Below are 72,089 nucleotides of genomic sequence, written 5' to 3' on the forward strand. Positions count from 1 at the left end.
TGCACAACATCTCAGAGAGAGAGCATGGGATAGTGACTAAAAGTGTGGACTCTAGAGCGATGACACCTGGGTTTGAATACTAGCACTGCCACATGTTAACTGCAGGGTTGTGTGTAAGTTACTTAACCTGTCTATGCCTCAGTTTTCTTGACTGTAAAATGAGCACAATCTACTTGTGGCAAACATTACTTTAAGCAAGATTTCTAGTTCTCTATTTCCAAGTACATGGGTACAAAGGGTTGAAGTGAGGTACATTGGCCAATGAAATATCGGTGGAAGCGAAGTGAGTGACAGAGGGAGAAATATTCAAGAGTTGGTGCATAGTTCTCCAACTTTTCTTCCCCTAGAGAGACAATCATAAAAACTCAAGTTGATTTGGAGGTGTCATAAGATGGAAACTGAGCCTCCATAAATGACTTGACGTGTAAAGGAAATAGATACTTGCTGAGTTAAAGACACTGAGGTTTGGGTGTTGCTTGATATCACAGCCATAAGCTAAGCTGCTCTGACTGTACATTTCCCCACAGTCTGTTGTGAGATGAATGAGTTAGTGTGCATAAACATTTAAAACATACCTAGCACATAAAAGCTAAATAAACATTTGTTAAAATTACTCTATTGCAGTTATTCTAACATGAATATTTTTCACATTTTCATATCTCATAAACGATGGCACTTCATATCTTAATAGGCAGCATTGTTTCTTTCTTAATGGTCCACAAAATAATGGTGCATCTTAGATCCTTTGATAGAAAATGTTATTATGATGATGACATTAGGGGCTAGTTAATAAAGAACAGAGGCCACAGCCTTAATATGTAAGCATTGCATTCCCACATCATGCTGCAAAGGTTCTGCACTAGTTTGAGCAGAGGACAGTGAGGGAGAATGGAATCATCATATGGAACACAGCAGTGGCACATGCTTGTTAGAGCAGAGTAACCATCTTCATATCTGCAGCAGATGTATTATTTGGACTCAATCTTCATACATCTGCCAACAATTCATCAGTACTGAGTATAACAGTAAATACACAAGAAAGAACTTTTGGTCAGGGCTTTTTAAAAATTGTTTGGTACTATATTTGGGGTGCACTAATAAATTAATTCACTTCTCAGAATAATGGATTGACACTTAAATTAAATTCATTGGGGGTTTTTCCCAGCAAAACATCAGTCATCACAATAAATTAACACTAATCTGAATTTTGTTTTTATAATTTTGTGTATTGAACATATAAACTTGTCTTAGTTGCATAGTTGTGTAAGAACTAGAAGTGTAAGATTTTCTTTAATTTTATATTTGTACATATTAATGTAATGAAATAAAAAACATAATCAAATCAAAAAAGGTTTATATAATATTTAATTTTGGGAAACACTGGTTCAAGCTATGCCTTTGAAACTATGTACAGTAAGCTTAGTTTTTGTGAAAACACTCCTAAAACATTCTCTGTGAAAGAAGTCCTCACAGACATGCAAAGCAGAAGAAACCCCAATCTGACAGCCAGCCTGCGAGTTGAACAATGTCTACATCCTCACGCTCCGTCTGCAGCCTCATGGGAGATGCCCGGGGTTTTCATGTCTTCTCAGTCTCAGCAGGCAATGTTAGCAGCCAGTTGGGTCAGGTGGGAATCAGGAGACGCTAGAGCACATGCCTGGCAGTGGGTTCTGGTAATGCAGGCCTTGCTTCAAGGAAAAGAGAGATGGTGCGACATTAGCAATTCTCCTGCCCAGGGTGCCACTGGCATGGGCACAGCCCCCACCCATCACACTACCTAGGCAGGCAGGCATGACTGGTCTGCACACTCGCTGAGGCCCCCCTGTCAGGGCTCCTGCAGGGGCTGCCAGCAGCCGCCACCACTATTGTCACCACGTGGAGCCCCACCCACAGCATCCATGGGGCTATCTGGTCACTGACACCTGCCCCCCCCTCCACCAAGCCCCACCATAGACTTCACTCAGCTGGTTTTATAATGAATAGCAAGGAAACCGATATTCTTTTGGCATCTTGATGGACATCTAGACCTCAACCAAGTTCCTTAATGAGTAATTTATGACTTGGAAACCCTGATCAGAAATCGAATCATGTTGACTTCTTGGGAAGATATACTGTGCAAAGTGGAAAATCATTCCAATTTGATTATCTGACTCTGTTCCTACATATAGGTTAAAAAAAAGACTCTTGAACAAAAAACCTTAGACACAAAAATCTCTTTGTTTGAGAATTTGACTTGTTTTCTCCCAAATGTACAGCTTTGTCGATAATGGAGCTGTAACTGGCTGGAGCATTCCAGTGCTATCATCCCACAGAAGACACAACAGAACTCAGAGTGAGGCAGTCACTTTTCCGAGGCTGCACATCTAATAAGCAGCCAGCTAGGCAGAAACAGAGCTCCTACCCAGTGCAGGGCTCTTTCCTGACCTGCAGAAAATATGATATACCATTTCATTTCACTTCCCCCTCACCAGCCCTGGTTCCCAACCATGGCACCCATCCATAATGAAGAGGCCATCATGTGTGGCCCGGCTTTTGGTCACTTGATGCACCCAAGCAAACCCACGATCTGGCAGAGTCATTCTGATGTGCACCAAGCTGAACAGTGGTGGGGCCACGGAGAACAAGGGCACATATGACTTGGGGCATGCAGTCAAGCCCAAACTAAGAAAAGTAGTGGGTTCATTGAAACACTCCCTGGGACATGTAAGAACAGGGTTAGGTCTGTTGTGGGTTTTATTGTGTCTCCAAAAGATATGGTGAAGCCCTAACCCCCAGCACCTGTAAATGTGACCTTATTTAGTAATGGGGCCTTTGCAGATTTGATCAAGTGATGGAGGTTTATGGGTCCTGATCCTGTAAGACTGGGGTCCACAAACAGAGAGGAAGAGACACAGAGACATGTGATATGAAAACCCCAGGAGAAGGCATGTGAGGACAGAGATGGAGACCGGGGTCTGTGTCTGCCAGCCAGGGGTCACCAAGGACTGCTGGCAACCACCAGAAGAAGGGCTACCAAATGTCTCCCAAGTAAATACCATAGCATCAGTTCTTTTGCTGTAAATCACAAGTCCTCTTAGTATGTAAACATATTTGAAATTAATGACTGTTGTGCACTGGCTTTTAAGCTCTGTTTTCATTTTGCAGCATCATTAGAAATCACCTTTCCTCAGTCCAGGATACCCAGGAGCTCACAGGCATCCTGGGCTTATCCAAACAGTAAGCTCACTAACCAGGGAAGGATGCACCCAGCAGTTTGCAAGCCAAAACCTGTAAGTGGCAGCAATGCCATGCTGACCTTGAGCAAACGCTGACGCCACTGGCTTCAGGGAGTCCTCCTGGAGATACTCAGATGCTGAAGACTTTGACAGACACTAAACGCAAGTAGGTCTGTAAGCAAGTGATGGGATGGGTGATGAGGGCGCTGGCTCCACTGGGTGCCACCCCCACAGTTGGGTGCCCGCTCCTGAGTCTTCTGGGTCCCCATAATCCCTGGGGCCCTGTGCATGCTCACCCTCCCTCAGCCCAGGCATGAGAGGCCCTGACCTGCTCCCCACACTCGGGATGTTGACTCCACCCCGTCTCCACCCTGGGGCACCTGCTTCTCCCTCCAGCTCTGTGCTTATTCCCAAGAACCAGAGCCTTCTGGTCCCTAGATCCACCTCAGCTCAGGCAGCTATGCAGCCTGCAAGGAAGAGGATGAGGAGAAAGGGGGGCATGGGGGACAGGCACAGAGGGGCAGTGAGTGGGGGAGGAGGAGGGGAATCTCACCGAATAGATGGGAAGGGGAGAGGGGGGAGGGGAGGGCAAGAGGGGCTATGGGGTTGGGGAGTTGTGGGGCTACTGAAAATGGGTCTGCCCACATCAGTGCCACCCCTCATGGCTCGGAGGAGGCCACAGGGACCCAGGGATGGGGCTCCCGTTCTCTCCCGACTTAGGTATAAAACAAGGTGACGAAGGGCACTTGGGCCAAGAGTCGTGTGGGTCGCCCGGGAGGGATGTTCTCAGAGAATCACCTGGGGAGGTTGAAGAAGGGCTGTGGACCTTGGAGGACCCGGCGAGGTGGGCGCTCCACCCTGAGCAGACCTGGGGAACGGCCTACACCCCAGCGCTGCCGCCTGAGGCCAGCCCAGGGCTTGGGGCTCTGCATCTCTCATGCCCACAGCCCCCCATGTGACAGCTCCCTGAAGCAGCCACATGGGGGAACATGGAAGTAAGGTCTCCTTCCTCATAGGCTTCCGCTGCTCAAGTTCTCCTGAACCAGACAGGCCTCCTGCACCCGCAAAGAGCACCATGGCCGGGAGGCTCAGAGAATGCTAGCATGTTCCCCAAAATCCGACGTCTGAGACCAAAGAGCAACAGGCCCTGAAAGAAAGAGGTCGTGGGAAGCTCAGGAGGCTGAGAATACCCACCAAAGCCCGCATGCCTTCTATTCCCCCGGAAGAAAGTCAGGAAGCAGCTTTGTCTCCTACATGCCCCCAGGTGGCCCCCCGGTGGGACCCTCTCCCCACCATCCCTTCAGGTCACCGCGGTGTCGGCAGGTTCCCTGTACCCGCGAGGAGGTCCCTGTACATGGAGCCTGGGTCTTCTCTGCTTTCTCCACAACATTTGGGTTTCTGCACATAGGAGGTGCTCAAAGACCTGCCAAACTGAACCCGAGCACCCTGAACAGAGCCGGCTGGAACCCTGGTCCTGACCCTGTAGGGGCGGCTGAAGAACTGGCTGCTGGCCCCCTGCCAGCCTCATTTTTCCCTCGGCCCAGGCCTCGCGTTCCCCAGGGAGGTCTTAGCACGGGAAGTGCTTTCCCTTCTCTGTTGCCAGGCACACAGGGCGGGGTGGGCACGGGGGCAGGGGCTCCGGCGTGAAACACTTGCCCGGGTCTGTGTTTGTGTGCAGCTGGGGGAGGAAATGCAACCCCAGCGTCGGCCTCAGCTGCAGGTGGGCCAGAGCGCCTAGGAGGGGGCCGCCCGCGGTTGTGCTTCCGGGGTGCTCCCGGCACCCCCACCGCGGCCCCTCCAACTCCAGACTCACGCGGGGCCTTAGAGGGCGGCAAGCGACACCTTTGCCATTCACCCTCATCAACTGCGTCTCAGGCCAGTTCTGACCTATCTTTTTTTTTTTTTTTTACTTCTAAGCTTCACTTTCCTGCCAAGAAAATGAGTTGTGTTTGCTCCACAGATACTACAAAACTCAGAACTGGCAAGTGTAAATGGCTCTAAATTTAGCAAATGTCGTTCGCCCGGCCAAGGCGCGCTGCGTCTGGTCCCCGCCCTGCCCTGGCCCCCATGACAGCCCCCAGCTGGACACCCAGCCTCCCCCGCGGGTCCTTGTTGCCCTTCATGCTCCCCTTGGGCCTAGCAGGGGGGCTGATAAGAGGGGAGCCCGCCGCACATGTGGGCTGTATCCCCATCCCACTCTCTTGGCAAACTGCAGCCGTGCAGTGGGTGGAGATGAGAAAACATCTGCCTTCCTGAGCTGGCTTCAAACTGCGGTGTCCCTGCGAGACTGGAGACGAGGACAGAGCGTTCTAGCGCGGGTGGAGACTCCTGCTCAGAGGGGCGGTTCTGGGAGATGGGGGCAGAGGCTCTGACAATGGGTCAGCAGGCCCAGGACCTTTTCCTGGCCAGATTGTTATTACCATTGTTTTTACCCTCAGCATCAGCACCGTATGGAATGCCACCCAAGTGCACGTTTTGTGCATAGCAGGTTGGTAGTTTTTAAAAACACAAGAGGCATTTGAGCCAAGACTCACATAACGCCAAGGAGAGAGGGTCAGACGCAGCTTAGTCCTTATACACCCAGTCGATTAAGACTTGAGCGAGACTGGAAAGGGCTGCTGTTTCCACCACGTGCTGCCCTTTCAGGTAACAACTAGTTCTGTCTCATTTCTTGCCCATCGGGCTTTTTCCTGCTTCGGACCTCCTCCCAGATCCCCCGACAGCACCCTCCTGTATCACACAGCACAGGGACACGGGGGCTGGGTGTCAGAAGGGCCTCTAAACTCTAGGATGCTTTCTGAGACACAGGCATGCACATGCCTCGTGAAGTTAGTAAGCATTGGCAGGTAGCAAGGAGCAGCATACATGGTCCCCCAGCTTGCTGCTGGGATTGGTTAGAGACACTTGGGGCATTTCTCCTCCAGGGAGTAAACTGTGCAGAGGAGAAAAAAGTATTGTTTTTCTGAGCTGACTGAAGTTTTAATTTAAAAAAAGCTGAATGCTAGGTTTTTCTGGAAGCAGGAAACAGAACAGGAAGTCCAAGAATATCAGACCGGGGAATGTGGAAGTAAGTAAAACATGGAAGCACCTATGGCTCCCGCCAGGACCGGACTTCTCTGGCGGTGCTTATGATTCCAGGTGCTTCCACCTCCAGTCATCCCTCCCATGGGCAGCTGCACATTCCTTGAGGTACTTGTCAGTCATGCAGATTCTGGGGCTGAGAATCCGATGCTATGGGTCTGAGTGCAGGCCAGGACTCTGTGTGTGTGTGTGTGCGTGTGCGTGTGTTGCTTTCCAGGTGGTCCAGATGCACACCAGGCTTAGTCCCTTCTCCAAACTCAGACTTGCTGATTTTCTTCCCATACATATGAAATGCAAATGTTGGACTTTTGTTACAAAAATGGTTGGAAAATGATTTAAATTCCATGGGGGAAAAGTAGCTGGGTAATTTAAATACCAGGTTTACTATGAGCACTATTTTGACACTCACGTTATTTGCCCTATCAGTTTAGAAACATTCAGTAAGGCTTTCTATAAGACATCATCTATTCATAATCAAATCTTGAAAGGAGAGGGCCCCCATAGCTAATTTGTCTCAGAGTCATCTTTATTTATTTGTAGAAAATGATGCCTAAGAGCCAGTGGTTTAGACCAGCCTCCAAAATGCTGCTAAATGTCAACAACCTGTTGCAAGTGTCAGATTTCCCCAACCTCCAGGATGTGTTTGTGCCGTGTGTTGAAGAATTATAAACACCTGGAGTCCAGAAGGGAGATTCAGGATGAGAGATCACAGGCAGCCCTTGACATTCCACACACAGTGGAGAGAATTCCCACTCAGCTCTGCTAGTGCCGCAGGACTGGGTGACCCTGGACTCCGAGGTCTGCTGAGGAAGAGCCCATGGTTGGTGGGGGATGGAGATTTGGGGGATCATTTTGCCAAGCCGATTCTGTATTCCTTATGCCTTTCATCCTGCCTGGCTGCAGTCAGAGCCAAAATGGAATCAATCTTCCTGAAGAGAGAGAAAATGCACGTCTCCCATCTGCTGCTGGGGGCTACACCCTGGTCTCCTCTCCTACAGAAAGAGGGTGAGTAAGCTCGTCATGAAGGGAGTTTGCAATGCCAGGCACAGCAAACTGGGGTGTTATTAACAACCAAACAGTTCCTTTGAAAGTTCATGATCAGTTAAAAATGCCAAAGGAGAGGACTTCCATACCTGCTGGCTTCCAGGGGGCCCCAAGTCCTGGGGTGATCCCCTTTCATCAGCCGGCCTCTCTCCTGGTGTCTCCAGCATGGGGTCCCTCATTGGGTGGAGTCATGTCCTCCCCGCGGGTGCCCCTCACCTGCCCACCTACTGAAGGACAGGTGGGCCCTGGAGACATTGCACAGGAACAGCTCACAGGACTGCACACCTGTGCTCCTGGGCCGATGGACATTTATCACTGAGCTGAAGGGAAGTCACACGCACACGGCCGGCTTGAGTGCCCCTCTGCCCAGTGTCAGTGAGATGGTGGGGCGGCAACAGCAGGTCACACACCCAGGGGCTCTGGTGCCGGGGCTCCGGGTACTTCCACACACGCCTTCCTGTGCTACTCCCAGGACGAGAGCCCATCATGCCTAAAAATGATACATGTCAAGTATTGGGAAAGTGCGAAAAAGAGAGTTGAGTTTAGTTATCCATCAATAAGTAAGCTGATTTTGAGACAAATTAGCTATAGAAGGCTCTTTCCTCTCACAATGTGATTATGGATATAAAATGTCATATTACAATCATATAGAATATTTCTAAATTGGCATGGCATATAAGATGAATCTCAATAGTCAGAAAACATTGTATTTAAATAGTGTGGCTTCTTTTATGATTACTTGTCTATCCTTATACTGAAAGGCCAATGTTTCCATTTTATGTATATGGGGGGAGGGTGGAATCCAGCAAGTTCTAATGAACGAGAATGAGAAATCTGGTTTCATAACTCCCAGTCTCAGTAGAGAATGAGGCCCGACTTGCTCGCCAGCATGCCAACACGCCATCTAAGACCTAGGACGCAGGACCCACAACCCCACGAGGTGTGTTGGACAGCAAGAAAGTACACAGTAAAAAGACCCTGGAGGATCCTTCCAGCCCTGCAAGTTCTCCATCCCTCATTGCATGAAGAAAGGGAAGTTCAGCTTTCGGAAGAGCCTTCAAACCACAGAGAGTAAGGCCCCAGTAAAAATAAAACAGATGTCAGCTCTGGAAAACTAAAGGGATTCATCACCTTGTCCCCCTGTCCTGCCTCCTCCCCTTTCTTCCTGCTTTCTCAGCCTCTTGCCAGCATTCTGGGGTAAAGGAAAACCTGCTGTAGCCAATGACACAACCTGTCCCCAGTCTCAGTCACCTCAGCGTAAGGATCTGTTTTGGGTACTGGACATTCTACCGTGGAAAGAGATCAGACCCTTTCCGTTTCTACAATAATGTGCCCTGTGGTGGGTTTTCTATCTCATGAGTAGAGGACAGATTTCCATGATTTCAGCACCGATCTGAACTCGCTCATGTGGGTGTTGAGAAAGCATAGCTCTGTGTACAAGAGGGTCCCTTCCTGACCCTGGAACATCTCCATCCCTTAGAAGGCTGTCGGCAGTGATATACTTAGAGAAAGTATTTTAGAACATATTTCAATACGTTGTTAACATACACGCCCAAAGTCTCTGACTGAACGCTTTCATTTTCTGTCCAAGACCCTCTTGTCTCGAAAAGTGATAACCTCGTAGAAATGAAAGAGAAAAATCTAAGGGGAAGCTCTGAGTCAGGGACATTCTTACAAACAAAAATCTCAGAGCAGAAGAGTTTTACTTCTTTTTGAAATGGAATCACTTCATCACTAGTCAACACTATACCAGTGGTTCCAAATCCCATGTGTTTGACAAATAGTGCGGGTTATTTACACGTCTAGCCTAACCAGGTTTACCTAAGAAAGACTTGAAGTGAGATCCAGTTTGTCCTTCTGCCTTTCCTGTCCTATTTTCCAGAGAAAACATTCTGTATCCCTCCCAGCACCCCTGCCCCCCGGGGATGAGCCTCTGCCCAGGAGTCTGTATCTTGTCCTGTGCTGAGATGTTCCTCACACCTTCCAGCAGCAGGTGTGCTGGCCTAAGCTCACATGTGAGAATCTGGTTTGCTTGGAGGTCACACTTGTCACAGGCAGGGCCTGCTCTGTGGACACCCCTGAGAAATGCCTTCTCCTCCCTCACGCCTTAGTTCTAGCCCTCTGCGAACACTTTCGAAAAATTGCCACCCACCTCACAAAAGGCAGCTTTTACTTCTCTCTCTACCAGTTCACAGTGCCTCTTAAGTGCTCCAGCTTAAATTTATCTCTGGCCTCACTGGGGACTGAGATATATAACTCCCGCTCTCTGGCGGTAGGGTTTACAGATGGCTCTTGATGCACCTGAATCCTAGAGTTATGGGAGACAGGAGCAAGTAACATAAAGGATATGGTTAATCCAATTTATGGAAAGAGGAGAGGATGCAGCCCAGGCAAAAGAAAACAGTATTCTTTCCCCATTAAATGTCAAGTAAATACGAAACTCCTGCAAGCATTTCAGAATTTATAGCCATATGCATGCATGTACATCCCACTTACTCATCACCATGGAACCAGGTACTTTTGACTGACACATTAAATATAATAAAGACACAAAAGAAAGAGAAAATTGCTGAGATACAGCTCTCCTCTGGGTATAGGTGTTTTTCTAGGTGGTGATTTAATGAGTTTAAACTTTAGAGGGATGGTATCTATTCATTGTATCTCCTATCGTGCTACAGGCAGACCTTAGCTTAGTGGCTCTTATATGGATGGGGCGTCAGAATCTCCTGGAGGCCCGTGAGAACCTGGAAATGTTTTCCTAGGGTGTCTGATTCAGTGGGGCTGTGGTGGGGCCCAGAGCCTGCGCCTCTGATGGGTGTGTGCGTGCTGCTGGCCTGGGGACCGTGTCTGGGGACCACACTTGGAGACCTGCTGCTTCACTCAAGCTTTACAACCACAGAGACTTTCATCTGGAAGGTGAGGCTCCACTAATAACCATCACATGAAGGCACTTACACAGGCTCTGCTCTTCCTCTTCATGTCGGTGCACAAAACTCCAGAATTCACGTTAACAATACAGCGTTTCAGCTGAGGAAAATGTTATCCTGACAACATTCTAGATGATCTCAAATAGACTGCTAGAAATGTAATGTAGGATTAACAGGAGATTTTCACATGTTAATTAAACACCAACTGATTACTAAAGGCGTGCCCACTGAGGATTAACTATGTACTAGACGCGGACTCATGACAAAACTGCTAAGTCTAGTACCTAACAAGTAACAACAAGCTACCTCATTAGAGGAAGATCAAATGACTATGGAAGAAGCAATTTTTATGTGTGAGTATATTTCATTGTTAGATTCGCTGATGCATGGCAGCAAATAGACTTAGCTTGGGATAAAATTTTCAAACTCTTGTCCTGTTCCTGCCCCGTTTATTAAGTTCCTTAAGCCCCAGTTGCTTGGAATGACTTGTGCAATGAAATCCTAACACAAGGTGCACACAAACCTAACCTTGATTTCTTGCCTCAGAGCACAAAGGCGTAACAACAACAAAATACTAGAACCATCTACTGGGTCTACTCTGCTTCATGTGCCACTAGAAATAGGGATTGTACCAGCCATTTTACAATAAGTGGAATCAGGGCTCAGACTGGGGGCTTAACCAAGACCACACACAGTGGCAGAGTTAAGGTGAAGCCCGGTTGTCCGACCACAAAGCTCTATGCTTGGTCACTAAAGCTATGTTGAACATTGGACAATTTGTAGAGTCTATAAAATCTTGAAGATTTGTATGTGGTACACAAAAGAACAATTTCATCTGACACATTAAGAGAATATTATTTAAATGTTGACAAAAAGACCAAACCTGAGTTGCAGTGAAGTAGAGGGATTTGCACCCAGTCACCGAGCCAGTCCATAGAGACCCAGCCTCTACCTCTCCTGCAAAGGCCCCTCGAAACTATGATTTCCTTGGGGTGATTTATTAGTATTCTTCATTCAGTAAGTTGAGAGGTATTTACTAAATGTCTGCTATGTACTGATACAACATTTGCTGATAATTTCTACGATTGGTCAACATGAATGACGAGGTAGCATGGAAGATTGAAGAGGCCGTTATTCTTCGACATGCCTCCCGTGGGCAGAGGGCACAGTTTCCCCTCCCCTAGGCTCTAGCTAGTCTGTGACTGCTTCACCTGATAAGGTAAGGAGTAAAGGACACTGGGCCAGTTCTGGGCATGGCCTTCAAAAGGACTGTTGCCTCCCACCATGGTCTTCTGGAGTCCTGGGCTGCCATGTAAAAGTCAACACCCTTAGAGGACTTATGAGAGGACTCTGAGATGACATAATCCCTGCAAGGGCATCAGGCTTATGAAGGAACCCTTTGTGAACCCCCCAGGCCAGCCTCACTACTCGCTGAGTAACGCCAGGAAACACCAGTCAGTGCGATGTGGAACGGAAGACCATCCAGCTGAATCCTGCTCAGATTCCTCAATTCCAAATTATGAAAAGTAATACAATTGTTCTTGTTGGAAGTCACTAAGTTTTTGGTTAGCTTCTTACACAGCAAGAGGCTACCAGAAAAGAAAAATCTTATTACCATAACAAAAATTACAACATGCAGATTTGGGTTTGGGACCTGGTAGTGGACAGAGGTCTGAAAGGCTTCAAAGCTATTTTCAGTCAAAGTTTAGAAGGGCAGTGAGGAATTGTTGGTGGAGGCTGGGGAAAAGATGACCTGTGTCATATGGGGCAGGCTTAATGAAACCAGCCCTCACAGTAGCATGGCTGAGGAGCTCTCCACGTAGCCTACAGATCTCTTCTTCTGACTGCAAACAATAAAAGTCAAGAAGATAAAGATGAACCAAAGAAGGAACTGTTCATTTCTTTTAGCAGAAATAGAGGAACCGTGGAGGAGCCAGGGCTTACTGGATTTGAAAATAAAACTTTTTCTTTTCCTTAATCTCTCCCAGAGAAAGAGTCTCACAGGAAAAAAAAAGGCTTCAGGACAGAGATCAAATCCAGGGAGTTAGTGCAAGAGTCTTTGTTAGACCTCAGCAGACCTAAGGCCGTGTCTCATAGGGCATTTCAGATAGACATGCGTCCAACTAAGGATGTCCAAGGGGGGTCTTACAGACCTCCTCTATTTGAAAAGGTGACTTGTAAGAATCTCAAGGATGTGGCTCCAGAGCAGCCTCCAACAGGATCACAGATGAAAAAGGCCCTTCCTGACTCAAGGACAGCTGTGAATGCGGAAAAGGAATGGGGCTCAGGAGAGCCCAGCCTTCCTACTGACCCTTCCAGGCCTCTTACACATGAGTAAAGCCATTTTACACCCTCCAGACCAGGCCACTTGCCCTTTATGGCCACCAAGTGACTCTAGTCAACTCTACATGAAGCAAAGGAATCAGTGAGCCAAGGCCTGCCCAAATTCTTGTTCCACAAAACCATTAGATAAAATAAAATGATTGATATTTTAACCCACTAATGTTGGAGGTGACCGGTTATGCATCAAATGATAGCCATTATTATGACATGAACTTTCATAGTAAATGAAATAAGCACTCCAAAACCAAACAGTAATTTTTACCACCTTCTACATGGTCTTCGCTGCAACAGGCTCCATGAGGCATGAACTGCTGCTAACCACCTGAGAACCAGACCCAAGGCATGACCTGCTACTAACCAAACACCTGAGAACCAGACCCGAGGCATGACCTGCTGCTAACCAACCACCTGATACCCAGACCCGAGGCATGACCTGCTGCTAACCAACCACCTGATACCCAGACCCGAGGCATGACCTGCTGCTAACCAAACACCTGATACCCAGACCCGAGGCATGACCTGCTGCTAACCAACCACCTGATACCCAGACCCGAGGCATGACCTGCTACTAACCAACCACCTGATACCCAGACCCGAGGCATGACCTGCTGCTAACCAAACACCTGAGAACCAGACCCAAGGCATGACCTGCTGCTAACCAACCACCTGAGAACCAGACCCGAGGCATGATCTGCTGCTAACCAACCACCTGATACCCAGACCTGAGGCATGACCTGCTGCTAACCAACCACCTGATACCCAGACCCGAGGCATGACCTGCTGCTAACCACCTGATAACAAATCTAAGAGGGTCTGGTACTTCCTGCAGCAAAGACTCTGTTGACTCCATCCTCCTTCATGAAACTCCTCTTGACTTGAATGGTACACTGGACATAAAATTCTCTTAGCTCTACTTGTAAATAACTATCGCGTGCTTTTTCTATTTTCACTTTGACCACCCTGGTTTGAGCCATTTCATCTCTTGCCTGGGCAGCTGTAATTGCCTTCTAATTAGCATCTCTGTCTCCAGGATATTCTCAACCTCGTGCCAGATTATCTTCCCAAAGTGGAACTCTGATCGTATCCAGCCTCCCTCTAAATGTAAACTATTCACAAGTCAAATACATTGTTTACCATTCCCCAGTTATACGCCCCTAGATATTTACACACACCATTCCTTTTTCACAGAATAACATCTTGTCCTTATACGACATCCATCCTGGCCTTTGAAAATCAGCACCATTCTGACCTAATCTTTAAACCACCACTATACTGCTCTATTCCTCTCTGAGGAGGAATGGACTCAACCCCTTGGCCAAAGCCAGTCTCCCAAATTCCCATGGTTTGGGGAGACTAGGTTTGGGGCACACCTGCCCAGTAACTGAGTGATTAATTCATAGATGTGTCCTTTACCAGATTACGTGTGTCTCAAAGTTGGGGATGATACCCCACCTATCGAATACACAGAAATGTTAGCCAAATACATTAGTAAAGATGGACCTTGTCCTCTTTAAGGATATAATTAACTTCCGAATTACACTGTACAGATTCTAAGTGCATTAGGAGTTTGGAGAAGTGGGAGAGCTATTGCCGAGTGTTGGAATCATCAAGCAAAACTTGAGGGATGAGACAGAATGTGCACTTGTGACTTACGTGTGGGGAGGAGAGAGGTGGAGAGGAACTGAGCCATTGTGGCCAAAGAAATCAGCATGAGAGGAGACAGGATGAGCATAAACAGAACATATCCACAGAAGAGGGAGAGACGGGCTTTAGGCAGTTCCCCAGGAAATGTAATTAATGCAGTTAATTCTCCATGGCCAGGCTCTTCTCCAATATAAACCTTTATTCTCATCCTAACCATAATCTTTAGATCTTTGGCTATAAAATTATACAAATATTTCTCAGACCAAAAAAACAAAAACCTGAGATATGTAAGAGTAAAATGTTTGAATCTAGCAGTGTTTAAGAAAATCAAGGAAAAACTATTACCCTGCACACTGAAATTTGAGGCAAGTATTTCCCCAACTTGTAAGACTCACATACAGGAGACATGATACTTCCACAGGCAACTGTGGAACTGAGAACACTGAGTCAGAGGCCCTCAGCTCCCCAACCTCTTCTGGGTTTGAACAACCACCATCATTTGTTAAATGAACAAGGAGGGTGTCTGGAAGAAGAGGGTAAGTGCTTGGGATGGAGACCTCCATGCCCACCCAAACCAAACTACCAAACTCTGCTTTCCCATGCACACAGGAGGTTATGCTCTCTACCTCTCCTGTAAGGGCAGCTCTGCTATGTACTGCTAGTGAACATCATCTGTGATCTCTGCCACACTGGGCATAGAAGCAGGTGGCACCATGGAAATGCCACACGACAGAAGGAGCTCATATATCTGAGCCACCGCAGGGAGGACCGCTGTCCTGAGCTCCCTGCACCTGCACTGCCTGCACGTATGAGAGAAATCAACATGCCTTCTATGCCATGAGATGGGGTGCTTGTCACTGCAGCATGACTTAGCCTATCCTGACTAATTCAGTAAGTACTTAGCTACATATGTTTTCTAAACAGAGTGGTTTTATCCTGAGACAGTGGAACTGTGACTCAGAGAGCTTGGAGCAAATTGTCCAAGATCCCGTTCCCTAGAATAAAGCAAATCCAAGATATGAAACCAGCTGTCTGAGTCAACCCCAGGTGTTTTTCACATGTGGCATGCTTTCTCCCATGAAAATTAATCTCCCACAGGTCATGGATATTAATAAGAAAGATAGGACACCCAATGGAAATACAGGGTATTCAATAAGAGGGTGTCTGTAGGGAAATATCCCTCTGCCTACCTCCCTGCACCCATGAAATAAGAACTGCTCACCAGCACTTCCTCCCTCTCGGGAATGTGGGGGGAGAGGCAGCTGCTTTCTCTCCAGCCCTGCCAGCTCTCGCACGACAAGGGTAAAGAAGACTCTGCAACAAGCTGGGCAGTCTGACAACTGCTGGCCCTCTTTTCTTGAGAGCTGGGCTTTGGAGGTAAAGGCAGCTGCTCCTCACAGACCCTCTTCTGCTCTCCTCAGCTTCCATCCAGACGCGGGGCCCCTGCAGACCGTAAGGTGGCGTCGCAGGCCATACCCATCCTCCAGGCCCGCAAACTAGCTTGAAGGTTCAGTTCAGGGAGGCAGGAGCAGAAAGCTCCTTGTAGCCTCATGCCAAATCCCATTTTATCCAGTTTTTCCAGTAGAGAGCAAATATCACCCCTGCTGAATTCCATGTATCTTTCTCCATTCATTTGGCATTCAAGGGGGTAAGAAAATCGACTCCCTCAAAACCCTCCAACACCATTTTCCTGAAAGATCAACAAAAACAGTGCTTCATGTGAAGCATCAGCCCATTTCACCAAGAACACAGAAATGCAAGATGTGCCAACAGTTACTCATGTGAAATTCCTTCACTTCCTCTGAACAGGACTCCGAATCTACAGCCCCACCCCGGAATAAATAAAGCTCTGGGCTTAACATTAGTCAACTTGTGTCAGCATTCTGGGCCTCATATTTGTCCTCCCCCTTCTTCTCCAATTCTTCTCAGTGCCAGCAGGGGAAGTGGCTCCCCACAGGGGCCCCAGGGCTGCACCCATTGTTACCAAGGCGGACACCAGCCCAGGAAATGGCTCTGACAGCTTAATCACAGCTTCAGAAACAAGCCACAGAGCTGCAGCAGCCTGAAGGGCCAGATGGCAGTGATATGTTTTCACAGTTACCTTTAAAAATAACAGAATGAAAAAACAGACCCTGGCCCACGGAGAAGGAGAAAGCAGCCTCTCAGCGCCTGCAGCCTGCCTGATCCCTGGCCAGCCAGGGGGCCAACATCTCTGTCCGGGGCTGCTGATCCTCCTCTTTCCTGGTTCGTTCTCCCACCTGGAGGAAGGCTCCATGGCTGCCTCTGCCCCAGGCCTGGCCACGTCCATTGTCCTTCCCCACTCTCAGCCCGTTGACTGGCTCCTTTCTCCAGCTTACATACTTGCCCCAGTCACTCCCACCCAGGGACAGGACAAGGGAGCGCCTCTTCCTGCCTCACCTTCCAGGGGCCACTGCTTCACTCTCTCTGGCCAGCTGCTTTGGAGAGCTACCCACACGCCCGATTCCTACTCCCCTGCCATGCATGCCACACAACCTGCAGGCACCCGCAGCCCTCACTGAACTGTTCTTTCTCCAACTGTCTCTGCAGGTGACCTTTACTGGGTTGCATGGTGTCCCCTGAAAATCCACATCCACACAGAACCTGTGCACGTGACCTAATTTGGAAGTAGGGTCTTGGTAGATGTCATCAAGTTAGGATGAGGACATCAGGTTGAGCCCTAATCCCATATGATGAGTGTCCTTATAAGTGGAGACACAGGGAGACAGGGAGAAAGCCTGTGGCAGTGGAGGCAGAGACTGGAGTGATGTGACCACAAGTCACAGGAATGCCAAAGACTGATGGCCACCAACAGAAGCCAGAAGAGGTAAGAAAATGTTCTTCCCTAGAGCCATTGGAAGGAGCACGGGCCTGCTGAGGCTCTGGCTTTGGACTTTTGGCCTCCATAACTGGGAGAGAAGACATATCTCTTGTTTTAAGCCCCCCAGTTTATGGCCCTTTGTTACAGCAAAGGAATCTTTTACATAATATCTTTCCAGTCCTCACCTGGGCCACCCCTTAGTAGACTCTGGCATTTTTTGCAGCTCCACCCTTCCTGAGAGTCTCCTTACAAGTGGTTTCTGCAGGGGAATTCTCTCACTCTCCTAACTCTCTGGCCATCCCCTGCCTTTTCCAATGCCAGCTTTCCTTGGGGTTCTATCCTTGCTCCTCCTTCCTTCTCATTCTGCCCTCTTTTCCAGTGTGTCTGGCTCCTTTCCCTACCATACACAGGGACCCCCACCACCACACCTCACCTCCCTCCTGAGCTCCAGACCCATGTTTCCAAACTCTTCCCTGCCATTTCCACCATATACAACTCATGTGCTACTCATTCAGAATTAAACTCATTATTTGCTGTCTTAAATATTTTCTGAAACAAAATATGACATTGTCCCATACACACAATACAGATAAATGTATCTCATTGCCCTGCCACCACCCTGCCCAAATTTATCCCTTTTTTGATACTCCCTGTCAGCTAAAGTCATCAATGGCCATCACATTTTGCCTGTTCTATGTTCAAAATCTTGTCTCATTCTCTTCTTCTTTCTATCCCCTGGGTCATTGCCTGGTAGCATATCTTTATCCTCTCTTGAAAACACTGCAGTCATAACTCCTGTTCCATTTACCATTGCTCCTTAACAAACCACCCCAAACGGCATTTTACCACAATCACAGGTTCTGTGGAGCGTCAGGTAGGAAGACTCAAAGGCTGGAGAAACTGGACGGCCGGGGACTGCAATCAGCTGGGGGCTCGCTGACTCTGATGCCTGAGGTTGATCCTGGCTGTCAGCAGGACATGGACACCTGGTCTTTCCTATGGCTACTTGGGCTTCCTCACAGCATGCTGGCTTGATGCCAAACATCAGCATCTTAAGGAACACTGGAAAAAAACTGTAGAACCTTCCATTGACTAATCTCATAGTTCATGTGGCGTCACTTCCTCTATAGCCACAAGTCCATCTGATTCAAGGGGAGGGAGCATAGATGTCACCTTTCAATTGCAGAAGTGGCAAAGTAACTTCAAATAAGAGTTTGTGGGCTGGGAGATACAGCGTGTGTTGGAAAGTGCAATCGGCCACAGCTTCCCTACTTAGGGCCTCAGCTCTCAAGCAAATTAACCTCTGATGTGTGGCAAAAGTGTATCTCACCTTTGCTTAAAAACTTTTGATGAATCCCATTTCCTACAAAGAGACTCTAAAGCTTTCCTGTCACCTGGGTTGGGTACTTTGCTATTGGTCTCAACCCTAAATCCACCCTTGTAAACTCTTCTCTGGTGCTTGGTTGTGACTCTGTATCCCATATGCCTCAGCCTCCCTTGCCAGCAGCCTCCTATTAGGTTCCTCCAAGTCCCTAGAAGACACTAGGAAGAAACTATGTGATAAGCAGTTCAGAGGAGGAGGAATTTGCTCTTTCCTGTCTGCTTCCTGCAGCATCAGTCCAGCAGAAGCACTGTGGCCCTGTGGTCACAGCAGGCTCCAGCTTTCAACTCCTATCTTCTCAGAAACCGTCCAGTGGGGTTTCTGGAGCCCTTTCTCCAACCTCACCTTTCTGGAGCCCTTTCTCTAACCTTCTAGGCTCTGAAACCACCCCCCACTCTCCCTGCGCTCCCAGGCCATAGGGCTGTACATTAGAGAGTCTTTCAGGCTCCCTTCTGGCCCTTTCACACCCATTCCTAAGAGACCAATCCCCTGTATTAAACTCCCTCTTTTGAAACACCTCATGTGCTTCCTCGTTTCCTGACCACACCTTGACAGATGGAACACATGATCTTTCATTAATGGTACGATCTGCCCTTCACCACCCACATGCCAAGATCCTCCCCAACAAAGCCTTCTACATGCTACAACTACTGTTTCTGGTCTTTCCTTAAACCCTAGGTGTTTTTTATGCTTCATGACTATGCACATGGTAACTTGTAAACTTCATGAAGGAAAGAACTGTGTCTTCACTTTATCTCTCTTCATAGACATACCCCCATTTCTATACCAGTGCCTTGTACAGGGTCTGAACATTAACAAATGTTGGTTGAACGAACACATAAAGGCATTCATTCATTCATTATATTCTGGAGAGGTGATGTGTTGAGTGGATTGCTGCCACTGGACACAGACATGTAAGAGACATTGAGAGGCGGGTCTCCCCTAAGCCTCACACATCATCAGGCTGCCTCCCATCTGTCTTACAGATTAAGGGAGGTGCAAATACAACCTTAAGGTGTTTTGTATATTAACTAGGGAAGCCCAAGAGGTCAAGGCATAAATCTGAGCCACAAGGATTTTAAAATGCTAATCATAGTTATGACATCTGATTATGTATGACACATACCCAACAGCAGCTCTACAAGGACAGCAGGGGAAATTACTATGTAATGGCTGGTGTAAGTCACAGCATTATGATAGCACTGAGAATTCATCTTGGCCCTTTGGCTGAGGAATCCAGATGCCCCACTACATTTAACATCCGAACTCTGTAAGAATCCCTGCTCAACTGTTCTCAGACATAATATCTAGGACACAAACTTGAGCAGGTTCTTGGCCCCAATGGAAGCCTAAAAGAGGCACCCAGCAGGAATGTCTTAGCCTTGGGGAGCGATGAAGAATTGAAGAAGGTTTCCAAATACTTTGAATTGAGTCATCTTACAAATGAGTCATCTTACAAAATCAACATTGCCTTTCATTTAGGTCTCTAGCAAAAACAAACAAGCAAACAAAACCATACATAGTTCACAAAATCTTGAAGTTAATTTGCTTTCTGTTTCTTCTCCAAATAGGTGGAGAGGTTCCTTCCCTTAACATGTCCCAGTTTAGGCTTCTTTGGTTACAAACGACAAAAATTCCTCTTGGTGGAGCAAATAAGGAGGTGTTTGTGTGAGGAGTGAGGAAGGACCACACATGGAGCCCTGGGTTCAACACCATAATTGGGCAGCTGGACTTGGCTGGAGAAGAAGGGAGACAGGATGCCAAGCAAACCTGGGTCGTCCTGACAGGACTATGAGAGTCTTCACTCTAGCACTACACCAATGATATTTTGGACATATTTATTTTATTTTTTAATATATTATCCAGTTAACTCTTGATAGGCAATATATGTACTTGCCATGATTAAGTCAGGAAATTAATCTACCTTAGCAGAAACTGATTGGTCAACATGCATTGAATGACTCTTATATGTCATTTTTGGCCATGACCTTACAAATGCTAAAAAGGACCCATAACTTAAAAAACATAAGTGCATTTAAAAACCAGGGGGACCAAATATTTGACCACAGCACCATCCCTTGACACTCCAATATGTATGACTCTAGCAAATATCAAAACCTGGTCAACTTATTAGGGGTTGTCAACTAAATGGGGATTTGTGGTTTAGGTTTTTTCATTAAGAAATATGCATTACAGTTCGTTGTTTCAAGAATATATTTATTAAGAAGTGATTATTTACATGAATGTTTTACAATGATATAAAATGTTATTTGAAAGCACATGGATAAAATATGGATATGAATACCAAATATCAATACTTGAGCTGTTCACTGAAAGCATAAAGAAAAAATTGTCCTGAATTGACCATATTCTATTCTAGTCAAATCTAGGTAATCATACAACAGTGGAACCTATTTTTATAATTCCAAGTAAACATACATAGATGCAGATTTCCATGACAATTTTAGTGTGTCTGGTGACTCTATAGGCAGGCAACTAGTTTATCCAGTTGGCCCATGTTTATAAATGTTATTCAGGAGGCAGACATGCTAGAAGTATACTTGTATACTTTTTTTAAAAGTTTTTTTAGCTACACAGAGAAAATTTTAGACCAAGTTCCCAATATGTAAGCCTTAAACAAAACCACACGTCTCTGGCTGGCATAGTATTTCCATAACACAGGCTCCCACCCACATGTTGCTAGCGTTCTCCCTTGGCAGAATGACAAGATGATTCATGACTTTTAAGAACACCCGGCAACAGCTCGTAAAAAGGATTCAGCAATGAAAATGCTCACAACCTGCTTAGGAAACATGATAAGAATGAGTCTTTTGAGGTTGTGCTTATCAGAGATAATCTTGCCTCTATATTTCATAGATGTTTTATTAAGTCACCATAATGGTGTGCACCAGGATTTCTCAACCACGGCACTATGGACATTTGGACCAGAGAGTTTTTTACTCTGAGAGGCCACCCTGTGCCTCACAGGCTGTTCAGCAGCATTCCAGGCCCGCATCTGAGGTGCCAGGGGACACTCTCCCACTTGTCAAGGTCAAAAACGTTTCCAGACATCGCCGCCTGTCCCAAGGGAGAAAGTGGCCCTGGCTGAAAACCACTGGTGCACACTTATCTGGGGCACAGAAGTACAACCCTTTGGACTTAACTTCAAACAGTATTTCCTGTGCCTGCATATACTGTGGTGGGCATGGGGTTTCGGTCCATCAGGAGAGCTCGCTCAGTAAACCGGGGTTGAGACCATGAGCTCTGGGATCTGACTGCCTGCGCTGGAATTCAGATGCCCCGTTTCCTACCTGCCTGTCACCTGGAGCAGCTCACTTCATCTCTTTAAACCTTGGTTAATTCATCATGGAAATAGGAGTGACTATAGTGCCTGCCTTGTGCAGTGATTGTGAGGATTAGAGAGAATTAGAATAAATGCAGTAAATACAAGTCCTGGCTATATCATCTTTCTCCAGTGTCACCTAGAAACCATGAGAAGGTGGTCACTTGCTACCCGAGCCCCAGTTCCTGAAGGAAGGGATCCATGTGAGATACACGTGCGTTCACGTGTATGAGGACACTCATGCGTATGGTTGTGTGGCTTTTCAAAGATCCACTCCCTAACATCTACGTTTTATTAAGGTGTCACAAACATTTGGGGGGTTTTATCTTTAATAACCAAGCAAGTTAAATTTGTCTTCATTCTGCTTAAGAATAACATCACTACTTGCTGAACATTGAAGCTGAGGTTATACCAATGTTGCCTTTAGAGCCCATGTTAATCTTATATGTCTCATTTTTTTCGTAGATTTTATTTTCTAAAGATTGTTCAATAAAGATAGGAGGGGAAAAAAAAGAAAATGTCATCTGTGATTTGAAAAACAATGTTGGTCCAGAAAAGGAAAACTTGATACTTGCCTCCCTTTTAGTAGTAGGATATGAAATGGTCTTTCAAATTTCCGTTTGGCCTAAGTCATCCTGCAAACTCCTGAACCCAGCCCCGGATGTGAACTGCTTTGCTGCCTACATGTGGGGCGAGGGCTCTGACTCCAAGCCGACCTGGAGCTCAGTGTCACCACCGAGAGACGCGCTCCTTGGAGATCACAGAGAGGACCCGCCCACGGTCAGCCCTAGGGAGGCCCTTCTCACCGGGACCTGCCGCCCTGGGCACGCCCGCTGCATGCTGCTCTGCTGAGAAGAGCGTGCCGTGCACTCCCTGAGCGCCTACTGCTGGCCCTCTGAGCGCCTTTGTGAAAATTCGGCAAAGACGTCCCGCCCTCCAGGGACACAGTCCTGAGCCAGCAGAGGGGTCAGCTGGTGGAACTGGCCGACACGGCACAGCCATGATCCCACTACATGCTTGCTCTTCTAGGGCCTCTCAGACCATGCTCTTACCTGGAGGTGCCGCTGTGGCCAGAAGCAAAGAGCTCTGCCCGGTCCTGGCCCTACAGAACACAGCAGAGACAGCTGGGCCTCCGGGCACATCGCCAGCAAGGAGACCCAGGGGGTAAGGCTGGCCTGGGCCAGCGCAGCCACCTCTTGAGCATGAGAAGGGGATCCATCCTCCCGGCACCCCGCCTTCTCAGCCTCTCCTGGGCAAATCCCAAGTCTCTTTCAAACCTCAGCTCAGAAGTGCTCTGATCACTGAAGCCTCTCCCAGCCCCGCCTCCGCCCCCCGGTTCTGGGGTCACTGGCTCTGTCCGAGCACGCAGCCTTCTAATTATCGTTGGTGAATCCGTTTCCCCCACTAAACTCTGAGCCCTTCCAAGTAGACTGAATAAATGACCTGACCTTGGCATTTTATGGAATTGGATATAGCTTTTCATTTTAAAGGACAGATTAACACCACACTAGGTTCAACTATTATTTTACTTGTAGTGAAATCCTTTAAGCCTTCTGAATAATTTAATGTTTCCCCAGCAGAATCAACTAAATATGAAAATAGCCACTGTCCGTCAGAACAGAGCAGTTCCCCTCGTGGTCAGGTGCCAGATCTTCATATAGAGGGGCTTCGGCTCTGTGCAGATAATTTATTTGTTAAAAGCCTGCTACATGTCAGATTATGGGGGACAATGAAGCAGGAGGTGTGGGGAGGGCACCACCCAGAAGCAAACAGATGGGCTTCCACTTCAGGTCCAACCAGTCCTGTCCTCACTGAGGAGACACTGCTTTCTCGCATTCCCCTTTGGGTGAGACTGTAAAATTCCCCTGAGAAGCCCCCTCTGGTTAGATCTTAAGTCTTCCTGTTTGAAACTCAGTTGTCGGTACTGTCCCAGATCAGCTTATGAATTTAAAACAGCTCAGCTGTTTCACCTTACTCCATTCTGAGCTTCAACCTTGCACTCCCAAAGCAGCAGTCATCCAGGACTTCTTTGGAGCTTCATGAATTACTGTGGACATTCTTTCATACCAGCCCTGTCTGGGGCGATCACGTCCCACCCTCAAACAATGGTGTGAAAAAAGGTGTGTGACCTGCTTGCTCCCCACTCCCACCACCAAGAAGGTACCTCCTAGGTCCTGCGCCTCCTTCCCATCCAGAAGCCAACAACAGATTGCTCTGCGGTGGGGCTGCATGGAGAACTAAAGAGAACCTGTCGCAGCAGGAATTCAACAGGCCTTCAATTCATTCCCGGGGCTGCTCCGCCTCTCCTGGAGGGCAGGCGCTTCTTAGGAGTCCTGGAAGCTCCCGGGGACTCCTTTCCCCTCCTATAACCCAGGGAAATGCTCTAATGCAAAGACAGAAGCACGTGGGGCTTCCCTCCAGCATCTTCAGGCTGCCCGCACTGTACCACCAATTTCAAACATAGAAGCAAGTGACTCTCCGAGTTTCCATGACCTTGGAGAGCTCAGTTTGATCAACCTGTAAAATACCAGTGGCCCTCAAGACAGACAGGGGCATTTTGAATAAAAGAGAGCAGAATATTTTGAAGTGAGCACAGAGGAGCCGAGAGAGTGTATTTATAATTTCCTTTCTTTGATACCTCCTCTGCTTTTAGCATATAATTAAGGAAGATCATTTCTTTCTCCAGTGACTAAAAAAGTCACAGGTTATCCTTAGGAAAGATGAAAATGAATTAGGCCTTAGACATAACAAGACTTGGGCCCCAAGCCCTAAACCTACATGAACTTATGCAGAGTAAACAAAATGAAAGTATTTGCCTTCCTCTTCTTAAAATAAAACAACTGAACTTAAAATTGAATTTCACCAACACCTCATTCTGCCAAACTCCAGAGCAGTTTGTGTTCAAGCCCACAGGAGCCCTTCCAGCAGCGACCGTTGCTTCCAGAAGGACCCCAAGAGCTGCCCACATGTTGAATGCCCATGTCATGGTAACTGGCAGGCACTGCCTGGAGCTGCAGCCTGGAGTCGCCTTCTCTTCAGTCACAGCTGACATGGGCATTTGCAGGAAAATCATGCAATGTCCAGATTTGTCTTCCTCTGTGGCAGAGACCTAATTTGCTCGCATTTATTGCAAAGTTCCTGACAAAGTAGCCACATGTACAGACACAAGGGGCAACGTGGTCCGACCCTGGGCACATGGTTCTGTACAAGCAGGCAGCCCTGTCCTGGCATAAAGCCCAAGCCAACCATTGTCCACATTGGACCTCTGCTTTTTGGACACCTCATGCTACCACCTACTTCAGAGAACAGAATTACCAAGCTTGACTGCACGTTAATATGCTCTGAACTTTAGTCTGGTCATTTCCAGAAGGTCAGGTCTGTTTGTTGGTTTGGTAAACGGGAAGAAGGACAGAATAGGGTGAAGGATTTAAAACATTACCCTGATGATATTTCATTTGACTTGGGGCCTGGATATTCTGGAGAAAGTTTCTTTGGTTGCAGTACCTATAAATGCACACTAATCTCTGGGTACTGAGTATGGCACAGATCCAAGCAGCTGCAGATTATTAATGAACAAATGTGCGTAGGAAAAACACACACACACACATGCTCATGCTTTCTGAAACTAGATAGGCAGCAAATTTCAATTTAGGTGAAAAAGATTTAAGCATTGTAGTTAGAAGGGCAACGTTTTTAAAGCTAATGTTAGTGTGAATATTACCATTTAGTTATGGCAATGCTGATGTTTCTGGCTATGTTGTCTCCTAGGTTTAAAAGCACTTTTCAAAGCCCAGTAAGGACAGCAAATTTCCCGACCCCCCAAAACAGGAAGGCAGTGCCTCTCAACTTGGCCCAAGGAAATGTTAATCCTTCACATAGACAAACGGAGAGCTGGGTGTGAGCTTGCATTGCACTGGGCTCTGATGATATCTCTGAGTAACTGACCACTACTCAAACAGCTGCCCACCCCTGAGGGGAGGGTGCAGAATTACCCACAATGCTCAGGAGCATGGTCTAAGTGCTGGAAAGCAGGCTGTCCGCAAACACTGCTGGAGTCCAGAAGAGAAAACCCTTGTCCTGTTTGATGTGCCTTCGGAGCCAGGCCTTGGCAGAAGGAAGGATTTTCATAAGCAGATGCGAGGGAGGCCAGAGAGACAGTAAAGGACACGGCATGTTCTGTGCAAGAGGACCTGTAACTGCTGTGGGTAAACCAGAGCACAAAGTAGGTGTCTGGGGTGGCCCACAGATGACCCAAGTCAACTGAAGTATCATCAGGGTAATGTTTTAATTCCTTCACTCTGTTACGTCCTTCTTCCCTTTCACCAAACCAACAAACAGACGTGACCTCCAGGAAATGACCAGACTAAAGGTGTGGCACAAAGGGAACCAGAATCAGCAGGAGATGCAGGCATGGGGAGACTGATGACCAGGGATTGACATGTCTGGGGGCTGACTGAGCGTCTGAATTCACAGAGCAGGAGTCAGAGGGAGGAGGTTAATGGCCAGGATGGAGCTCCGTGGTCCAGACAGGCACCATTACTTATGCCTCTGGGGAAGCCACAGCCCAGCTGTTAAACCAGCCAGTCAAGTCAGGCCCACACAGATTTTCCAAGACCATCTCCCCTCCTTGAGGTCAGCTGAGTAGGGACTTTAATTATGCCTTCAAAATCCCATCACAGCAGCACCTTGACTAGGGCTTGATTGAATAGCTGGGACTATGGCCACACCACATTAATATATCAGAACACCGTTACATGGAGTTATTATTGTTGTCAGACTCAACAGATTACGGCACCAGACCTCCTGGGTCTGAACTCTGGCTCTGTCACTGCTGGGACTGTATCTAGGGCACAACTGCAGTGCTTCTGTTTCCCCAACTGCAAAATGATGATGATAAATAGTCCCTACTTTATAGATATAAGGATTAAATTAGCTAACACATGTAAAATGCTAAGAAAAATATTGAATATTGTTTGCAACAATATTGAAACCTAAGGAACACTCAGTAAGTGCTATTATTATTATTATTTATTAGTATTAGTATTATTTAAGGCATACGAGTGTGATGGCGCATATGGCTCATGTGCCAAAAATTTTTTCAGCAAGTTGGTTGCAGAGCTGGGACTAGAATCGAAGGTCCCCAAATCCAATCCATTGGTAGCTAGTTATTTGGCATCTGTCATGCTTGCCAGTGTGGGGACTTGAATAGAATTCCTACCCTTGTTGAAATCACATTCTAGCTGAAAATCTGAAACAGACAGTCCCCAGCAATATATTTACCTGTCAGAAGAAGGGGACAGAAAATGGTTCTTAGAGCTCAGCTGGAGAGAGACCACTTTCCTTTGGGTCAGTCTGGGGAGATGCCCCTGGAAGGGATGAAATCTACTCTGGGCCTTAAGGAAGGGGTGGGATTGGAGAGGTGAAGAGAGGTGAAGAGCGGACAAAACAGAGCAGGAGTGAGCACAGAGCCAGGAACCCAATAACGGACCTGGTCAGCGAGGAAACCCCCAATGTCCCAGTCTTGGAGCAGATACTAGATAGTGTTGTTTCACTTAAGAAGGAATTAATTGACCATCTTGAGTCTTTATCTTTTATAGAACCCAACACACAGTCCCACAAGCTCAAGGCCACATCGAGAGTGTCAAACCACCCTTGTTCACCCCTTTTTGTTTCATGGAGTTGGGTTTCTCCTGGTTTTTTGTCAGTGATCGGCTTTAATCGAAGCAAAAGAAACAGCACCTGATACCTGATATTTAAAAAAAAGCTTCACCAGGTTGGCACAGCTGAGGGATTTCATTTTACAAAATCTGAAACCAGAAAACATTGGCTTTGCCTTTTGTACTGGAGATATGATGGAATTAAAGGATTCAGGATTGCAAAGCCTTCATGAATAATTTAGAGTCCTCGACTCCCGGCAAATACTGACTTCACTTTCCGTGTGCCAATATTGGGCTCTGACATTTGAGGAAGGTTTATTACTGCTGAATGCTCCTTAATTCAGGATCATCTTCAACCACACATGCTTATGCACTTGTTCTTCTTAGCTGTTCTGTGTCACTTTATTTCTGAAATCTCACAATTTATTGGTTTTCAATATAATGGAGTTTATGCAATTTATTTTAACAAACATTTAATTGATGTTTATTAAGTCATCCCAAATAATAAGTCACTTTGTCTTGATAACTAGGAGCCATATTTATGCCCCTTTTGCAAATGAGGTAACAAAAAAGGGACATCAAGTCATTTCTCCAAGGGACACCCCCAGAGGGGCCGCACTGGGATTCAGATGCAGGCTGTCTGCCCCTCAGTCTATGACCTTAATCATTATGCTCCCTGTCATACTGGCCATTAAAAGAGTCATAGAGGCACACAAGGGGTGCTACTGTCTTTATGCTACATGTTCAGGAAAGTCAATACTTTGGTGGATCTCTGCCCAATTTGGAAAATCTGTTCTCAGTTTGAATGCCAAATAGTAGTTGTTCTCATCAGCCTGTGAACAAGGAAAAATGTCCTCCTTTACTACAGCAGGGCAACAGGAAGACACAAAGATGCCATCGGCAGACACCACTGGAGGGTCCATGCAGAGAAAAAGGCACTCCCGGGGCTAAAAGCAGGAGTGGGACAATTTATGGCCCATATTAAAGGAACAACATCAAGAACACCATGGGGAGACACTTAACACTCTGAAAAAATGTTGAATATTTACAAACCTGCAGACTCTGAATTTTCACAACAAGGTCATAAAGGTCTTCAGACAAAAAAGCGACCCCACCCTCCTGCATGCAGATCTGCTTGGAATACTCAGTAAAGGATCCCCTTAGTCTGGACCACATGAGGGAAGGAAGAGGAATTCAGACCACAGGGCATGGACTCTCACCCAGCCAGCTACAGGCTCTCTCTGGATCCTAGATATGACAGATTTGGGAATTTACACCAGACACGTTACATACGATTTGTTACACAGGAGGTTTCATTATCATTAAGTTGAAACAGGAAGAAAAGTTGGCTCAATGAATCCACTTAAAACAGAAAGCCATATTTCACAGTGATAACCAGTTCATTCAGGTTTATATTGAACTGAAAATCATAAAAATAAGTTTGTTCATTTTTAACACCATTTTAGGCTCTTATTAAACAAATAACACATCAAATATTGATGGGGGCAGATATCACAGCATGACATCCTGCATTTTATATTCAATTTCCTTGGTGCAACCAAAAGAGGCTCAGTTTTGTAAAAAATATCAGGGTGCTTTATCAGTGCCTCCAAGTGCCCTTCATGATATTTAAAACACTTAACATGCCACAGGCCTTGTTAATTTTCTATTCTTCACTTGTTAGCTGGGATAGCCTCTCAAATACTGGCTTTTGAAGGACTATGAACAAGATCTGAACAGTTCTCCAGCATCACTTTCATCAACTTCGTATAATCTTGCCTCAATCGCAAGACCCACAATTTTGCTGTGCAAATGTTTAGCATGCATTTGTACAGCAGTGCCTGATATAATAAAAACAATGATTAAAAAGGAAAGAGGTTTTCATGAGAACTGGTCATTCCTCTGTTGATAGTGACTATTTTTAGGCCATGATGAATTTTATTTTATCTAAGACTTGCAACTGAGGAGACAAAGCTAATAAAAACAGAGAATAGGAGATCCTGTTGCAACACTACAAGATCCTTTTTATTTTCATTGTAAGGACCTCTAGAGAGGTGAGAGTCCATGTATCTGGATCAGGTGGAACCTAACCCCAGAAGTGCTCTGGGAGCTCCGATCTTCACTAAGGCAACACACACTTAAGAGCGTCCATATACAGAACTATCAAAATTATATAGGATATTCATTCTTAAATCATTTAGAGCTTGCCTGGTACAAATTTAAAGGAAATTCTCACATGCCAAAAATGATGACAAATAGAAATTGGTAATTAAAGACTAAGGTTGGAAGATGCAGCAATGTGTTAACCTCTGGGAGCCATGCACAGAAAACAGAAGGGCAAAGCTAGGGTTTGTGTAAGGCTTTAGATCAGATCAAGACCACAATATAATAAATGCCAAAAGACTCTTGAAAAACAACACCCACAAGAAAAAGACAGTATGAAAAGAGTACTTCAGTGTTCATCCTGAATGGATAGGAAAAATCTCTGCCCTGAGACTTTCTAACCACATTCTGGCCATCACTGCATTTGGTGCCAGAATCACACTACACACACGTGTGTAGTGTCTATGACACCTAGTGTTTTTGTCCACAGTCACAGGACAAGAACCTTAAATCTATTTAAGACCTCACAGTATTTCTAAACATAAATTCTCCAGTAATGTATTTCACAATTCAAAATCAGGCAATACATACAAGGATAAAAGCCACTGTGTATAAGAATCAACAGAAGCAATAAACATCAAAAGCAAACCCATGGAGAAATAGCATTTAGAGTTATCAAATACAAATATAAAATATAGATATCGAGTACATTTCAAGAAATCTAAAATTGGACAATGTAAAAAATAAAATAAAAAATAATAAAGTTAGAAAAGTAAAGGATGGGTTAAAACAGAAGGTTAGACATCTTTGAAGAGAGAATTAGTGAACTGGGAGACATATTTAAAGAAATATCTCAAGATGATTCAGAGAGACTTAAAGAAGGAAAAGGAAATATTGACAAGTAATTCAGAAATAAGGTAACAGAGTCCACCTTACATATAATTGAAGTTTCTGAAGGAGTAATACAATGAGAAAGAAGAAATATTTGAAGAGATAATGGTTGAAATTTTTTCTAAAGTAATGATAAATATAAATCTTGACATTTAGGAAGTCCAACAAATCCCAAGAGGAAAAATAAATAATAAAATATTGGAGAACAATAGTATATTAGTTGGGAGGTGAATGATTGGAATTAAGGTATCCTAAGGTTCTTGTATTCTTTAAGAGGAAAGTAAATATAAAAGGAAACAGAGGCATTTAATGACAAACTAGACCAGACGGATGTAACAGATATTACAGAACATTCTACACAAAAGCAATGGAATACACATTTTTCTCAATTGCACATGGAATGTTCTTCAAGACAGATAATGTATTACAACACAAAAAAAAGTCTCAACAAATTTTAGATTGAAATTCTATCATGCATCTTCTCAGACCACAGTGGTATGAAACTAACAATCAACTACAAGAAAAAACTGGAAAAAAGACATACACATGAAGGCTAAACAGTATGCTCCTAAATAATCATTGGATCAAGGAACAGATCAGAAAGCAAATCAAATAATACATGGAAACAAATGAAAACAGAAACACAACAGTTCAAAATATGGTGAATGCAGCAAAAGTGGACCTAAGAGGAAAGTTTATAGCAATAGAGGCCTACCTCAAGAACAGGAAGAAGCTCAAATAAACAATCTAACCCTACAACTAAAGGAACTAGAGAAAAAAGAACAAGCAAGACCAAAAATTAGTAGGAAAGACATAATAAAAAAGAGATTAAGAAAACAGTAGAAAATATCAGTGAAATTGGGAGCTGGCTCTTCAAGAAGATAAACAAAATAAACAAATATTAGCCAAATTTATTAAGAAAAAAAGAGAGAAGACACAAAATCAGAAATGAAAAAAGAGAAGTTACAACTGACAACACAAAAATGTAATGAATAATAAGAGAATTATAAGAAAAATTATATGCCAATAAACTGGACAACTAGAAGAAATGGTTAAATTCCTAGATAATTACAGTCTTCCAAAACTGACCCAGAAAGAAACAGAAAATCTGAACAGACCAATTACTAGTAATGAAATTGAACTGGTAATCAAAAAGCTCACAACATGCAAAATTCCAGGACCAGACAGCTTCACTGGTGAATTCTACCAAACTTTAGATGACCAGCTAATACCTATCCTTCTTAAAGTGTTCCAAGAAACAGAAGAGGAGGGAATACTTCCAAACTCATTCTAGGCCACTATTACTCTAATACCAAAACCAGAAAACTACAGACCAATATCCCTGATGAACACAGATGCTAAAATCTCCAACAAAACATCACCAAACCAAATTAAAAAATACACCAGGAGGATCACTCATCACAATCAAGTAGGGATTTATTCCAAGGATGCAAGGATAATGCAATATCTGCAAAATAATCAGTGTGATACACCACATTAACAAAAGGAAAGATAAAAACCATATAATCATTTCAATAGATGCTAAAAACACATTTGACAAAATTCAATATTCATTCATGATAAAAACTTTCAACAAAGTGGGTATAGAGGGAACATATCTCAACATGATAAAGGCCATATTTGACAAACACAGGCAACATAATACTCAATGGCAAAAAGCTGACAGCTTTTCTTCTAAGATCAGAACAAGACAAGGATGCCTACCTCACCACTTTTATTCATCAAAGTACTGGAAGTCCTAGCGATGGCAATCAGACAAGAAAAAGAATGAAAAGTCACCCAAATTGGTAAGGAAGAAGTAAAACCATCACTATTTGAAGGTGAAATGATACTATATAGAGAAAACCCCAAAAATTCCATCAAAAAACTATTAGAACTAATAAATGGATTCTTCAAAGTTACAGGATACAAAATCAATTTACAGATATCTGTTGCATTCCCACATATTAACAACATACTAACAGAAAGAGAAATCAAGAAAACAATTCCATTTACAACTGTGTCAAAAGAATAAAATACCTAGAAATAAACCTAACCAAGAAGGTAAAAGACCTGAACTCTGAAAACTGTTAAGACAAGGATGAAAGAAATTGGAGGAGACACAAATAAATGGAAAGCTATCCCATACACACAGATGAGAAGAATTAATGTTGTCAAGATGGACATCCTGCCCAAAGCAATTTACAGATCCAATGAAATCTTTATAAGAATACCAATGTCATTTTCCAATGAACTAGAACAAATAATTCTAAAATTCATATGGAACCAAAGAAGACCCTGAATAGCCAAAGCAATACTGAGAAAGAACAAAGCTGGGAGTACCACACTCCCCAATTTTAAGCTATACTAAAATATACAGTGATGAAAACAGTATGGTTCTGGCACAAGAACAGATCCATAGATCAATGCAATGAACAGAAAACCCAGAAATAAGGTCACCCATATGGCCAATTAATATGTTACAAAGGAGCCATGAATAAACAATGGGAAAAGACAGTCTTTTCAATAAATGGTATTGGGAAAACTGGACAGTTACATGTAAGAGAATGAAACTAGATCACTGTCTTATACCATACACAAAAGTAAATTCTAAATGGATTAAAACCTAAAGGTAAGACAGGAAACCATAAAACTCTTAGAAGAAAACATAGGCAAGACTCTCATGAACATCAGCATGAGAAATTTCTTTCTGAATATGTCTCCCCAGGCAAGGGAAACAAAAGCAAAAATAAACAAATGGAACCAAAACAAACAAAAAGCTTCTGCATAGCAAAGGAAATCCTCAACAAAACAAAAAGGCAATCTCCTGTATGGGAAAATATATCTGCAAATGATCTACCTGATAAGGACCTAATACCTAAAATATATAAAGGACTCATACAACTCAATACCAGAAAAACAAATATTCCTTAAAAAATGAGCAGAGGACCTGTACAGACATTTTTCCAAAGAAAACACACATATGGCCAACAGACATGAAAAGATGCTCCATACTGCTAATCAGGGAAATGCAAATCAAAACCACAATGAGGTATCACCTCACACCAGTTAGAATGACCAACCATCCAAAAGTTAAGAAATAACAAGTGTTGGTGACGATGTGGAGAAAAGGGAACCCTCCTACACTGTTGGTGGGAAAGTAAAATGATCCAGCCACTGTGGAATCTAAAAATAGAAATACCATACAATCCAGCAATTATACTTCTGGGAATTTACCTGAAGAAAACAAAATCACCAATTCAAAAGGACAAATGCACACCTATGTTCACTGAGGCATTGTTTACAATAGCAAGTAAAAGGGAAGCAACCCAATGCTCATCAAGAGATGAATGAATAAAGAAGAGGCAGTACATATACATAATGAAATATTACTCAGTCATAAAAAAGAAGGAAATCTTGCCATTTGCGACAACATGGACTGACCTACCATGCTAAGTGAAATAAAGCAGGCAGAGAAAAACAAATATCATATGATTTCACTTATATGTGAAATCTAAAACACAAACTAAAAAGAAATAGACCTACAAATATAGACAACAGACTGTTGTTTACCATAGGGAAAGGGGTGGAGAGAAGGATGAAATAGGTGAAGCAGATAAAAAGGAACAAACTGCAAGCTGTAAAATTAGTGAGTCATAAGAATGGAAGCACAAGAAAAATTTAACCAAAAATATTGTAATATCTTGGTATAGCAATGGGGTAACTACACTTATTGTGGCAAGTACCTAGCAATGTAGACAATCTTCGAGTTACTATGTTATACATATGAAACTAACGTAATATTGTATATCAACTTCCTTGCAATAAAAAAGCAAAAGTATAAAATAGAACAAAATATCAACCAAAGGAATGTTGGCATTGATAATGGGCAATATAGTCTTCAAAGCAATGAATGTTACTAGAGATAAACAGAGTCATTAGACCATAATAAAATGATCAATTTTATTATATCTCTCAGGAGAATAAAAACAATCTTAAATTTGTATTTATCAATATAACTTCAAAATATTTTTTAAATGGCAGAATTTCAAGAGAAATTGGCAAATCTAATATAAAGGAATATTTTTAGCATTCTTCTCTAAATAATAAACCAAGCAATACAAAAATTTTTTTAAAAAATATTAAACAACACAATTAAGTATCCTGACTTACTCCCTAAAAATGCAGGATTCTTTTCAAGCATGTATAGAACATTTGTGAAAACTGGCCATATCCTGGGAGATAAACCAAGCTTCAACACATCTCTAAACATTGTTAGTACACAAACCACATTCTCTAGTCCAATACAAATAAGTAAGAAATCAATAACAAAAAGATTTTTTAACCCTCCCTGCATGTATAAGTTTAAAACACCTTGTTAAATATCTTTACTTCATTAAAAAAACATAACTGAAAATAAAAAATACTCTGAACTAAATAATAATAAATATATATTACACATCAAATCCCACATGCTGCAGCCATAGACTACTTAAAGAGAAATTTATAGGCTGAAATGCTTGTTTTAGAAATAAAAGTTGTAAAAAAGCTGAAAGTTAATGAACAAAGCATACAATGTAAGCAATTATATAAAGAACAGCAGAATAAAACTTCTTGAAATGCGAAAGGGAAGAAATAGTAAAGGTAAGAGCAGAAATCAGTGAATCAGAAAACAAAGGCACACAAAAAGAAAAACCAAAATCTAGTTTTCTGTAAGAGTTTAAGACATGGAAAATTCTCTTGCAAGACTGTCCAAAAAGAGAAGATTAAATTAAAATGTTTAATGCTTAGGCAAACCCAGGCATTCAGTAGAACTCACTCAAGGTGTAGCTGTAAAGGTTTTAATACATGAAAATAAGGGTCTAAATATTGTGGAGTTTCTGAAAGAGACTTTCCAGGTTGGACTTGGGAATATGACTTCAAGACCAGGTAGGACTACCCCAGGGGAAAGCCACTTCTGAAGCCGCCGCTGGAGCTGCAAGTTCAAGAACACACTCCTGCGGCCCCAGCAAAGGGTCAGGAAGCTGCTGCCACGTTCGCAGCCACAACGGTCTCACTGGAACACTCTACACAAAATCACCCAAATGGTCCAAAGGGGGCAGGAAAATTGTCTCTGTTTCACTAACACCTTCCTTATTTCACACCAGTGCATCTACTTAGGGAAAACCAATTTGTCCAAATAGAATGGGAAGTATTGCCAGCCAGTCTACACACAAATCCCTCAACTGATGTATCCATTGTCTCCCCTGAGCCGTGATTGCTTCTCACACATGAACACTGAAAATGCCTAAAATTAGAGGAGAGATCTTCCTAAACTTGACAATAATCAACATAGAATAATTTGTGTAAACTCCTTTTTGCTGTCAAAGCAACTCCATCATTCCGTTGGCACAAGAATGGTCCTCATTATCATCAGCTGGAACAATACTGAACATACAGATAATACAAATGAAGAATTATAAACATTTTATGGGCAACTGACACTTTTTAGAAAGGTGATAGAGTTTTTATGAAACTCTTCTAAGGCTGCTTTATGTTCCAATTTATCCACTGAATCTGAAGAGGTCAATGCCGTTGCTTGGGAGCTCATATAATCCAAGAAAAGTAAAGCAGATGTCTTCCCAAAATCTTCATGTGGTTCAAGATCCTATGTACAGGGTGATATTTTGACATGAAAAGAACACAGATTGCAAGTCATAGCCAGCACGAGTTGCTGCATCTCATATCACACGAGAGAGATACAGCCCTGAAATACAAGAGCACAATATAAATGTCTGCAGTTGCTTTTTGTATTAGTTTTCTATTGCTGCATAACAAATTACCACAAATTCAGTGACTTAGAAAAACATAACATTTACTGTCCCATAGTTTCTGTGGGTCAAGAGCGCAGGCCCAGGCTAGCTGGATTCTCCCCTCTGGGTCTTACAAGGCTGGAATCCAAGGGCTGGCCTGGGACAGAGGTTCCTCAGAGCCTGGGGGTCCCTGCCCAGGTCACGCGGCTGGTGGCAGGAGCCATCTCACTGCACGGCAGGCCTGCTTCTCCAAGGCCAGCGGGCAGGGAGGCGCTGACTTCTCAGTCCCTGACCTCTAGAATGTCTTAAAAGGCTCACTTAAATAGGGCAGCCCACGCAGTCATCTCCATTGTGATTAAAGAGGCCTTAGCTTCTTACGCAAAATCCCTTCTCCTTTGCCATATTTTATGAGTTAGAAGCAAGGTCAGGTCCCACCCACACTCAAGAGGTGAGAGTTAAGACAAGGGCCTGGGGTCATGGGGTTCATTTTGGAATTCCGCCCACCACTCTCCATGCGGCAGTGCAGCAAGCGAGCCTCTGTACGTGCCCCAGGCCGGACTATGGCTGACGTCATGTGGCATATTGAAACGAGCGGTCAGTCTCTCGGAGAATATCGCTTGTTTTTCTCTCCTCTGACTTCTAACTTAGTCATTTAGCAAACCTTTTCCCCGTGGGTGCAGCACACCAACGACTGGGCTAGGTGCTAGTGCACAAAAGCGAATGAGGAGCAGTCCTTACCCGTGGGGTCATCACAACCACGGCCACCTTATCCCATCAGCTGCCCAACAGCAGTCAGGCTGGTCTCTCATTACCCCATTAATCAACCCTTTTGCGGCATTACTTGATATTTTTCCACAAAAACTTAGGTGTTATTAAGTCTAAGTTTATTAAGAACACGAATGTTGAGCCTGAGGCCAATGCTTCAGACCAGCTGTTTCAAAAAACCATTCTTGCCAGATTTGTGTTTAGCGAAAAGAATGATCTGTTTCGAACCACGTATGCAAGCAAAGATTCACTGTCTTTCTCTTCTAAAAATCATCAAAGACAAGAGAAAACCTGCCTCAACAGCGAACTCCTCGTAAACAAGTCAGGACAAATTGGAAATTTTCTTCTCAGTTGTTAAAGCAGAACTATTGTGCGAAGCTGACAACCTGCCCTCTGGATTGGGCACCCAAACCTGGGCATCCATTCAGCACCCACAGGCATTTCTGAGGTCAGCCATTTGGGATTCAGATGCTCGGCTGGGTGGCCATTTGCCCAGTAATTCCCAATCAGCTTAGCTGAACTTGAATCTCAAGTCACCACACATCACCGGGTGGAGGACTCCGAGTGACCCTTGCAAGCAAGACCTGATCAATCCTCCTGTCGCTGGGCTCTCTCTCGAGTCAACGTGGTGCGGTCATGGGGGCAGGATATGTTCCAGATGTTTTCCAAAAATAACCTCACCACTTTGGTGCTGCTCGACTTGGCATGCATTATGAGTAAATAAAATAAATTGCTTGATAATAATTATTGCTTCAAAAGAAAGTGGTATGTTTATATTTTATCCAAGTGTTCCATTACCCTAGGGAGGTGGCAAAGGATCAGAGCTGTCAGCTGCCAAATGGATGAATGGTTCGAAACTGCTGTCTCCTTTTATGCCCAGCCTTATGATTTTATATATAATAAGTAATATATGAGTAAGAGATGATAATACATCTTGTACATAAAGTAATATATATTATATAGAGTGGTAAACAATATAAAGTACATAATAAATATATAATCATATTATGTAATATATAATGAGTGCTAGTAGATCAAAAACCACTTAATAACAAATAAGAGGAAAAGAGAAATTTCTAGAAGATAGAGTTCTCTTGGCTATTTAAATACCTACATGTCTTGGTCTTTGTGTCAGAATGGGTTCTCCACTCATCCAGACTGACACCCAGAGTTATGGACCCTGATCTTGTGTCCTCTGAGACTATATTCTACTCAGTTACAGTAACTGATGAATTGTAGCAGCCACAGGAAGAACATCAATTTAAAAAAAGAAGCAAAGAAAAGGAGAAGGAGAGGAGAAGAGAGAAGAGGGAAGGGGAGGAGTGGGGAGAGGAGGGGAGGAAAGGACTCTCACCTGTCTACTTGGAATTACACAGCCAGGCCATGATGCTCAACCCGTCATTCAGACATCTCCTACTATAAACTCCTACTATAAACTACTTCCTGCATTTGAAGATCACTTCCACTTTGGATGACATTAGCATAAGACCATTCTCCAAGGAGCACAGAGTACTACTAACCATCCCATTCAACAGCACAGTTGACACTTCAACACATGCACGGTTGCCTATGACAGTAGTTGTGCTCACTGTCATGCTCATTTGAGGACGAAATGGAGAACCTGGAGACCACATTCCTCGTGGCATGTCAACCCTCCCTCCTCCAACTCCTTCCACCACCACCCTTCCTTCTCCTTCCCTGGAGTGATCATGCACATGCACACACACTCATCCTTCTCCTTCCCTGGAGTGATCATGCACATGCACACACACTCATGCACACAAACCCATGTCCACACAAGCACACCACCTGCCTTTCCAGTTTCCAGTAGAACTCACCTCACTGTGCACACCTGTTAAGGCCCAGGGATTAGAGGCTTTGCTGGAGATTATGAGTGAAAATCACTGCATTTGAGTGATATTGTGGGACATTGGGAGGCTACAGATACAATATTAATTATTTACAAAAAATGAGCTGTACCTGCATTCAAATGTAACTATATCAAATAAAATCTATAACACTGAGATGATTGTAACTTTCTTATCATATATTTGTTTCTTTAAACAATTATGTTACAAAAGGCTCCCTCAGGCAATAAATCCTCATGTTTAACAGAACTCCCATTTTCCATCCTAACTAGGCTGCTCTGTAATAAAAGCAAAACTCATCTGACATGTTTGTAGAGCACTTTATCCAAAGAGTCCTAAAGGCTTTACAGATTTCATTCTATCAGAGGGAAGGGAGTAAATTATTCACTTCACAGAGAGCAGTGAATAATGTTTTTTGGCTGCTTCAGTCAACTATCTCTAACAGAGAGAAACTACATCAGGATCCTCCAGGCATTACAGGCCAACATCTATCTGTAAGCTTGCAGGACCCAGAAAGACCAGACCTACTTCCCCATCCTGTGCCTCCATCAGGCTTTCCTGTCTCCAGTCACGAACCCCTTCTCCTCTTCACTCTGATTTCTACTTCACCAAGTCAAAATGCAGAAGCACAAAATGAGAACACTTCAAAAACTTGAGAATCAATGCACTAAATGGTCCCCTGTCACTCTGAAATGTTCATGTCATTTCCCAAAACTTTCCCAAAAGCTTTCATTTCACCTCAAAATCCCCCTCTTGCCATCCGTCTCCAAATTCAGACCTCTAACCTGAGTGCTCCCATGGGTCACGAATGGAAGCAAAATCACAAAGGAGAAGGAATTGGTCAAAATAAATAGCGTCTAAAGACAGACAATAGCTATGTATACAAGTTCTAGCAGCCACAAGAAAATCAATAAAACGTCAAGGAAAGACTGACGAAAATTAGGCTTGGGGTGGATTAATGACTGTGCATTGAGCATTGACTCCCCTATACAGAATTTTATTGTTGTTAACAACCATTTGATCAATAAATATGAGAGATGCCCTCACAAACAAACAAAAAAAAAGTACACACTCCCAATGGTAAAATAAATAAGTAACCGGGATGTAATGTATAGCATAAGGAATATAGTCAAAATATTATAACAACTTGGTATGGTGAGAGCTGGTACCTAGAATTATCATGTATATAAATGTTGAATCACTGTGTTGTACACCTGAAACTAATGTAATGTAATACTGTGTGTCAACTACCCTTCAATAAAAAATAATTATCTACAAAAAAAAAAAAAAAAAAACGTCAAGGAAGATGAATTAACTATAAGAGATGTGATCAAGGACCCCATGAGATGAACCATAAACACTTCTTCAGGGGGCAATGATTCCTCTCAAAGAGATGACAGGAATCATCCCATTTTTGTCCAAGAAAAATAAAGGTGGAGGAAATGCATCACTTGACTGTGTTATTTTCTGGAAGACTAATCTCCCTAGTTTCATTCAATTAACCAGGATTAACCACGCATTATGCTAGGCACTGTGAGGATCTAAACATGCACAGTCCCTGCCTAGATGGTGTCTGCTGGGCATGCCCTTGTGTTTTCTACTTTACCTAGACTTATCTGTGCATTAAGTACCCTGACAGAGCTGACCACAGACTTTTTAATTATCAGTAGGAATACACCCCCCCAAATATTCTTTTTAATGGTAATATTACTTATACCACAGTAATAAATATATGCAGAACTGCAAATAAACATCTTTACAGATGAAGAATCAATGCACTAAATGTTTCAGCTTCACTCTAGTATCTAATCAATCCAAGAGCAGCTTATTGTTGGGTATATACCAAATCAATAAGAATACACCTTAAAAATACCTATAAAATGGAATGCTATAGAGCAGAGAGAATGGGGCTACAAGAGGCAATCACACTGTACAGTTATACAACAGAATACCGACAGTTAGGAGTTACCTTAACTGCCCATGAAATATTATGGGCTGTTTGATGCTAACTTGCTTCCTGTTATGTTTTTCTCAAACAAAAGCCAATATCAAGGAGTATATTTATAGCCCTTTATTCACAAATTTTGACACTGTCACCAAAATTGAGTAAATGGGAATAATGGAATGATTCAAAAATTGTATTCAAAGCGTGAGCTGCCCTTGCCCCAAGTGGGATGCTGTTTGTGGGGGCAGAAGGATGTCCTCGGGCTCCAGGAGGTGGTCTGCATTCCTCGGCCACGGGGCTGTAGCGTCACGGCACCTTGCCGCCCTTCTTTGCCTCTGCTTTAGCACAGGGGGGAGGAGAGTGTTTGCTCTCTGTGGCTGCCCACGCTGTCAGCCACGGCTCTCTTTAGTCTCCTGAATTCGGTAGTGGAGATCCCCAGGGTAGCTTGTCTCCCTTGGCATCTGGGAAGGACATCCTTCGGCAGCAGTAGGCACACCACCTGGGCCCCAACAGCTTGGATGACCAGACAGAGGGAGGAAAGGAATGGAGGAGAAGAAATTAAAGGGAGGAAAAATAGATCAAATACGACATGAGAAGACATGAAACGAGACTAAGTGAAAGAAAAAAAAAAATGAAGTGAACCCAGGAGTTTGAAAACCACTGTGATCTAGATGGGGTGCTCTGGGCTGCATTAACGGACCTATTTCTATGGCACCCATTTTAAGGTCACTTCTTGTTATTGATGAGACACTGACAGTCTGGGCTTAAGTTCAGAAGGCCATATCCTTAAAGGGTCATGACTACATACACAAGTGAAGGAATAATTGTGAGGCCAGATACTCTTTCATGAAGAATAGATGGAAAACATGGTTAACTGCACCTGACAAACACAGAGGAAAAAGACAGCACTCTTTAAAGACTTCAACAGGTGTCACACAAAGAGGGGTGAGACTTATTCTCTGAGGACCCATAGCCCAAAAAGGGGGCCCACCAGGAGAAATTGTTTTCAGTGTAAGGAAGGATTTCCTAAAATTTGGCCCCAGTACCAAGGTGGGTGATCTCAGGCCCCAGAGAGCACCTACTACCAACAACTGCCAAGACCAGCTGTCTCCTTGGTGAGCAGAGGAGAGGCCTGCCTGCAGAGGTGGAGGGACCGAGCACCTCAACACACCAGCCCCTGGGAAGGGAAAGGCATCACAAGCCAGGACCACGAAAGGCAACAGAGTATCCGACAGAGAAAATATCCTGGCTGCTGTGGGAAGGAGAGCGGGCCAGCAGTGAACAGCAGCTAGCTGCTCTAAAAAGCAGGAAAGACTCAGACCTGGGAAATCCAAGGAATTGTGCCCTTATTAAGGGTAAGGAGGAGAAGCGTGATGCCCTCTCGACGGAATGGCATACCACTCGAGACAGCTGGGAGCAGCTGAGAATATCCTACGAGGGAAAGAGCCAAGCCAGAGTTTTCATGGTGAAATTAAGAGACATTTTTCTTAAGGAATATTTTTATAACACATCCTTCCTTTTTTATTTGGGTTTTTGTGTTTCATTTTTGCTCTATAAAATATTATGCTATATTGGAAGCTAAATTAGATGCTTTACCTTTATTCATGATTACATAGCTATTTTGTGTGAACACAGCCATACTATTTTGCTGGGTTTGTTTTTGTTTTGGCCTAAAGTCTTTTAGCACAGCGGTGCTGCCAGGAAAGCAAGTCTAGTGAGTGGGGGTAAGGAGGGTCTGCAGGAGGAAACCAGAGGTCTCTGGGGTCAGGGCCCAAACCAGGCACCCGACAGGAGCTTTGAGGAGGTGGTTTAACGGCTCAGGAATTTGCACTCACGTGCCTCATTTCACTCTGTCCTCACGCCAACAGAGCCTGACTGTGAAGTGGGCGTCACGTCAGGAACAAGCTGGCTCTGGTCAGCACAGACTCAGCCCGCATGGCCCTCACGGTTTGCTGTAACCACCACCGAGGCTTGCGCGCGCTCGCCCTCCCAGGGGAGCTCAGGGCACAGGGATGTGGTGCGGCCCCCACCCAGAGCATGGCCCGCCACAGAGGCAAAGGAAAAGAGGACGTTAGAATCACTGAAGCCCTACGGAAGTGACAGATTTCACTGCCTCTTGCATCTCATTGGTCAGCGGAAGTCAGTGGTCACACCTGACCTCAAAGGGCATGGAGACAGTGATCCTACCGGGACACGGGGAGCAGTCTCTGTGAGCAGCCCCAAGGACCACTGCCAAGTCGCAGTGACTCTGCCTTAACTGGTCCCAAGTCTGTGTGAAGCTGAGCCTCACGGAGGTGAGATGTGGATGCCCAGGAGTGCCCACTGGGAGTGACATCCCGATGCTGTGTACGGTGCAGAAGGGGCTGGCTTGGGGCTTTTCAACAGAATCACCCATAAAGGGGAGCAATCGTCTGGCCCCCAGGGAGTCCACTGAGTGGAATCTTAGGTTGTAGCTTCTGGGGTATCCTCTGAGGCAACGGCCTTCTAAGACCATTCTCAGACTGCCTGTTATTTGGATGGAGAAATGAGCCTCTGGCCAAAATTTGCTCATGCACCTGACCCCCACGCTGATTCCCTCAGTATTATGACACCACTGTCCCCTGAATATTCGCGCTCCGCTTCAGCCTAGGCTTCCCTACGCCTCTGACTTCTCAGGCATGGTGCAGTTTATGGCAGACATATCTTAAAAAATTAAATATCTTAATTCAAAGAAGACAGCTTGCTCATTAGGCTCTATCTTTAACTGAGAAAATCAGAAGTAAGTACAACATCATTTTTCCCTGCAGGTGGCTGAAATTTCAGTCTTCTCTGAGCAAACTAGACCCGTCAGTTGCTCGGTAAAGGAATGCTTTGTCTTTACAATTCTTGCTACGGCACATTCTCCTCTTCGTTTCTCTTTCTTGGGACCCCTAGTTTGGGGAGCTCCACCCCTATTAGATGCAGATCGAGCAGATCCTGTTCACTCGGTTTCAGCTTTGCTTTCACGGCATCAAGGGCAGGATATTATTTGCAAGCAGCCAAGGTAATTACCATCCAGCAGGGTCCAATTGTTTTCAATTAAAAGCTTTACTGCTTTAGTTTTTAATACCATTGTGACCATCTGCTTTCACTGAAGACCTAGCAGCCAAAAGCCCAGGCCACATCTTAATGCCATTAACTCCCGAGAACCATTTTCCTCCAAATTGAAAAACTCAATAGTCCAGGGAAAATACGGGAATAGCCCAACACATCTTTGGTGGCCGAGGGAAAGCTACAGCGTAGGACTCTAGAAGGTCACATCTCAGAAACACAAGCACTTCCTCTTTTTGCCTGAAGTACTAGAAAATTGTCTTAGCTCTCTGTATCACGTCAGCAGGGGATGCTCAGCGTTAACGGCTCCACTTCTCATTTTCCATCCGGCCTTGAGATTCTACAGCTCTACTACAAAAACTCTCCAAACTACAATGTCATCAGCGGTATTGTTTCAGTACAGACATTTCCCATTTTTGAAATGCAATATCGGTCCAACTCTGCATAGCTCATGATGACCTGGAAACTAGGTGGGGGTCAATCATGGAAAGCCTGCCAGGTTACCTAATGGAGGCTGTGATAGAAAGTATTTTAGCTGTTTTCCTAACTTAGAGCCTGGACTCCATGTCCAGGGTCACAAAGTTATTGGAAATTACCTTGGGTGTTTTATGGACCTCTGAGAGAGACAGCCCACGGGCTAGACTCGGAGTTTCCAGCACAAATTTAGCCCACTTCAGGTGGTTTACCCTTGGCCCCACAAAATCCATTTCCACAGCCCAATTTTCCTTGCCTTCTTTTATAGGTAAGTTTTTGCAGCTCCAGGGACCCACGGGCCATAGCACGTGCAAGTCCCAGAGAAGGATCCTTTCCAAAATAAAAAGGCCAGGCCTTGCAAAGAGAAAGTGCTGGGCCTTTTCCATCCCCTTCCCTGGTCTTGGCTCTGCCTGTGTCTAGGACTGGGAGTCTGAAGGAGCAGCTACCATCTGTGACCATGGGTCAGTAAGCATGAAGACAGAAGCATAAATACTAAGGATGGTGTCAAGCAGAAATTCAGGGGGAACTTGAGTCCTGATTGGCATAAGGCCAGCCCTAGACTGCCAACACCCAGACTACTGATATATGAGGCACAAAAATCACAAGCTGTTTCAGACCCACCAGTAGGATTTACTATTTGGGGGGAAAAATGCATTACTAACAGGAACCAAACTAAGAAAATAGTCACCAAAGGATCTGAGGAAATCAGAAGTACCTTCCCTCCTTGGTCCAGGCCAAAAAAATATTTCCATTTTGAAGTAACAAATTTAATGTCTTAATTCTCAAAATTGTAAGGACAAAAGAAGATCTTGAAGGATTAGCCACACTAAAATAATTTTGAATGCAAATTAGATGTCTATGAGTAGTTGTTGCTATTCTCCAAATATTTCCAGCTTTCCTTCTTCTAGGAACATAAGATTTTGCTTCCAAGCCCCTTTGGACATGAGGCAAAACCATGTGATTTTCTTTGCCCAGTGAAACAAGAAGCCGAATCAAAGGTCATTTCCAGCTGAGCCTTTAAGAACCCTTGTGACTTCGCTGGTTCTCCTTTCTCTGATCGAGGTGATGGGCAAGCACAGGTCAAAATGAAGCACCTTGCCCACCTGGGTTCCCAAAGGTCCACACGAGCAGTGCCTCCTGCTGGCCCACACTGGACATAAGTGAGGAACAACCCTGTGCTGTGTTACTCCCTGGAGAAGTTGGAGCTGCGCAACCTGCCCCACAGGACCACTATACCATGCTGACCTACGGCTCTGGATAATACAGGGGTATCTAGTGAGGAAGAAGACCTATGGAAAAGCTGAAATGCTGGCTAAGGAATTTCTAAGCACGTACACCAAGGACCATCTTGAGGAGTGCAGGACAAGAGTGGCGGTTCCCAAGCGTGGCTGCACATTTGCAGTCACTCTGGGGCTCCTAATAATCCTGAGGCCCACGTGAACACCACACAGCAACCGTATCAGAATGGTTCTGGTGGGAGCCAAGCAGGGATGTATTATAAAGACCCCAAATGATTCCAATGTGCAAGAAATTTTAGGAACCATTCCATCAAAGTCCTTTTTCTTAACTTTTTAAAAAATAACATTTTCTTAATGAACATAAAGATATTTATTTCCAGGAAGCCAAAGAACAGTGGCTGGTCATGCTGGAAAAGGAAGCTATCAATCCAAAGATATAACTGGAAGGGTAAGTCACAGTCTATCCATGTGGCCCAGAAAGAAAGGGAGGGGACTCCCCTAAAACAGTCCTGTAACACCAGCTTAGTACCTCTTGGGTGGGCCCTGCCGTATGGGACTTCAGTTAGCTAAGATCAACTCAAAAGGACCCAGTGTTCATTAAAATATGACAACTTCTTTCTCAAGGTACATGTACTGCCATGAGCCCTGGGATCACTTCGATGAACAACAGGTTTCCCAGACCCTCATTACCCACTGGTGTCCCCACGCCTTGGCTTGGGTTATCTTACCCCCAAAGGCCTGGGAGTGTCCCCACAGCTATCCTCAGTCTGGGCGCCAGGAGGGAGAGGAGCAGGCCACAAGCCATCCTGGGCACAAGGGCTGTGTCATCTGCACTTGGCCTCTGCCCTCATGCAGAAATGCCACATAGGATCTCAACTTGTTAAATTGCTCTTTCTAGAAAAAACAAAGTAAGAAATTAGATATTTTTAAGTCCTTTATGCACAATTTGCTCCCAAACACTCCAAACTATTTTTTTCACAGCTTGTGACAAACCTAAATAGGGCCAGCCAACCTGGAAACATCCCAGGGACCTGAAGAAAACCAATCTGGGGCCGTGCAGATGCCCATTTCTGAGGCGCCAAGGCAGTCACCCCTAATGACGCCGGGCCTCTGTCCCCGGGTCCTGCCTTCCCACCCCCATGCCCAGCAGGCTTTTCCTGTTAGGCCCCTGGAGTCACTCAGGAAACTGCGCACGTAGCATCGCAATCAGATGCCTTCTCCTCAGACGGGCTGGCTACTGGCCACTTCCTGTGGCTGTCAAATGAAAAAAGAAAAAGAAGCATATCCCCAGTAACTTATTGTATCACTTCCCATATCTGACTTTCTAGCAGCCAGCATAATTTAACATCACTCATAAATTAAGAGGCCTCTTGCAAGAGGGCCGCAGCTGAGCCCTCAGCCCGGTTTGCTGATCATGAAGAAACGTTGCCAGGACTTCCATTATGAATAGTCATTTCCTGAGATGTGACTCCAAAAACACTGACACGGAGTCACTTGCTAGGTGACTGAACAGGGCTTACAGATCCACCCTGTGTCCTTCTGCTCTTCTGCAGATTCAACTGACTTTTCTGACGTCCTCCCGGCGGCGCGGGGCCCCCGGTGTCTGCGGTCACCACGACCCGCCCGGGTCTTCGGCAGCGGGAGGCGCCGAGAGGACCCCGAGCTCCCCTACTCCGCCTGGTTCCGGGTGCGCCCGGGGCTGCGGCTGGCAGGTGGGAGCCCCGCGTTTGCCATCACGCCGGGCGAGCGGGCAGCCCCTGGTGTGTGGGCGGTGCGTCTGTCTGGGTCGCTTTGTCCGCTCGTGTCCTATCCTCGTGTGGGGCTGCAGCCAGCCCCCTGGGAGTCAGCTGCCCGCCCCCTGGGAGTCAGCTGCCCCTGTTCTCACGCCGCCTTGGTGCCCTGCACCGAGGCCCTTCCGGGAGGTGCACTGTCCTGGGCGCCGCACACCCTCTCCAACCCTCAGGTTCCCTATAAAATGGGAATGACCCCCAAACCCGTACACACAGGCTTGCTGCGAGGATCAGTGAGATCCCATATGAAAAAAACACTTTCCAAAATGAAAATATATCAGTTGACATTATTGCTAAAAATAGTGAGAATGGACAGACCAACCCAGCTCTAACCCTGACTTTATTATCTCGAGTCACATGTTCTTAAACAAGACCTGGAACACCGGAGCCTTCACGCCGCCCATGGCGCCATCCTAAATTTGTCATGGGGATTAAAGTGCAGTGATATGCAATACACCCCACAGTACTTGGCAAAAACTGGGAGCTCGGTAATTGACAATTGCTTTTATTTTTATTGTTAGTATTGTTATTTGAATAGGACAAGCAGACAAAGACTTACCCAAGATAAATAAATGAGGTGCCATGTTTTATATTTTTTGAGTCTCAAAGAAGAAAAATCAGGGAAGCAGGCCTTTCACATTTCTAAAATGACTTTGATTCAAAAATAAAGACCAGCACTTGATAGCTCCAGAATATTGTCTAGCGGATTTGGGAACTGAAAAAAATATGAGAACAGCTGACACACTACAGCTTAAATATAATCAGTCACTGAAATTGCTCTGCAATTTGTTTCAGTGTTTTTCTGTGGGTGTCTTTTTTTAACCATACATGTGTCCTAAATATATAATTATACGGCAGAATATAATAGCTCATTTAGAGTTATTGAGGTCTATTATATAATCCAAGACGACTGTGGGGCGGGTTTTGGAGAGGAGTGGTGGCTATTAGCATGCATGAGTGTCAGACATGAGCGCAGACAGATGTTAATCGATGGTCTTAGAACCAATTTTCTTCTTGCCTTTGCTAGTCTCCCAAGGACAGACAGACTGCCTTCCAACCCAAAACTAAAGTGTTTTAAATTGACATTATCTATTTGTTCAAAAGATTAAAGAAGCTTCTATGTAAAATTTCTTAAGAGCAGAATATAAGTATCTGTGTGTGTGTCTGAAGTGTGAATTTCTGTGTGTCTGTGTGTCTGGAGTGTGGGTGCTCAAAAATGCTAAAAAGTGTGTCTTGGATATAGCAGACATCAATTTTTCAAGGAATATAAATGATGCAAATCCCCCTTTCCCTGGATACCTTCTCTTTGCACCAATCTATGAAATGTGTGCATGTATAACTGTTAGGCCAAACAGGGAAACACACTTTTCTACCACCCTGATTTGGATCTTAAATAGAATTGGTCATAGCCATGATCTTCTAGTAGAGCTAATCACCTTGCCAATGTATGTATCCCTGTTGATTAAATGATGGATTCAATGCAGCCATTTGTCAATCTCCATTCCTATTGGATAGTTTCTCTTCCTTTTAAGACAAATTCATTCAGGGCATTAGAGACCACATACTCAAAGTCCACGACTTAATTTATTTTTAATCCCAAGAAAAACCAAGATTAATGAAGCATGGCTATGCCTTAAACCACTGACTCCTGAGGGTCAGGGGACAGAAATGCCCCATGTCATCACACCCTTGTGTGTACAAGTGCTCTTGGGGTTCGGAGTCATCAGTGAGGAGTTCAGATTGCTTATTTAAGCTAATTCAAGCTGACCTGGTCAATCCTTGACTTCTTGTACTTAAAGTTTGTGAAGAGCCACATTTCATCCAAATTACATTCATCTACCTAAGGAACAGCCCCACTGCTTGAGTGGAAAACCGTCACCCACAGAGGCCAACAGAGCACATGAGTGGTGCCCACGTGTGAGCCACCATGCTGCATGGGCTGCTCCAGAGCATCTATGTTTGGGGCTTTTGAGGGACTTTTCTCGTCAGGCCTGGTTCTTGCCTTCCAAAGATTCAAACCTTTCAAAGGATGCTTTAATAAGGCACCTGTTTTCTCTCTGGGATTCATAGGAACCTCTGGGGTTGCCAGGTATCTGTAATCAGCCAAGGACTAGAGCCACTACCACATAGTAATTTCATGTTGAATTTTGTGTTCTCAGTAATTTCAGTCAATAATTATATTCTGGGATCTAATTTTCAAGACCCCTTATTCTCCAGGGAACAATCCAGGGCCGGTCCTGGCCCAGCATTCCTGACCACTTATTGCCCACCGCCCCCCAGGAAACTGGTCAAACACTGTGTGGGCTTCATTCATGGGGGTTCCAGCTCCCTTCCTGTCCCCAAGAGGGGGCCTGGGTCTGGGGGAGGAGCCCAGGAACCAGGGGGGACATGGCCATTATGTGGAGGCCACACACGGTGGTGAGAATGTGTGTCTGTCCTGCAGCGAGAAGGCTACTGGAGTAGGAGGAGAGGAGCTGTCTAGGCGGTGGGGGTCCCAGGCTGCAGTGGGGTTCAGGTGGGCTCCCAGGAAGGCTCAGCTAGGGGAGCAAGCTGACAAGCCGGGACGGGAGGGGACGTGCTGGTGAGGAAGACACCTGAGTCTCCAGCTTTTCCTTGATGCCCTCAAACTATCCAGCTGGCATTTGGCCGCCCTGCCGCCCCCATGACAGCGCTTCGATGAGCCTCCTCCCTGTCCCCCAGCTGTACCTGGCTTCAGCCTTACTCTCAGTGGCCCCCACTTCTCTCCAAAAGCCAGAACTGCTGCTTCTCTCCAAGAGGTGAGCCCAGCTGCCACTCCCGCCGGTCAGGGCTTTGGCATGACAGCTGCAGCCTTTGTGAATCATCCTCAGGACCCTCCCAGACCCACTTGTCCCCAGAAAGAATCAACTGTCAGTACTGACCAGGCGGCACCGGGGGCTCCCGCCCAACCCCTACCCCCAAAACGGCCTCCTCGCCTTTGTGCTCATAGTTTGCCGTACCAGGAACACCCCCCCTTGTCTTCTCTACCAAACAAACTCTTACCATCCCCAAATCCTGAGCAGATCCTACTTCCTCCATGAAGCCTTCTCTGCCCAGCCAACAAGACGGAACTGTTCATTCCCATGAACTCCTGCAAGCCCCGCTGATCCGGCTAAGGGCATCTGCAGTTTAGCCAATAACACCTACCAGGGCACCGAGATGCTCTTCCAAGTGCTTTGCATATACAAGTAACTTGATCCTCATCATGCTCACTGTCAGCCACCTCCATTCGCAGGTGAGGGACTGAGGCACACAGAGGTCAGGTTAATGCTCCAGGTCACTACTAACGGTGGCCAAGCTGGGATGGAGCCCCAGGGTGCTGGCCCTGGAGCTCGCCTCCCACGGGCCCAGCCCACACGACCTTCCGAGGCTACTCTCCTGCCCTCTCCCTCAGTGTACACTCTGCCAGCATGGCCTGGCATCAGCTTTGGTTCCTTGTTGATGTGCCATCATGTCACCGCACCCAGACTGCCAGTCCCACGAGGGCCCACGACCCAGACATCTTGGGAAAGAGCTGGAGGGCGGAACCCAGTGCTCCTCCGTCTCAGAGCATCCAGGGGCCCCCGGCCAAGCCTGTCTCCGTTTTGCTCTAAATCCGCAGCATAATCAGTATTCTAGTTAGGGAGCCCGCAGACATGCCACTCCTGAGGCCGAGGCAAACTGGGAAACGGCTCAGTGACCCAGGTCATGGTCACAGAATCTGCACCTCTGTAACACGGGGACAGCATGTTAGTTATTGGACAGTGGATGCCGACCCTTTTCACACACATTTCCTTCCTGGTTGACAGGCTTTCCACCAGAACAGAGGTGTTTCTGGGCTGGGAGACACTATTGTTTGAAGAGAAAAATCATTGTGCACAAGAGTACAGACCCAGACAGACCCACTCTGAAGCCCGTCGGTCTGGGCTGAAGCCAGAAGTAAAAATTGCTGTGTCCCCACATCTGCAGAGGCTGCGGCTGCAGATGGCTGGATTGTCTGCGCCAAGACCTAATGTGCAGGATCGTGGGATCACACACACCAGAGCCGAGCAGCAGATGATCGGACTCACACCCAGGCAAACCCCCAGTGAGCAGACACCATCCCTTCGTTAGCAGGTGGGGTTCTGGGAGTTAGTCCTATAATCGATCCCACAGACCCTTATCATGCAGCGCCTCTGTTTCCCAAATTCAGTTCAATCCTGTCAGAAAGACAGCAGGAAATAACTTATTGTGAAAGAGAGAGTATCCCCAGTCTCAGGTTGGACGTCTGCTTTGACCTCTACTTGATATTTGCTTCATGATTCAATTTACCTTTCCCTATTCACCTTTCTCTCTCTTGTTTACCAGGTTCCCAATTGGATAGAGCAGCTGAATTTTCATTACTCAAGTCAGAGGTCTGAGGAAAGTATATGAGCTTTGAATTCCTGCCAGCAGGGCCATATCTGTTCTAGTTCATTCACCATGAAATCATGAATCAGCCTGACCCACACTGACTTGCCCCAGTTACAACAGGCATTAGCAGTGGGGAGAAGATTCATAGATATGGGAGGATCTCATTTTTCAGCTAAGCTTCACTCGCCCTCAAGGACGAAAACAGATCCCCACCCAGATTCTCCTGGCCCGGGCCCCGCTGGAAACAAAGCCGGCAAAAATAAAAGGCTTCAAGTCCAGTTTCCTTTGGTCCATTTTCCCACACCCCCGCTGGAACCCAGAGGGGAAGCTTCATCGGTGCCTGATCAAGAGCTTAAACCTCCCTCAGCCCCTAGCAGCTCCCCCTAAACCCTTAAATAAGAACTCTGTGCTGACTATGAGACACAGTCTCAAGTTCCCCAGCTTCTTCCTGCCCACAGCCCCCGCTGTACAGAGCTTTGGGCTGTCACAGGGCAGTGACCCCTCCGCTTAGACACCTGACTTCCCAGCAGTTCATGTCACCAAAGCATGATGGGCTCGCTGCACCATGGTCACTGAGGACTGCTAGTGGCCCTTTCAGCAAAGTCCTAAAAGAGGGAGCAAAGGAACCAGATGTGGAGAGGAGTACAGCTCCCTCTCTGCAGCCTGCAATCTCAGCTGGCCAAAAGGCAGGTCATTCCCACCTTTGCAGAGCTGAAAATGCCAGATGCTTCTGTGACTCTGCATGATAACAGGTGGCTCTACAAAGGGAGAGTGTCAGTGGGAGAAAAGGCTGAGACCCCAGACCTGCACCAATTACCTTTCCTCAAGGGTTCCTGGGCTGAGCAAGGGAGACAGCCAGCAGGCAAAAGCAGGAGAAGGGTGCAGCCTTCCAAACCAGCTCGTTCTTTTCAGACATCCTCAAGGGCAGAGGGCAGTGGGAAGGATAAACAGAAATCTCAAGCTGCAAACTGTCCAGATGAGACCCCTGGGGTTGTCTTACATGTGAAACTGGAAAGAACAAATACCTGGAAGACTGGTAACTTTTGAGTCAATTGCATTGCCAAAGAAGCCCCATTTGACCTGAAAAAGCCTGTGACTGTTCAACCAGTTCAAAATCCTTGATTCTCTGAACCTTCAAGAATTGAGCTTCAAAGCAATTAGTCCCCAAGAAGGGCATGGTTTATAGTGTCCACTTTACATGGGACATGGAATAAAATGGGTAAGAATGACTCCCCTGCCCATGGAGCCCAGAGGACAAAGAAGCTAGTTATTCTCAGAGAGCAGAACCAACTGGGGCCAGGGGAGCCAAGTAACACCTCGTCTCTTGCAGGATTGAGCATTTCCATGGGCCAACAACACTGTGGGTTTCTCCATTCTTTGCCCAGTGAGGTTTTTACTGAGATTATTCTGCTCATACATCCTGGTAACAGAGGGCATTGACAGGACAAGCAGGAACTTGAGGCTAGATGCAGTCAGTGGGTTGGAGTTGAGGGTACTCTTACTTAGGAAAGTGTGAATGGCTTTTTTTGTTGTTGTTTGGAGCAGAAAGAAAGTGCATGTATATATTGGCTGCCAAAAGTGAAAATCATGAGCCTCTTAGTCACCACTTAATATCTCTTCTCCCCTTCTTCTATAGAAATGGAACCAAAATTCTTAGGTGGGAGCAGACCAGAGAATAAAGACCACCCTTTCCAGCCCCTGTAGTTGTGGATAAGCTCTGGTCATAAGTATGTAAACAGAAATGATGTATGAAACATACAAGCTCTATCCTCCCATTTCACCCTCCCCAAGAACTAAAATCTGATATGGTGGTGGAACATTCTGGACCTTGCCCTTTAGAGAAGGCAGAGCTAAAGGAACACAGGTACCTGGCACCTCAGAGTGTGACAACACCCCTGGACCACTCATGCTTGGCTGTCATATGGGAGGAAAACAAGTCACATGCACCACTGTGTCTGACTTCAGCAGCCAGACTCATTCTCTAATAGAATGTCAAAGGATAAAATTGCTAATTCTTCAAAAAGGCATAGAAACAAGGAAGGAATAAAAGAAGGGAAGAAATAAGGGAGGGGAGGGAGGGAGAAAGGAATGAGAGAGAGAGAGTAAATAAGTAAATGGAAGGACAGGTTACAAGATCCAACATCTGAATAATAAGAGTCCCAGAAGACAGACAGAGAGAAGAAATCATCAACAAGGTAATTCAAGAAAATTTTTTCCCAAAATGGACACATGTTTACAAACCAAAAGGGCACATGGGATGCCCAACACCATGGTGAAAGAGACTCACCCCAAAGCGCATCACCCTAAAATTGTGTCCCTAGGAACAAAGAAAATTTCCTGCTGCCTTTCAGGAAGAAAAGAAAAAGCGGCTCTCATACATTTTTATCAAAAAATCAAAATGTCATCCTACTTCTCAATAGCAATATGGTAAATTGAAGTAAATCCTTCACAATTTTAATGGAAAATCATTTCTGGCCTAGAAGTTGGTAACCAACCAGAGCATGAAGGTAGAACAAAAGCATCTTCAAACAAGTCAGTTCTCTGAAAATGCACCTCCTACTACTCTGACAAACAGGAGGATGTTCTCCATAAACCAAGGATTAAAGTAAAAAAGCAGAAGACATAGCCAGGTTCTATGAAACCAGGGCTCAGAAGAATGAGGCAGTGTAACCCCCAAAAGGCCACAAAGAGCAACTCTAAAATGACAGCTCTGTGGCTGACAATGGGCCAGTCCAAGCCCAAGACTGGAGGATATCAGTCAGGACTGGAGGAGTTCCGAAGGCACTGAAACTCATGAAAGTGAAACTGGGAACCACCCCAGAGAGTCTGAGGATTGTGAGAGCACATGCAGCTGGAGGGGCTAGACGAGGGCCTGGGCTTAGCTGAACAAGTACACAGAACACTTATCAAACGTGAGAACACGAGCCTAAGGTCAGGGGCGTGTGTGCTGGGATTCAGCAGGAAGGGTGTGAGAAATCAATAAACCCTCACCCTCCAGACTTAGAAAGTCAAGAAATAGTGCCAAAAACTAAACTAAAATGAGAAATGTTAATGTAAGCATTTTTGTAGAGAAACTAAATTAAATACCAAAAGAATCAGTGAAAAGAGTTGAAAGTGGTTGTTTCTGAGTAAGGAAAAATGAGAAGGAGGTAGTGCTATTTGACTCTATGTGCATAAATGCTTCTGAGTTTTAGAAAAATAAAAAAGGAAAGATGAGGAGGAAGGAAAGAAAAAAGGAGGAAAGATGAGAAAAGGAAGAGAAAGCAAAGAGAAGAAAAAGGAAAGCAATGTCAGCCATGGTGACAGCGGAGAGCGAGGAGGCTCAGAAGCGGGGGGATCGGCCACGTAGCCGCACGGACCCTTCCCCCATTCCCCCAAGGGAATGCCTGCACACCCACCCTCTGTGGTGTGCAAGGATGCCCCAGATGGGTGGGCGTGGGAGGTAGGGATGGGACTATGGGCATCCAGGTAGGTGAGGGTAGGGCCAGTCCAAGGGGCCGACTCAAGTTGTAAACAGGGTATCATTAAATAAAAACTTGGAGGTAGTTGAATATCTTAGATAACTTCTATATTTATATTTGGTTCCAAGTATACTGCCTGCTTATGAAGACTTCACTGTCATAGACTTGCTCCAGACTCAAAGGTAATCAGTTCACTTTTTTTTTTAAATGGAATGAATATGGAAATAGAGTCAAACATACACTACTGAGAGTTACTGAAATCTCAAATGCAGAGTGAGTGAATTAGGGAGATTCTGTCATGGTCCATTTTCATTCATTTCAAAGTTCCTTCAGGGGACTAAGAAAGAAAACCTTTCTGAAAAATGAAAGGAAGGGATGTTACTGATTAGAGTACTATGATTTTAATTAATAACATAATAAATTTCCAAAAAGTGGATTGGAGAGGGGACTACTTATTTATATCTTCTAAGGTAAATTACCAGAAACTCCATTCTTTAGAGTAGCATCTGTTTTGTAATAGTTCAAGTTTATTTAATAAACTTTATATATTTTTTTAAGTTTGAAAGCTAAGATTCAATTATATCCTTCTGCTGTGGTGGAACCACCCTGTGCCATACAAAAACAAACTTTGAGAAAACATATCTGAAATAAATAAGACAAAGGATTCAGTGAGGTTTTTTTTTTTTAATTATCATGCATTTGTACAGATGAAAACCAGTAACTCTTGAAATTATGTGTTTCCTCTTTAACACACTCAGCTATACAGGGTCTTAGCTCACTGAGAGCTGTAACTCAGGGTGGTCTTCCACCAGGAAAGTCACCAACGAGAGCCTGGGCAGGACAGCCATCGATTCCTGGGCTGCCAATCATGACTGGGAAGAATAAAAAATGCTTGCCTGTACAGATGTTCATGTACTCACACTCACAAAGGAACGCGCAAACTCTGTTATTACCTTAGTGGTAATAATGCTATATTAGAGAATTTATTAAGAGACCTTGAATTCAGGTGTACAATTATTAAATTTTAATTTCTAATGTACCAGGAATGTGTAAAGAAAAATATCAAGAAAGGTTTTGGGATGTTATAAAAATAACCTCACAGAATATATATATGACATAGTTATTCTTTTTGACTTGTTAATAAAATAAATTATTAGATCTCCCAATGTCAAACCGTTCTGTACCCTTGGAACAAACCCAAGTTCATTACGATTATGTTTTAAGTGACTCAGTGTATCTCTGTTCATAAGCAAGATCCATCTGTAGTTACTGCCATTGTTATTACTGATAGGCCATTTGGGGCAGGTTTTAAGTATCAAGGTTACACACCCTTCATAAAATAAATTGCAAATGTTTCTGTCCCATTCCATGCTCTAAGACACTTTAATATGTTAGCAGTTACCCATATGAACTTGTGACAGTGTTAGAGAATTGGTCCGTAAAACTGTATAAGCACTTTGGAAAACGAAATTCTTGTTGGGTTGTTTTGGTCATGTTTTCCAGTATTTCTTGTTTTTTTGGTTTTATATACATTTATTATATTTTATTATATGTATAATTTTATTACTTTATTGAGTCAATTATATTTTTAACTTCAATATTTCTAGAAAGCCACCCATTACATCCTGTTTTGTTTTTTTTTAACTTTTTACCCTACAGATACCCTACAGACCACATATATTAGTCAGGGTTTTCCTGAGAGAACTAATAGGAAATATTTTTATAAAGATCTATTTTAAGGAATTGGCTCATGTAATTGTGGGGACTGAAAAATCTGAAATCCACAGGGCAGACAGGCAGACTGTCTTTGCTCTCAAAGTTTTCAACTGATTCTGTGAGTCCCACCCACATTATTAAAAATAATCTTTACTTAAAGTCAACTGATTATAAAATGTTAATCACATCTACAAACTATCATCATGGCAACATCTAGGCTAGTGTTTGAACAACTGAGCACCATAGCCTAGTCAAGTTAACACATAAAATTAACCATCATGCTATCTATATATCATCAATTCTAAGATGCACTTCTCATGGCAAAAATTGGCATACTGATCCAGGCCATATACTGGGTCACGGGATGATCTGCCAGCTTTGAGTGGGACCTAGAGCATACGTGGGCTGTATGGCCTGGCAGACTGCGTGTGAGAGATGGAGGAAAAGACGCATGTGGACTTTGGGGCGAGCCTGGCGGGAAAGCTTGTGCAGTCCCCTGGAGGTCTGGAGTGGGGCACACCATCTCCAGAGAGAATTATGTGTCTTCCGAAAAACAGCTCCTGATGTTCTGCGGAGTCCTGGTAGAGACAGAATGCCCGGCATGTGATCAGACCGTCCAGATGGGCTGAGGCCTCTCAGACCCGCCGAGTCTCAACTCTGAGTATGCCCAGCAACGGTCCACTGGGAGACAGAATGGCACAGACTGGAGTGGACCCCAAGCCCTCAGGCAGGCTGCATGACAGGGGGGCCAGACCTCAAAGGCACCCCCCCTCGTCACACCAGCACCTATCCTCCGTTCACCCTATGGCAGTAGGGCATGACTCTGAGCAGAAGGAGCTTGGTTCACAGATAGCTCAGCTGGGTATGTGGGTGGGTGACGATGATCAGGGGTATCTGTGGAAGTATTTTTGAGGGGAGCCTCCCCATGGGCAGAGCTCTGGGCGATGCACCTGCTCATTCATATTGGGTGGAAGAGAAGTGCCCCGAGATTAGACTGCAAGAGAACTCGTGGGCAATTGTGAACAAACATCTTGGCCAGGTACTGAGGGATGCAGAAGAGAAAAAGATCAGAAGACAGGGGACAAAGAAGTCTGGGTAGAGGCATATGGCATTCTGGAGTGGGCACAGACTGTAAAGTATTTGTGTCCATGTTAACACCCACCAGAAATTATCCACATTGAAGAGGCACTAAATAAACAAGTAAGCAAAATGATTAGGCCAGCTGATGTCAGCCAGTCTCCGTCACTGGCTACATCTATGGCGTGATAAGTATATGGACCTGTTGGTCACAGTGGAAGAGATAGAAACCCATGGATCCCACTTGCCTGCACTCCATGGGAAAATCTAGTTACTATTGCCACTGAATTTCCAACCTGTGAGCAACAGAGATCAATGCTGAGCCCCCAGTATGGTGCTATCCTCGAGGCAGCCAGCCCTCTACATGAGCACGTTGACTCCATCAGCCTTCCATCTTGCAAAGGTCACTGGTTATGTCTCACAGAAATAAACATGTATGCACAGTATGGCTGCCTATTCCTGCTTGCAGGTCTCAGGCAGAACCATTAGGTAAAGGTTAACAAAAGCCTTTGCTCCCCTGGATCAGGACCCCAGATGCCATTGCGTCAGAATACCAGCCCCACTGTACAGCAAAGGTTATCATTGGATCTTCTTGGCTTAAAATGTACTATTCTAGCCAGAAACTGCTGGGCAGATAGGGCACTGGAACAGTCTGCTGAAGGCACAGGTCAAATGCCAGCTCAGAAGGAAAACTCTGTGAGGATGAAGTGCCATCCTGCAGCATGCAGTGTGTACACTGAGTCAATGCATAAACTGGTCTGACATCGCATCCCCACTAGGAGTGCATGAGTCCACAAGCCAAAGGGTGGAAAGAGAAGTGACCGTAGGGCGCTCCACAGGAAATCCTGGGCATAGCCCAGGGACATTATGGGAGCTATCAAGCAACCAGAAGCCTACATGTGAAAGGAACACTAGTTCTGTCCGCCCCCACATTAGTGAGAATGGGACAAAGTGACCCAGTGACCCACAGTGGGAACGCCATCCTCTCTTCCCGCGCAGCAAGGAGACAGCACTTTTCTGTGAAGAAAGCGGAGACTGTCAGGGCCTTCCGACATCAAAGCTGCTCAGATTTCCTTTTACCTCTGAAATAGAAATTACCCCTTATTGTCTGTTGTTTGTTCATTATTTAGAAAATGAAGATAGGGATGATTTAGAGCTTTTTTTCTTTTGCAAAAATCCCGGGTAATGTGTAAAACTAGTAAATCAATGCCTTGCATCTAAAGCCAAATGGGTGAACATCACAAACAACGCATTACTCCTCTTCACATGCAGATGGGCGACTCTGATCTCATTTTAGCTCAGTGTCGTGGGTTGGAAGTGATGCTGACTGAGTGTGTGGCCTGATGGGAAGGAAAAACACAGATGTTTTCCTTAGGGCGGGAGGAGGAAGGGCAAGAGAAGGCAAGAACTGCTCCCAGAACAACGTCACTTTAGAAAAGATAAATAGCAAGGTGCAGGAGGAGGTGTTGGGTAACTGAGAGGCCCTGAGGCCTCAGGCCCCCCTGCAAGGGCCCGGGATGCTGAGAGGGCCCTTGGCAGCCCAGCTTCCCCTCAGGACACTCCCTTCGCCCCTCGTGTGAATCCCCAGCAGGGCAGCAGCGCACTTACTGTCACTGGTTCCTCCGTGGTGGTCAGGCACCTTCCTGTATACTGGTGGCTCTCACCCCTGGCTGCCCATTAGATCCACCCAGGGACCTTGAATAAACAAAACAAACAAACAAACCAATCAAGCCTTAAAATAAATAAATAAGCACACTGATGAAACCAGAATGCCCAAGCACAGCATGGTTATGAGGCTCCCAGATGATTCAACCCACAGCCTGGGAGGGAACCCCCTAGGGCTCCGTCTTCATGGCCCCATCATCCCCTGTTCTGCCCTCAGGAGAAGTGAGTAAAATGGAAGGAGGAAGTTGCTGCCTGCTGCGTTTGGGCTAACGATGTATTGCATCTCCCCTCGCCTTTGCTTCTCCACACTGAGGAGCTCAAATCCCCTTCACCCAGTGTCCCCAGGCTCTAGCCTGCCTCAGGGTGACCTCGAGAGCCTTCTAAAATACGGAGTGCTGGCCCCCACCCTCAGCGTTTCTGATTCACCAGGTGAATCTGCGTCCCTAACCCAGGGGCTGCTGGCGCTGCTGCTGGTCTGAGGACCACCTTTAGCAAGAACGGCCTTAGCCTTTCCTCCTGGTTCTTATTTTCCAAGTTTAGGCCTCTTTTGTGACCTTCTTCTGACCTCTACCATGGATTCTTCAATGAATAGCCCTATTTGCAAAGCATGTTTTCCACAGACTGCCCAGCTCGGAGCATAAAAGCAGGATTACTTGGCAGTTTTGCTGCGTCAGCCTGCTTTCGTGTCCCCGAGGGCTGCGCCTGCCCGGGCTTTCACACCGCGCCTGTGATCCATGGTCGGCTTTCATCTGCTGTGACTCCTGGTCACCTCCCATCACATCCTTTCACATCGCATCCTTCTCCATCTCACACACAGGACGCAAGGAGGACACGGACAAACAACTCCTAAATGTCTTCCTGCAACAAGAAGAATGTTTTCATATTTTCCTACTAAGGGACTTACTTTATTCATAACCATGATGAAATACATGAAATGCATACTCTTTCCAAACAAGGTAGAATAATAAATGTCTACTGATCTCTTGAATTCAATTGAATTGCAATAAACTGCTTGGACTCCATTAGCTGGCTCCCCATACACCAATGTTTCCATCTTATTTTCTTTGCTTGCATAAGAGGAGTCTTCATTTTCACAAAATCAAGTCTCTGACTGTATTCCAAGTGGATTCCTCCAGCTCCAGTCATGCTGCATCAGGGCAGTTCTGGCTCTGCTCCAAATTAAACATAGCTTGTTCTCGGTGATCCATTTCTCAAATTTTGTTCTTCTGTCTCTGAGGCTTTTAACTGCTTCGCAAGCTGTTTTCCCCTTTGGGACAGCCAAAGCTCAGTCCTGGGTGATCACTTTTGTGCTTAGGAAGCCAGAGCGACACTCCGCAGGGGAGGCCCCAACCTGTTTGACACACATGCTCTGGAGGGTGTTAGCTGTTGGTAGGGCAGTGCTTCTCATGACAGGAGTGGGCACCTCTGCTGTGTGCTGACCCGACTGGGAGACTGTGTTCCCACCCAAACAGCGTGCATTTACAGTGTCAGTGCTGACTCCCTGCTCTTCCACCGAGCAGACACTGGGGGAAGCTCCAGATCATGAGGACAGGACATCAAAGTGACTTTATCAACTTCCAAGCATTGGGTACCATTACATTCTCTCCAAAAGGTCTAAGGCCATATGACAGCTTACATCACAAAGTTCCCTAAAGCCAGGGACCCAGAGCTAGAGAATGACAAATAATGGGGGACCTCCCCTCTGGTCAGCCCCATAACCAGGTCATCTCCCCGCATTTTTGGCTGTTACTAGGAGATGTCCAACCTTCAGGTCACCATTTGGTCTGGTGCACATTACTGAGCTCAAGTAGATGACCCAGATGCTGACCATAATGATAATTCTTATTTTTAACACAGGTATTATTTTATAAATTATGGGCTATTATATTAATAATAAAAGCATCCACATGCATAATACAAGAGTTGAATATGCAAATGCTATGAGAGCCAGCAAGCAACCCGAGTGAAGTGGACCAGTTGTAAACAGCGGGGACCAGTGGGGACTGTCTAAAGGAAGCTGCTGATGCTCAACCTCCATCAAATGTCACCTACAGGAATGTTGGTTAGGTATTGCCAGATCCTCTGACTTTTCAAGAAGAGTGGAGAATAAAAAATTTTATGTGAAATCTTCTAGCTTTTAGATGTTAGTGACTAAACCAAAATTGTTTGAAAGCATGGACAGCTAAACAACACAGGTCTGAAGACCAATCTGGCCCTTGCATCTGCAGCCTCTCTTTTTATCTGATCCTCAGTGTCGTTGTTTGCCAAGGCAGAGAGCATGTCTCCCCTTCACAGAAAAGTAAACAGAGTTCACAATAGCTAACGACCTGCTTAAGACCTCCCAGTTAACTGAGCAGAGCAGAGCCTAGACCAAGCACACAGTGAGCCTTGGCTACCTGCTGACTCTGTGAGAAGCTTCCAGAGCCTGTCCACCCCAGAACGGATGGGCAGCTTTCCCCCTTTCTTCCATCTGGGGCTCTGCCTTCTTCAACCCATGCCTTTCAAAGTCACCTGGTCCTGCCAGCAGAGAGAGGATAAGCAAAGATCACTTGTGAGGACTTTTCCTGGCACGCCTGGAAGCGGCACACATCACACCAGCTTACGTTCAGGTAGAAGAACATGGTAACATGGCAACCACAGCCAAGCACAAGGGAAGCTGGTAAATGCAGCAACGAGAGGGGGGCAAACAGATTTGGTGATCTCCTACCTGTTATGGGGCCAACTTACATGAAAATGATGTATGTTCTCTGATATGGTCCTCATTTGCAGTTAGAAAAATATCTCTTTTGCATTGAGACTTTAAATTTTTGAAAGATTGCTAAGGTGAAAACTAGAAGAATATGGTCTCACAAAGCTTCTGCCCCATAACATACCCAACTGCTCCTGGGTGTTCATTATTCCTGGCATAGAGCTTTGCACAGAGTTGGCACTCGGTAATAGTTACTAAGAGGGATTAATTAGCCCTGGGGTTGACACCAGCTGAGGGGCTTGGAGCGACAGGCTCCATCCTCTCCAGCTGACTGGCTTCCCAGCTGGGCTGTGAAGCGGTCATGGTGGGAGGAGCGCTGGGAGCCCTGCTGTGCCGTGAGCCGGAGACCTAGGCAGAGAACTTCATCTCTCCAGGTTTTCGTTTCTCATGGGAGGATGGAGATGGTATCCTCACGACATGTTTTACAGCCTTGCTTTGAAGCCACATGAAGTAAACTGATCTGTGACAGCATCTAACCTAGAGGAGAGGTCCCCCAAAGCACTGCTACATAAATGAGACTAGGCTAGGCACTCTGGCCAGAGCAACCGGACTGCCAACGTGACTGGGGAAATCCCGAGTAGCCCAGCACATAGATGGGTGTCATGAGTGACACCTTCGCAAAGAAGGACCTGCTTTTCATGCACAAGGGGCTGTCGTAGGAAGCCCAGTGCAGAACTAAGGCCACCCCAGCACGCGAGCACCAGGATGCCTGTCCAGAGACTGGAGCCTGCGGGCGCCTTCTAGCCTCCAGCTGGTTGGCCAGGGTGCCTCAGCTTACACCTGTGCTGTAGGAATAGCCTCATCCCCTGCGTGTGCCAAGGCATGAGAAAAGCTGGGAATCTCTCTTCTTTTTCAGCAGAACAAAGCTTTTTTTCCCCAGATCCCAGGTCACACAGCAGTTAAAAATGGGGCTTCTCTGGCTGGGGGAAGAGAAGAGCAGAACTAGCCTGACTTAAAAGCAGAGGCGCCCCAGCCTGCTGGCCAGCCCCTCCAGCTCCTCTCCAGACACTGCATGTTGCAAGCAGCTGAAGTCACGACCCATGGAGTCAGTACCTGCCATTCCACAGCCACGATATCAGGGGAAATGGAATACCAAGAGCAGCCTGAAAATGGAAAAATAAAACCATTACAGCCAGGGAAGGAAGAGAGGAAGCTTGACCTTCGTTTCAGTGAAGAGGGCCAGGGGATGCTTCTCAAACTGGAAGAACCTGGTCTGGCCTAGAATGGGGCCAGGAAGCTGCATCTGGGACCCTGTGAAATTCCTGATTTTGAGCCCGTCAGCCTGGGAAGGAACCTGACATTCTGCATTTCAAGAAAGTCTCCAGAATGCCAGCATGCCACAGGCACACAGACCACACTCTGAGTGGCGCGACCGGAACGGGCCAAGCTCCGGAGCACATCACGTGGGGGGCTGCTGTGGGTGCAGGGGGCGGACTCAGGGGAGGGGGCTTTCAGCACAGCTCAGAACACCTCAAGGGGAGCATCAGCCTGCAGAACAACTCTCCGGTGTTTCTGGGTCCTGTCAGCCCTTCCCTGTCTCAGGAAATATCTCACCAGCCTTGACTGTTCTAGGCCGACCACCATCCCACTGGACAGGACCCTTGGTCTCTTCGCCCTTCCCATCATTCACGTCCCAAGTCTGCTCCCTGACTGCCGTCCAACAGGGGACCCCCCACTCTCCCTGCTCGACACACAGTGCAGCTTCCCCTCCCTGGGCTCCTCTTTGCTTCCTCATTTTGAATCAGAACTGGCCTGAGTGAACTTACTTACTGAGCACAGTACACATTCACAAACACAGGTGAATCTGGAGGCATAAGTGGTCCTCTTGATTTATACCTGTGATGACATTCATGCCTAAATTATTTATGTAATATGATAATGCTGCATCAGTTGTAGGCGCTTTGAGGTGAGCCTATATAGATAACTGCTCTCCTTCCTGATAATAAAATATGTCAAAATAGAATAATGCGGTATTTTCTTAAGAATGAAATGCTGCAGTGATTTGCAAATGCCATGCTTTCCGGGCATGAGTAATATTCTCATTATTCATAATCTACAAACCAACCTGGATTCTAGGAGGCTGCTGTAAAGGCAAACATGGTTCAAGTCTATATCTAAACATGCCAAACACATCGGGTCTTTCTCTTTGAATTATTTAGACTTGATCACCTACACATGCTGATTGTTTCATGTTGGCATTAATTACCTCACTGAATCACCTCTGTGCGCTGAGCAGGGGCTGCAGAAATATGGCAGGGGTTGATTTTGAATTTGTCGTGCTCTAAATGAACAGAGCATGCCCAAGAATAGAGGAAAAAAGGATGAAACTGTCATCTGGAGACCTCGGGAGAATCTAATAAGATGCAAATCCACTAATACTTGGTTTCCCGTTGGCATTTACTATGATTGCCACACAGTAATAGCGCCAAACTAATTCCTCCATGGAGCTGGGTGGGCACAGAACATGGGCATGTATCTGGTGACTATGGCCTCTGAAAACTCTCAGTAATGGATAGAGTTTTCCTGTCACTTAAAATGATTTCTGAATATGGAACACCAGTAGGTTCTTTTCCCTGTTTCTCCTGATTTACTCCAGTTCTTCCCTTTCAGCTCAATGAGATTAAAAGGTAAATTCTGTAAAACCAAAGAAGAGGAAATCCTTTGTCTCTTCCCCCACTTTCACACCCCTCAGCCCTGAAGTCAGAGAAGCAGAGAGATTAGTTTTGCTCGTGTGCAAATCCAAATGCACAGAGGGAGGGTGACATCAGAGGCCACTCTGTCATGAAAGAACAGCAGGTCCTTCAAGATCTCTCATAGGAAGGCTGGGAAATAGAATGCGACTTGTGATGACATCACTCCAAACCCTGAGAGCAAGGGGCTAGCATAGATGCTGTGACATGCAGGATTCTAAGAGGGCCCTGAGACCTGCCCCTGGGGTCACCCTGCGTGCTCCCGGCCCTGGGAGTGTGGTGGGACCTGAGGAGTCACGGGAGGTCACTCTGTGATCAGTTTACTAATCCCCTGTCTTTGGTAAAAGAGGTTATTCTGGGTGGGCCTGACCTAATCAGAGGGACTCGCTCCTGCAGCCCCAAGGAGAAGCAAATGTGGGCTGGCAGTGCACTGCGGTGACCTCAGAGCTGAGAGTGGCCCCAGGCCGCAGCCACAGAGGGTGGGTGAGGGAGCCCAGGGGAAGACCCTGCACCCAGGACCCCAGCGTCAGCCAACACTTGACCTCAGCCTGCTGAGACCCTGAGCGGGGGACCCAGAAAACCAACAGCCCCACCTCTTGGCCTCAGGAAAACTACAAAGTGATAAATCAGTGTTGTTTTAAGCTGTTAAGTATGTGGTAATTTGTTGTACAGAAAAAGAATGCAGATGCATAAAGTTTCTCTGATGAATGTTAGTAAGTGGTTACTTACTTGAGACATGATTTGTTTTTAAAATAAAAGTTACTTTGAACCTACTGTGACTAGCTGAGCCGGCCAGCGAAATCAGGGCAGATCCTCCACCCACGGCATCCCTCCTGCCATCCGCCCCATCATCCAGGCTGAGGGACCGCCAGGCGTCTCCTACATCCCCCGCTCTCTCCTCTGCGTGCAGGCGGGGCTCCCCAGCTCTCTCGGAAGTGGGGTGCAGCTTGCGGCCGCACCAGCAGGGGGCGTGTCCTCTCTGGCTGTTGTCCTCTCTCCGGGGGGGCACCTCTGTTCTCCCGTGCGGACCCTGCTCCTTGCTGGTTCCGGTCCCCTCCAGAGCCGTCACTCACGATGAACAGTGGCACCAGGGGCCAGTGCGTGGGGCCCACCCTCGTCCTTGCCTACCTCTCAGGCACCCCCGTGCTGCCTGTGATCGAGACCTCAGTGCTGGGACCTCTCAGGGCCTCACGGTGCCCAAAGTACATGTCCCCTCGTGTCCAGATGGAAGTCCGAAGAAGGCGCTCGTGTCTACCGGACGTGACCAAGGCATGTGCCGCAAATAACTAGACGCCTCTCTACGCAGACCTTCAGGCCGATTCACAGATCAGCTGCCCAGACAAGCAGTACTCAGCTGTGGGGTCCCTCACCTCTCCCAGCATCGCCCAGGCCCTGTTCATTTCTCATGTAGGAAAGGTTTGATGCGTTGGCCCCTCAAAGCCCTCTTTCTGCCCCAAAGTCACGTTCAGAAGGAGGTCCATCCCCACCACCCACCCCAACCCGAAAGCACGTTCCCTCCTTAAGGGCAAGTTCTTGTCAGCTGCTCAGATCATAAATGCCTTTGGCACTTGGCAGACATGCTCTGTTCCCCCAGCGAAGCGGAAGACAGACTCCAAACATCTCAAGTGACTGCAGCTGCCCAGCCTGCTGTGCATCTGCTCGCTGCCGGGCAAATGGCCCCAAAGCTTGGTGAATTAAAACAACGATGATCTATTATTTTTTGAGTTTCTTTGTGCTGACCGGGTGGCTTCTCAGCGGGCTTCCCCTGGGTTCCCTCCGCCAGCTGCACTGAGCCGGGCTATTGGCCCAGAAGGCGTGTGATGGCCGCCCCACCGTGGGTGATGACCGTGCGGCAGCTGGCCAGCACCTCGGCCCTCCCAGCTCGGCCTCCCACCCTCCCACAGGCCGTGGGTGTCTTCTCATGGCCGTCTGGGGCAGTGTTCACAGGAGGCAAGCAGAAGCCGCGAGCCTAGTCTCAGAAGTCACAAAATGTCACTCCCGCCATATTCTCCTGGTCAAGGCCGTTGTCACGGAGCCAGCCAGCCTGGGGGGACTGGGGCGGCACAGTGGACCACAGGCCTCGATGGGAGGAGCGAACGCATCGCAAGGGGGGCTCTGCCTGGATGGCAATGACTGGAGACCACCATCTGCAACCTACCTCTGCTCCGACTCCTATTTTGACTTACCTCTGGGTAGCTAGTGCTCATAGCAGTGCCCCCTTCCGCTCGCTCCTGGCCCCTCCCTCTCCCTCCCCCCTCCCCCAACTCCTGCCCCAACCCCAATCTCATACACACAGACACACACACTTAACACTCAGACACAACCACAGGGCCCTGGACAGGGAGACAGACCCCAGCAGTGAGTGGCACAGATCCTGAGACCTCTTCCCTTGGGTCTTGGCGTGCTCTTCACTGCCTGACTCTGCTTTAGGGTGAGCCCTTCTCAAACATACTGATCCCAAGAGCTCTCATACCCCAAACGGGCAGAACTGATCTGGCACATCTAAATCCAAGGAGTTGGCCTTTAGTCTCACACTTGGGCCGCCCCTGCCCTCCTCACAAGGGCCCTGGGACAAGGGGCTGTGCAAACCAGCTCAGTTGTGTCCCTGCAGTCGTGGACCCAAGGCCCTCAGGACTGGAAATGCTAGCTTGCCCTCCTCTCTCAGGGACATCACAGATGTCAGAGACCAGTGAGAGTCCTGGGGGAGCTAGGCTCTGGAGACAGGGAGGCCACAGGACATTGTGGTGACCAGACTCGGTTGGACGGACAGCAAAGAGAACTGAGCTGAATCAGGGCCCAGGAGCAACAGAATGAGGGTGCAGAGCAGCGGGCAGAGGGCCCAGGAGCAACAGAATGAGGGTGCAGAGCAGCGGGCAGATCAGGCGCCAAAATATTCACTATGTTCAAGAGGTGTCCGGGGACACTAGGAGATGATTCTGGGGCAAACAGGAAAAAATGGGAGTCTGGCGGCACAGACGGGCTAGGAGCAGACCCACACGGCATCGTCCACAAAGACAAGGTCTGGGCACTCCGCACGCCAGAACTGGAGGCGCTGCACCTGCGTGATGGAGAGAGCGTGAAAACACAAATCACAGCCTTTGGGGTAAGCTTCGGACACTTAACATCGCCACCTTGATGAAAATGGGCCATTAAAAAAGTATACTGCAGAGCTTGATTACTCCGTTGAAATATCCCAGTTAATTAACTTGATAAATTTCAGCTTTCCTCTAAGCCATGTAGACACAGGCATACTCTGAGAAAATACAAGACTACTTTTCCCAAAGGAAAAATCCAGTAATCAAAAGCCATTAACCTATGTCCTTTCAAAAATCTAAAACTTCCTGAAGAACAAAACTGTTTCTTTTTTCCTCTAAAGGGACTATCCTGGGTGCTCACATGAATCCATGTGGCGACTCAAAATTGCCTTGGTCAAAAGGAGAAGTAAACAAACAAGAAACCTTATTGCTCATTTAGGAGGTAAGGTTGGTAAAATTCTTGGGGATGAGGAAAGGGGGAAGAGAGACTTTCTCAAAAAGGCAATTTAGCAGTTATGTTTGGGGGGAATTTTTAAAAAGCAACTTGGTACGTGTCTGTTTTAAAAATTAATGACATATACTGGATCAAAAAATGCTAAAGTGCTATTTCCAGCAAATTGCACAGATAATTAAGTCTAATTTCAGTGATGTTTGAAATAATAGTAATAAACCTTTATGGGTTCTTATATTCAATCCATACTGAAAATTCATTAAAACTTTTTTACAAAAAAGTTACAAAATTACAGATTTTTCTCATCTTGGTGACTTTTTATGAGTTTAGTTAACTAAGGCTATGTGCACTTAGACAAGTGGAAAAGAAGAAAATTATTTGACTAATGTAAGTATTTAAAAAATAGGTTTATCCTAATTACGTATAGTACTGCTTAGAACCTTCCCTTATTTTGTTGTGCGTGTGTGTATGTGGCTTTGCTGTCTATAACGGTCAATTCCTCTCACTCAAGCTTCAGAATAAGTGGATTTTAATTCTCTTCCATCTTCATAATGTGGATTAAAAGTTATAATAAACATAATTTAACTAACCCAAAATCTAAATGTTTGGGGCTAATCAGAGCTCTTGAATCCTACCTCCCACAAAATAACACCTTATAGAGAAATGCACTTCTGCTATTCCTCCTGACCCTCTCAACTACCCTCAGAGGTAGGGAAAGTTGCTGAGGTATTCTGGGGAGCTTCCTAAAGGCACACATTCTGTGACAGAACTTCTGCTGGGCCCCACCCCTTTTTGGGGGGGAATCCGGGACTCTTTTACTACACTACATGTGAAGTGAAGTGGTTTACCATAAAATGTTCACTACCCCCTGCATGTTCCTGCTACCCACAGTGTGCCTCTATTTCCTGGCTAGGTCAGCTGAAATTATCTTTAGATGTGAATTTCTATGTTACTTTATACTTACATTTTATTTTGAAGATCAGCAATTTTCTTCTGTCAAGAGCCATATAGTAAATATTTTGGGACTTGCTATCTAAATATAACATCTCTGTTGCATCTGCTCAACTCCGCCATTTTAACACGAATGCAGCCAAAGATAATACATAAACAAATGTGCGTGGCTATCTTTCAAGTAAAACTTTATTTACAAAAATGCGAGGTGGGCCAAATTTGGCCCATGTGCTGTAGTTTGGTGCACGCAGACACAGAATGTTGATGCTGTTGCTGAGGCAAGCCTCGTTACGACGTAGTACGTATGATGAGGTCTATGTATCAAGTGAAATATTTATGTATTTATACTTACCTTTCAACACCCACATACTCTCAATAAAAGATTTAGAAAGGCTTACAGTAAATCCCTATTTGGAAATGTACAAAGGTACTTGCAGGGATCTGGAGGTACTCAGGGAAGGTAGGAAAATACACAACTCAGCAGATGTTTCTCCTACATATGCGGGGTTATGTCTGATTAAATTTCAAATTGGGATGACATAAGCACTGGGACAGGCCCTGAGCCTCCTGATAGGCCAAGTAGAAAGGTTGCAGAGCCATTCTTCAGGTATAAAATAGTTCAAGGCACCTGGCACCATAGTTCAAGGAGAAGCTAATCAGACATGTCCTGACATAAAGGCACAGTTGTATGTGGACAATATCTTAACAGAATTATAATATGAACCTCGTCAAGGAAGTCATCTCTATGGAGAGCTCATTAGTCAAGTGTATTGCTCTCTGCTCAATGACACAAAGGTAGAACCGGAAGATTAGCATATCCCACAAGCCCAACTTTCTAGACCCCCATGAAAGAGACCCCATAACAGTGAGTATGTGAAGCCACGTAATAAACATGGAACTTCTTCCTGAATCACCAAGATTTTGGAGACAGATGAATGACACACTTGTACCATTTGAAATGCACATCTGCGTGGACTAGAATGCAACAGTCACCTCACCTTTCAGATCAAGCGCCAGTCTTCAAACAAAGATAGACCATGTTGTGGTAAAGAGCACAAATGTGTTCTGAAATCGGAATGTCTGGGTGAAAATTTTGGCTTACCTGTGAAGCTTCAGGAAGTTATGTTACCTCTCTGACACTTAGTTCACTGAGTGAGAAAATGGGCTTAATAAGAGCACCTCAAGGGGTTGGGCTGGGGGCCCACACAGCTGGTCCCTGCCACGTGTGTCCAGCTCTGGGAGGAGGAGCTCAAGCGTCCTGCATCCCCCATGCACTCACTGCTCCTGAGGACACTGGACCCTTTTCCTACTCCATAAGTAATGGACGGGTGTTTCCAAGTGTCCAGATATTGGGCACAGAAAACTTCTCACTCTGCGTCCATTGCATCTCTCAGTTACTCCCCAGAAGCTGCTCTTGGCATTGCTCAGGAGGGTCCTAGCCCTCCAGGCTGATGAGGACTGGATCGGGATCTACTTATCCAGTCATGCCTGGTTCCCACCGGCAGAGATGCTGAGAAAATGGCTCAGTATCACACTTGACACCTTCAAAAGATGTGATCGGAGCTGAATTATTGTCCATGTTGAAGGAGAAATTAAATAATTCATAACACTAAAGCACTGTTATTTGAACAAACTCTACTTGTCAGAAGCATGGTGTTGCTTTGGTAGGTCATGAATTTGCACATCTAGCCACCAAGACATTTATTATTTCTTTACAAACATCAGGTTCTTATAGAACCTGCATTTTAAAAAAGTCTTTGCACCTCAACATAAAATCATTTGTTTGTTAGGCTTAGTCACATTACTTATGCTTAGTTATTTATTCAACATAAAATTGTTTACAACAGTACCTTCTTTGTTTGGTTTTAGGGTCTCGGCCCTAGGGAACTGAAGGCACCTGTGTCCTGGGTCAGCTACTAAAGGTTTGGGGAAGATGTGAGGGCTCCGAGCAATGCTTCTGCCCGGCCAAGAAGACTGCCTCTCCCACCCTGGAGGAGCCCTGGCCGAGGAAGGCGCTGGAGACGGGAACATGGCAGGCGCCCCACAGAGTCTGGGAAAAAGGCAGCCACAGGGAGAGCGGGGATGCTGCCCCAGGCGACCCATGCCGATGCACCCAGACACTGTCAGATCAGATGCTCAGGATCCCTCGGAGTTCCCATTCTCCCCTCCCTTTCTTAACTATCAAAAACCTACTTTTGACAAAACCGTTGTTTTAGTCATTCCCTAAAACAACATGGATTCACTTCAAATTTCTCTGCTTATGCAACATTAATGGACTGAGATTTGGAAAAAGTTCTAATTATTAGAGAACAGCAGAACATATGGGATGTCATGTCTGATGTTAGATTATAAAGACGGTAGCTTCCAGCTCCATGCCTTCTTTTGCTTTCTAATGCTCATACCAAGAGGCACCAGATGCCAGTGACAAGCTGCCCCAAGGAGAGGCACACAGAACTGAGGGCAGCCTCCTGCTGACTGCCAGCAAGAGACTGAATC

The 72,089-nt window shown here is 45.7% G+C and overlaps 2 long non-coding RNA genes across 4 annotated transcripts; both read right to left on the reverse strand.

Moving 5' to 3' along the window:
* Nucleotides 1-1,404: 1,404 nt before the first annotated feature.
* LOC118913069 (uncharacterized) lies at nt 1,405-4,929 on the reverse strand. Its single transcript, XR_008992918.1, has 3 exons — nt 4,014-4,929; nt 3,296-3,387; nt 1,405-1,688 (listed from the first exon to the last, which is right to left on the reverse strand). It is a non-coding gene; the product is annotated as an uncharacterized LOC118913069 (long non-coding RNA).
* Nucleotides 4,930-40,958: 36,029 nt separating this feature from the next.
* On the reverse strand, nt 40,959-47,273 carry LOC118913076 (uncharacterized). Of its 3 annotated transcripts, none has more exons than XR_008992920.1 (3): nt 47,184-47,273; nt 46,348-46,513; nt 40,959-41,351 (listed from the first exon to the last, which is right to left on the reverse strand). It is a non-coding gene; the product is annotated as an uncharacterized LOC118913076 (long non-coding RNA). The 3 variants fall into 3 exon arrangements; XR_008992919.1 differs by lacking the exon at nt 47,184-47,273 and adding an exon at nt 46,632-46,833; XR_005025071.2 differs by lacking the exon at nt 47,184-47,273 and adding an exon at nt 46,613-46,833.
* Between the last annotated feature and the right edge of the window lie 24,816 nt (nt 47,274-72,089).

This window comes from Manis pentadactyla, chromosome 12, assembly GCF_030020395.1.
Source record: "Manis pentadactyla isolate mManPen7 chromosome 12, mManPen7.hap1, whole genome shotgun sequence".
In the NCBI taxonomy this organism is placed as follows: domain Eukaryota; kingdom Metazoa; phylum Chordata; class Mammalia; order Pholidota; family Manidae; genus Manis; species Manis pentadactyla.